Genomic DNA, 72089 nt, shown 5'->3' with positions numbered 1-72089 from the left:
CCACAAGGGTTTTGTTCTTCCTCTCTACAACCTTGTTCTGTTGAGGGGTGTGGGGTATTGTGAACTGTTGAACTATCCCATGGTCCTTGCAATATTTGATGAAGCCACTTTGCTTGTATTCTCCACCTTGATCTGAGGAGAGAATTTTGATGAATTTCCCTGTTTGTTTTTCAACCATGCTTATGAAATATTTAAAATATTCAAAAGTACGACTCTTCTTTCCGAGAAAATATATGTAGGTAAATATTGTGTAATCGTCAACAAATAATAAAAAATAATATGCACCTCCTAATGACCTTGTCTACATTGGCCCACATATATCAGTGTGCAAAAGCTCTAGTATATCTCTCTTCTTTCTATGCAAACTTGAGGTAAAATCATCCCTATACATATTCCCAAGGGCACATCCTTCACAATAAATATGAACATTTTTTAAAATAGGGAGACCATTGACCATACCCTGTTTTTGTAGCAGTACTAAATTAGGAAGATTGATGTATATGAATATTTTGTGCCAAATATTATTTGTTGTCATTGTTGTTGAACTCAAATCCTAGTGTGGTATGCTTGTGACATTCAACTTGTACAGGCCCCCAACTCGAATTTCAAATGCAACCGGTTTATGTTTATCCAGCAAATCCTTAATGATACAATAGGCTTTAAAAAACTCTACCTTCAAGTTTTGATCTACAATCATTGAAACAAAAATTAAATTCTTTTTCATTCCTGGTACATACATCACATTCTAGATTTTCCTGATCTTGCCATCAGGAAAAATCACAGGAATGTCTCCATGTACTTTGATCTAGTAGGCACTTTCATCACCAAGGTAGATATTAGCACCACCACTGGTTTCTTTAAAACTTTCGAACCAATGCCTATTACTTGTCATGTGAGTGGAAGCTCGTGAATCCACAAACCAAGTTTTTGCTTCCTCATTCTCAGTAGAGAAAGGAGAATCATATACAAACAATTTGAGATTTTGATTCTGATCTTCATTTGCAAAGTGCCCTGCGTGCTTCTTATGTCAATGTCGAGTGTACAACCGCCTTTCTGTCCTACGCTTTCTTTCCCTCTAAAAGGAATTTTCTTCACCATTAATGCAAGATCTGAATTTTGGGGTTTCATAGTCATCCACCTCTCTTCCTCTTACAACAAGATCCCTATCAATTGTTCGAAATTGGGGGCTTTCTCCCTCGCATTTGGGCCTGTAGTAAACATATGATATTCATCAGTCATACCATTCATGGTAACTATGACAAGACCATTGTTCGACACTATCTCCCCTATATCGGCCAACTTATTTCTCAGCTCCTTGATCCAAGAGATGAATGTAGGGACTGATTCATTCTACTCCATTTTAACGGAGAGAATATTTCTCTTCAGGAAAAATAAGCGATTTGTATTATTTATCTCGTTCAAATATTTGAGAGTTGTTCAGATCTCATTTGTTGATTTACATTCTCTGACGTAAGGGATAATGCAGTCTTTCACTAACAATTTCAACAACACTTTCACTTTGTTCTCCCTCTTCTCCCAATCCTGAATTGCTACAGTTGCTCTGTCTCCTGCTGCAATTGCCTTCAATTCATCCCCGTTTGCAATTGCCCATGCACTTTTCCCCTCAAGCAGGGTCTGCAACTTTAATTTCCAATCAGAATAATTAGACCCAATGAGCTTATTTCTCTCATTCAAGTATGTCTCTGCCATCTAATTATTCATCGTGATAGGTCTACCTCAAAAAAACCTTTCGACATCCAGCAATTGATAGTAAAAAAAACGGATCTATCTAAAAAAAATAAAAATCAACCACCAGCGATCTTATACTAGGGTGATCTAATGATGCATGCTGGAGTAAGTAGGGAACTAAAACTTTGTGTGATCAATATCCCAACATATTGCATGTTAAAAAATTAACAAAAAAAATCATGTGATCCAGCAAAGTAATCCTGCTGGACTCTGTTCGTAGGGTGTTCCACAACACAACACTTTAGGCTTCTTTCCACTGCACCTCACTAACCCCTGCACACATCCACCAAATGACTAAAAAAAAATAGAGGAGGATACCTTGACTCCCACTAGCTTCTTCCTCATACATAGTCTCTACAGAAATTCAACATAGAACCCAAGCTGCCAAACACAGAGAGGTGCCAGACGAATGCTTACTCTAGGAGATGACATTGACTCCATGCTGTCTGAGATCCTCGTTGTCTCCAGACCCCTTGGATAAGTAACATAAATCAAAAGATCTCTTAGAGTATTTTCTTACATAGATCTGTGCTCCATAGATTTGTGTTGTCTTTCACACAACAACATTGGCAAAACAAGCATGCTACAGAAAACAATCAACAACAAAACTTTAACCTTGACCTTCTCCTCATCCTCCAGATTGCTTCTCCTCGACCTCTTCCATGCTTCTAATCAGCTTCTTTTTACACACTAAGCATTCTGATTTACCACTGGAGCCAACCTTCTCCATGATGGGCCACCGATCGGCCTTCAAAATGCAAGTTGATCAACGATCTATTTGACTCAGATCTTAAACATGGATTTCCAGGCAACCACACCATGTAAATCTATGATCTCCATGCCAAGAAACGACACTAATCTCTGTGCTCATCGCACCAGTTCCTCAACCTGTTAGGCACAAAACGAATCCAATCCACAACCTACTCGGTACACACTTTAGTGATCCACCATATGTCGAATGTTGCCTCTGCAGCAAGGATACCACGTGCAGCAACGCCTTTGAAAAAAAGTCAACCAGTCCACATCATCTAGGCAGCCAACCTCCACGTCGACCAGAAGCAGCGCAAATTTCGTCATGGCGTGGTCGTGCTAACGAGTCGTACTGAAGATAATTATGTTTAGTAAAGGGCGAACAATGTAGATATCCACCTAAATCTCACACTCATCACAACATAGAGCAGTGCTGCTATTAATAGAAAATGTGCATTGATCCAATTTTTCCTCAAAGAAAAAAAAATCTCTCGTGCTATTCCACAGCACTTTGCCTCCTCGCCAAGCCTTCTTCGCACCAGTCACTAGAGGTCACAATACTGCCACTTAGGCACTCTCACAGCCGCCAAAAACTCACTAGCTCTGATACCATGATAAAAAAATGGAATAAAGAAAATATATTATGAACCTTAGAAGCTCTCAGTAGCAAGTTGCACCTGGAGACTGTCTCATGGAGAACGCTCTCCATTGATAATTTCATCAAGAATATATAGGTTTACATGAGAATAGGAGAGTTAGAACTAACACCTAGAAAATAGGAATTGAATCCTATACTAGGACACATGCACAACTAATGAACAGACTCTCTCCAATAATACATATTTCTCCATTAATTTCAACAATCTAATGGTTTACATGAGGGAGCTTAACATAAACATTAGAAAATACACTACTTTTTGGAACTTATCTAGATTATAGATTTTGAATATCTCAAAATCTGACTGTCTAACAATTAAGAGAAGTTAATTATTTAACCCCTCTAATTCCTTGGAATCTATAATAGACATAAAGATGCCCCTGCTCACTAGTGCCTCATAGACTCTTTCCTTTGCTATTTCACACATTTTGAAGCCAAATGAGAAATTATATCTCCCTGGAGTGATTGTGATCCACCATGCGCAACAAAAATATGGCATTGTCCATGTTGTTGCCAACTAATTGATCCTACTAATATGCATGAGCATTACTATCTCCATGTTGTTGCCATTAATTAGGCCAATAGGCCTTCTTTTGAATCAGTTTAGTAGTCTACACTTTCATTCTTTGATTGACATCTGGAATATGGCTACATATCTTCTGCTATCTGACATCTGGCTAGCTACCATTATTACATTTTTACATAACATCTGTGTGTGCACCATTATTACATTTTTACACCACAACGCTTGGAGAGTTTGTTTTTTATGCCAGAGTTCTTGAAGAGTTTGTTTGAATTCTTAGTGGAGTTTATGGAACTAAACATGGAGGACACCAGAATACTCGCAAGGAGGAGAGGATTGCTGTGAGAAAAACTCAGAGAAATGTGGCGCCAGTTATAGAGACGAGATTGGATGCCCTCTATAATTTTAAGCAGTTGCAGTGCTTCAACGCACTGATGTCGAAATGTGAGAACCATCATTCGCAACAACAACAACGACCGAAGGTCACTAGGAGCACCAGATGCCAGAATAGGAAGTGGGGTAGGTCCCCCGCGCCGTGGTGTTGCAGAGCTTCAAACCACTAATGTTGGAATGCGAGAAACATCAATTACATTAGCAACAACAGTCCAAGGCCATTGTGAGCATAAGAGGCCAGGGTAGGAAGCGGGGCAAGCCCGGGTTGTGTAGTTGCAGTCTTTCAACCCACCAGGGTAAGAAGCGAGGAAGGCCCCGGGCTGTGCAGTTGCAGCGCTTCAACCCACCAGGGTAGGAAGTGGGGCAAGACCCGAGCTGATCCAGGTGGATGTTGGTGGCCACCCACCTATCCCCCTTGGACCCCCACAACTATCTCTTTTAGTTTTTCAATTTTCGTAATTGTAGCACAATTTACTATTTTTAGCAGTTTTTCGGGTTCTAAACTTTTGGAACTATTTTGAGGCCGTAAACGATGTTTTTTGGGAAATCTAGGAGCAACATGGGTCTTTCTAACGAGCTATTGTATGCGTCAAACGAAGATTGGGTGCCAAAGTTACAACCCTGGGTAGTTGATGTACCAACTTACCCAAAACAGGGCCCAAAATTTGGCGTTTCATCTTCTAGGGCTAGGTTTTGGGATGTTAAGGGTTTTCCATTGTTTCTCAATAATAAATAGGCCTTCGAGCCTCATTATAACACATTTTAGAGGCATGTAGCCGCAACATCTCTTCTCAGAGATAAGCTACCATCGCCCTAGCTGGTGTATTTCCATTTTTGTTTGTAAGCATATTTCAATATTTTACATTAATGAAATGAAGTATTATTTCCATTGCATCTTTGTGTTTATGGTTATCTATGTAATTTGTTGCCTTCCTGTTTAAATCCAGATCATGGGTTGTGCAGTTGCAATGCTTCAACCCACCATGGTAGGAAGCGGGGCAAGCCCCGGGCTGTGCAGTTGCGGTGCTTCAACCAACGAGAGTAGGAAGCAGGGCAGGCCCCAAGCTTTGCAGTTGCAGTGCTTCAACCGACTAGTGTCAGAATTTGAGAAACATCAATTGGAGCAGTGGCCTCCTCGTGGTTAGTAAGATTCATCTTGAGAAAATTCTAGAACCCGAGGCAGAGGCCAGGATTCAGAGTAAACTGGTAAAATCCCTGGAGATTCCCGAGGTTAATAGCGAGGAAGAAAATGAGCGTCATTACTGTGAAAACTGCAATACATCTTTAATAAGTTTCCACAGAAGCTGTGAAGTCCGTAAGTATGATCTTTGTCTGTCTTATTGTCATGAGCTTCAAGAAGGGTCACAGCCTGGAGGTGATTTAGGAAAGAGATCAGTTGAGAATTTCGGGGCAGAGAATGAGGAGGATGCTGAACAAAAAGAAATGACAAGTTAATTGGAATCTGCAGCTGAAGCTTACTGATGCAGCTGTTGGGCTTGCGGCTATTATGCATTCACTTTTTTGCATATATGGATGAGATTGCAATAAGTGAGCGAATGCATGTGGGTCTCAACTTCACATCAAAAAATGATTTTATGTTTCTTATTATGTGAGTTTTACATTGTACTTAAAATGATTCAGGAGAGAATTGCGTTGTGACCAGCTGTTACATTCACATTCTTTTAGCCTATATATCAAATGGAGGGAGGCGTACTTCATAAATGCCTTGTACCCCATGCATACAGTTGCAAACCAATCATAGAACTACAGAAAGGAAGGGAATAGGGGAAGCCATGGGCAATTTTGTTTTCTGGGCTTCAAACTCTATACCTTCTAGCACTGTGAAAGTCATACATTGGGATGGAAGCATTCAGGGGTTTCAGAGGATAATAAAGGCAGTAGAGCTTATTCAAGAAACCTCTTTAGAATGGTGTACATGTGAAATGACATGGTAGGGAAATCTCTGCCATTTTCATAATTCCACGTTCGGTGAGATTTACTATCTTCTTATATTTGATGAAGGTCCTTAATAAAGACAATCTCTCATGTTTATTTTTTTCAGAGTGTGGCAGCGGATTTATGTGTGGTGGAGATGGCATTATTTGGCTCCCCCTTTGCATGGACTGGTAGTATCTCAGTTTGGGGACATTTCAAATGAAATGGTGATGGCCGATGGAGGGAAACAAGAGGTGAAGGAATTCTTGAGGCGCTACTTTGGATATAGGAAAGGTTTTATGGCACAAGTTGTAGTCATTTTAGTGTCATTCCCAATTTTATTTGCACTATTTTTTGATGTTAGCATCATAACTCTCAATTTCCAAACGAGATAGGGAATCATTATATTTTGTTTGCTTGTAGTGATTTCTCGCCCTCATGTCAAAGCTTTCAATTTACAGACGAGATAGAAAAACATTGTGTTATGTTTTGTGACACAACCAAAGTCAACATTCTATGAATGCATATCAGAGGGCTTAAATACCTTCACTGATAAGCTCATTGGCATTTGGAAAGTTTAAAGTTTAAATTATTGAAGTTATACTTAATGCTATATTGATCATATGGATTGTGGCCTTGGTGATTTTCCTTTTCTCTTAATCATACATGCTTTGCGCCATCCCATCTAGACATTTTACCAGGGATAATAAAGAGTGTCTCATGCTTTGCGCCAACCCAGCTAAACATTTTACCATCCCACCTGGACATTTTACCAGAATAATACTTGAATTGCCACTTGTCAGCATTGTTATTGTGATCATTCAACAAGAAGAGTGGGTAAAAATATTGGGGCATTGTCCCACCCACCTTTCTAAATTTGACAAAAAGGAAAGGAGCAGGGCTTATTGGCTATCACATCTATTGGTTGATTGAAATTTGAGTCCCGTCAGGGCATGAAGAAAAAACCATTGTCATATTTTTTATGCCTTAGTTCTTCAGATTCTAGGCTCATAGCCAAATATGGGCATGATTATTTGAAGTATCTCCAATTAAAGAGGCATATGATGTTTCTTGTTTTCATTTTGGTAAAGGAAACCCCTTTGCCCCCCTCCTCGCACCTGCTACCCCAAAAAGTGTAAAGTTATGTTCCTTGTTTTCCTTTTGGTAAAGGAAACCCCCTTGCCCCCATATCAGAGGTCGAGTAGATATATGTAGCTCCAAAATGAGCTCTGTTTCAAGTGAAAGAATAAATCAAGTTGAGGCAGAGGAGGAACCAGTGATAATTGACACTGGGTTGAAGTTTTGAGATAGGGTGAATGCTCAGGAATGAGAATATGGTTGATAATATTCACCATGAAATCTCCATTCAAAGGTTATGGTTCCTACATAAATGTGTTATGATAGTGAAATAAATAAAGTGAGGGTTCATTAAGGGACGAAGGTATTAATCTATCATAAGGAAGAGTATGTTGCATAGTGCTTAGAAAATAGAAGAAGGCACTCTAATTAACAATGATTGGTTTCTATGGAAATAACTAATAATGTTCGCCATGATAACGATGTTGATCATAATGAAGTGGTAAGTGGAGAGAATCAAGTTTGGACTTGGAGTGTGGAACTTGCAAGTGAAAATGCGGTTTGAAGGCTAGGTCATATCGAGACAAGCACAAATGATTGGTGAGAGGAGATTAATGAATACTTAGAAATTATGGATTGGTATAGGGTAGATATATAGTGAGAGAAAGGTCACGTAGATTCATGGATGAGAGAACATTAATGGGATTCGATGATGTTGAGACTTGGTGAAGGAGCCAACATATTATGGAGAGCTCTAGTAGTGCATGAAATAAAACCTATTTAAAAATCTTAACATTTTCTATTGAACATATATATTAAATAAACAACTTAAATTTTGTTTCTTTATGATTTGTGCTTATGTATTTTATATTATCATTTATCTCTTTTTATAACACCTCGTCATCAGTCAATTTTTCACCAAAGTCCCTCCCTCCAAGTTCTGAAGCAACCCATGCCCATCCTTTCATCGATACAACACCCTCACACATTCACAACAGAATGGTTGCAATAAGGAGATTGATAATTTGAATGGAACGACCATCACAATATGGTGTATATATATATGTAAAAACTATCTGTGGATGATATGCAGCAGAAAATGCCAGGCCAGACTTACCTTTCAAAAAATTCAAGCTTTGATGACTATTAAGGATCTTTGTTCAGTTGAAACATAACTTTAAAAAATTCAAGATAATATTTTATTAGTAATTTTTAAATGAAAGAGGTTCACATTATAAAAGGCCACACAAAGATGAAATGTTCCAATATCTTTTTGTTCCTATCTACGGTTGCATCACACAAGTTGCACTAATATAGCGAAAATTTAAGAAAAAATCAAAAGTTGTACAATATAGCAAAAAAATAACAAAAATTCAAAATTGCACTAATATAGTGAAAAATTAACAAAAATTCAATAAGAAAAACAATAAAAGTAACACACAAGTGAACCTTTAACTATATGAGAAATATTGACACAAACAAAAGCAAACACACTACTATTTCTAAACTTATCTACATCGTAGATTTTGAATATTTTGGAATTTGTGTTAAAAAATGGAAGAAACAAAATATATTTTGAACCTTAGCAGCCCTCAAGAGCAAGCTGCACCTGGAGACTGCCTCACAGAGAATTCTCTTCGTTGATCATTATTCATCAAGAATATATAGGTTTACATGAGAATAGGAGAGTTAGAACGAGCACCTAGAAAATAGGAACTGATTCCTAAACTATGACACACGCACAACTAATGAAGAGACTCTCTCCAATAATACATATTTCTCCATTAATTTCAACATTCCCCCTTAATGGAGAAAGGGTTCACTAGTACTCCTAACATCTCCCTAAATAATTCAAATTTAATTCTTCCAAGGGGCATGGTAAAAATGTCTATTGCATTATCACAAGTATTACAGTACTCAATATAGATTTCTTTTGACTAAACATTTTCTCTAACAAAGTGAAACTGCGTATCAATATGGTTTGTGTTTTTGTGAAACACGGGATTGTTTGCAAGTTTGATTTAGCTTCGGTTGTCACATCTAATAATTGTGGCATCTTTTTTTTTCTTCTTTGACATCATGGAGAAGTCTCCTCAACCAAACTGCCTCACATGTCGCTACACACATTGTTTGATACTCTGCTTCGGCTGAAGACAAGGATATAGTATTCTGCTTCTTGTTGCTCCATGCAATGACCCCGGACCCAATTTTGAATGAATAACCTATTATGGATCATCAGTCATCCATATTTCCAACCCGATCTGAATCTGAAAACCTTTGAATCTAACATCAAATGAATCAGTATATTTAATACCAAAGTCTAAGGTTCCTTGAAGATACCTTAAGACGCCTTTCACTACCACCCAATTACTTTCAAGAGGATTTGATATAAACTGGCTCAAAGCACTGACCACAAAATCTAAATCAGGTCTAGTTGTAGTTAGATAAATCAAACTCCCAACTAGCTATATGCCTATTGTTGCATCCACCTCCTTATAACCATCGCCATTCAGAATTTTGACATTATGTTGTAAATGCACTAAGGCATATTTTTAGTGATCCATTCTGAACTTTTTCAGTAAGCTCCTGACATACTTTTCTTCAGACAAAAGGTTTGGTCAGAATCCCTCCAGACTTCAAGACCCAAACAATAGTGTAACTCTCTAAGGTCTTTCATTTCAAAAACCTGTGAAATCTGCATTTTGATTTCTTTAATGAGCTCATCATCATTTCCTATAATAATAAGATCATCTACATATAAAGAAATCAAAACAATTCACCCCTTTTCATCAAACAAAGTATAAAAATTTGGGTTGTTCTTTCTCCTCTTATAACTATAATGTAAGAAAAATTAACCAATTTTTTCATACCATGACCTGGGTACCTGTTTCGAACCATATAATGTCTTTTCTACTTTGCAGAATAAATTCTCCTGCCCCTATTTGATAAACCCTTCAGATTGTTGTAAATAAACCTCTTCTTTCAATTCTCCATTTAAAAATGCAGATTTCACATCTAGTTGGTGTAGACTCTAATGATGTTTTGTAGTTAAAGCTATCATCATTCTAATAGTGTTTATCTTAGCTACCAGAGAAAAGGTTTCCTCATAATCAATTCCTTCTCTTTGTGAGTAACCTTTAGCTACCAGCCTAGAATTTTATTTGTCTACACTACCATCAAATTTAAATTTAGGTTTATATAACCACTTGCAACCTATAGGTTCTTTCCCTTCCGGCAATTCAACTAAGTCCCAGGTTGTGTTTTCAAGTATTGACTCATATTCCTCTTCCATGGCTGCCCTACATTCATTATATTGACTTGCTTCTTTATAATTTGAGGGCTCAACAACATTTAAATAACTAGTTATAAGAGCATGCTCTCTATATCTTGTTGGTAATTGAGTTTTCCTACCTGATCTCCTAAGTGGTGGACTTGCCTCAAATCTGTCTTGCTCATTCCTTGGTGGACTTGTCTTGCTAACTGTACCTGCATCACTTGATTCATCCTTTTGTTGTTGTTGTTGCTCATGGTTGTCCATTGTTTCATCACTTCCAGCTTACACCAGCAAAGTCATGTGCTACTCGTCATTCCATTTATCATAGTTTCCATCATCAAACTACTCATGGAATACTACATCTCTACTTGCAAACACTTTGTGAGTAGAGGGATTAAACAATTTATATGCTTTAAACTTTGTACAATACCCTACAAAAATGCATTTAATGGCCTTTGAATCCAGTTTCTTCCTATCCTCTTTTGGAACATGAGCAAAAACTTTCAAGCCAAAAACTCTTGAATGATTAATTGCAGGCTTAAAACCTAATAAGCTTCGAATGGAGTTTTAAGATCAAGACTTTTTGTTGGAGTCCTATTCTTTAAATACACTGCAGTATTTATTACTTCTGCCCAAAATCCATTAGACAGGTTCTTACCTTTTAACATGTTACGTGCACACTCCACAAGGGTTTTGTTCTTCCTCTCTGCAACCTCATTCTATTGGGGGGTGTAGGGTACTGTGAACTATTGAACTCTCCCATGGTCCTTGCAATATTTGATGAAGCCACTCTGCTTGTATTCTCCACCTTGGTCTGAGGAGAGAATTTTGATGAACTTCCCTGTTTGTTTTTCAACCATGCTTATGAAATCTTTAAAATATTCAAAAGTATGACTCTTCTTTGTGAGAAAATATAAGTAGGTAAATATTGTGCAATCATCAACAAATAATAAAAAATAATATGCACCTCCTAATGACCTTGTCTACATCGGCCCACATATATCAGTGTGCACAAGCTCTAGTATATCTCTCTTCTTTCTATGTAAACTTGAGGTAAAATCATCCCTACACATATTCCCAAGGGCACATCCTTCACAATCAATACGAACATTTTTTAAAACAGGGAGACCATTGAACATACCTTGTTTTTGTAGGAGCACTAAATTAGGAAGATTGATGTATCTAAATATTTTGTGACAAAGATTACCTGTTGTCATTGTTGTTGAAGTCAAATCTTGGTGTGCTACGCTTGTGACATTCAACTTGTACAGACCTCCATCTCAAATTTTGGATGCAACTGATTTATGTTTATCTAGCAAATCCTTAATGATACAATAGGTTTTCAAAAACTCCACCTTCAAGTTCTGATCTACAATCATTGAAACAAAAATTAAATTCTTTTTAATTCCTGGTACATACATCACATTCTATATTTTCTTGGTCTTGCCATTAGGAAAAATCGTGGGAATGTATCCATGTACTTTGATCTGGTAGGCACTGTAATCACCAAGCTAGATATTAGCACCACCGTTGGTTTCTTTAAAACTTTTGAGCTAGTGGTTGTTACTTGTGATGTGAGTGGAAGCTCTTGAATCCACAAACCAAGTTTCTGCTTCATCATTCTCAGGAGAGAAAGCAAAATCATATACAAACAGTTTGAGATTCTAATTTTGATCTTCATCAGAAAAGTGCCCTGCATGCTTCTTATGTCTATGTCGAGTTCATCAAGCTTCTTCTTATGACAATTCCTAGCAATGTCACCAATTTTACCACAGTAAAAACACTTGGTTCTTGAATCATTTTTGGTCAAAGACATACATTTAGGTGGCTTTCTTTGTGGTGTACCACCACCTTTTTGTCCTGCACTTTCTTTTTTCTAAAAGGATTTTTCTTCGCCATTAATGCAAGATCTGAATTTTGGGGTTTCATAGTCATCCACCTCTCTTACTCTTACATCAAGATCCCTGTCACTTCTTCGAAATTGAGGGCTTTCTCCCTCGCATTGAGGCTTGTAGTAAACATATGATAGTCATCAGTCATACCATTCATGGTAACTATGATAAGATCATTGTTCGACACTATCTCCCCTATATCGGCCAACATATTTCTCAACTCCTTGATCCAAGAGATGAATCTAGGGATTGATTCATTCTCCTCCATTTTAATGGAGAGAATATTTCTCTTCAGGAACAATAAGTGATTTGTATTCTTTATCTCATACAAATCCTTGAGAGTTGTCCAGATCCCATTTGTTGAGTTACATTCTTTGGTGTGAGGGATAATGCAACCTTTCACTGGAAATTTCAACAACACTTTCGCTTTGTTATCCCTCTACTCCCAATCCTGAATTGCTATAGTTCTCCTACTAAAATTGGCTTCTATTCATCCCCATTTGCAATCGCCCATGCACTTTTCCCCTCAAGCAGGGTCTGCGAACTTGAATTTCTAATTAGAATAATTGGACCCAACGAGCTTATTTCTCTCATTCAAGTATGTCTCTGCCATCTGATTATTATTTGTGACAAGTCTACCTCAAAAAAACCTTCCGATCTCCAGCAATTGATAATAAAAAAAACGGATCTATCTCAAAATAAAAAATAAAAAAATCAACCACCAGCGATCTTATATTAGGGCGATCTCACCATGCATTCTGGAGTAAGTAGGGCACTAAAACTTTGTGTGATCAATCTCCCAACATATTGCATGTTAAAAAATTCAAAAAAAAATTCATGTCATCCAGGAAAGTAATCCTGCTCCTCTATTCGTAGGGTGTTCGACAACGCAACACTTTAGGCTTATTTCCATTATGCCTCACTAACCACTGCACACATCCACCAAACAACTAAAAAAAAAATAGAGGAGGATATCTTGACTCCCACTGGCTCCTTCCTCATACATAATCTCTACAGAAACTCAGCACAGAACCCAAGTTGCCAAACACAGAGGGGTGCCAGATGGATGCTTACTCTGGGAGATGACATTGACTCCAGGTTATTCGAAATCCTTGTTGTCTCCAAACTCCTCGGGTAGGTAACATAAATCGACATATCGCTTTGATTATTTTCTTACAGAGATATTTGGTCCATATATTTGCGTCATCTTTCATGCAACAACTTTGGCAAAACAAGCCTCCTACAGAAAACAATCAACAACAAAAATTTAACCTTGACCTTCTCCTCGTCCTCTAGATCACTTCTCCTCGACCTCATCCATGCTTCTAATTAGCTCCTTTTTACACATTAAGCACTCCGATTTACCACTAGAGCCAACCTTCTCCACGATGGGCCACCGATCAGCCTTCAAAATGCAAGTTGATCAACGATCTATTTGACTCGGATCTTAAACATAGGTTACCAGGTAGCCACACCATGCAAATCCATGATCTCCACGCCAAGCAGCGACATTAATCTCCATGCTCACTGCACCAATTCCTAAACCTGTTAGGCACACAATGAATCCAATCCTCAACCTGCTCAGCACACACTTCGGTGATCCACCACATGTTGAACATTACCTCTGTAGCAATGATACCACTTGCAGCAACGCCTTTGAAAAAAAAGGTCAACCAGTGCAAATCACCTAAGCAGCCAACCTCCACGTCGACCAGGAGCACTACAGATGTCGTCATGGCGTGGTTGTGCTGACCAGTCGCACTTAAGATAATTATGTTTAGTAAAGGGGAAACAACGCAGATATCTGCCTAAATCTCGCACTGATCCAATTTTACCTCAAAGAAAAGAAATTCTCTCATGCTATTCCACAACATTTCACCTCCTTGCCAAGCCTTCTTCGCACCCATCACAAGAGGTCACAATACTGCCACTTAGGCACTCTCACAACTGCCAAAAACTCACCAGCTTTGATACCATGTTAAAAAAAGAATAAAGAAAATATATTTTGAACCTTAGCAGCTCTTAGTAGCAAGTTGCACCTGGAGACTGTCTCATGGAGAACACTCTCTATTGATCATTATTCATCATGAATATATAGGTTTACATGAGAATAGGAGAGTTAGAACTAACACCTAGAAAATAGGAATTGATTCCTAAACTAGGACGCATGCACAACTAATGAACAGACTCTCTCCAATAATACATATTGCTCCATTAATTTCAACAATCTGATGGTTTACATGAGGGAGCTTAACGTAAAGATGAGAAAATACACTACTATTTTGGAACTTATCTAGATTATAGATTTTGAACATCTCGGAATCTGACTGTTTGACAATTAAGAGAAGTTAATTATTTAACCCCTCTACTTCCTTGGAATCTACAATAAACATAAAGATGTCCCTGCTCGCTAGTGTCGCATAGTTTATTTCCTTTTCTATTTCACACATTTTGAAGCCAAAGGAGCAATTACATCTCCCCGAAGTGATTGTGATCCACCATGCGCAACAAAAATATGGCATTGTCCACGTTGCTACCAATTAATTGATCCTACTAATATGCATGACCATTACTATCTCCACATTGTTTCCATTAATTAGGCTGATAGGCCTTCTTTTGAATCAGTTTAGTAGTCTACACTTTCATTTTTTGATTGACATCTGGCATATGGCTACATATCTTCTGCTATCTGACATCTGGCTAGCTACCATTATTACATTTTTATATGACATCTGTGCACTCACCATTATTACATTTTTACACCATAGTGCTCGGAGAGTTTGTTTTTTATGCCAGAGTTCTCGGAGAGTTTGTTTGAATTCTTAGTGGAGTTTATGGCACTGAACATGGAGGACACCAGAATGCTCGCAAGAAGGAGAGAATTGTTGGGAGAAAAACTCAGAGCAATGTGGTGCCAACGACAGAGACGGGCTTGGGTGTCCTCTGCAATTTTAAGCAATTGCAGTGCTTCAACGCACTGATGTCAAAATGCGAGAACAGTGATTCGCAATAGCAACAGTGGCCCAAGGTCACTGGGAGCACCAAATGCCAGAGTAGGAAGTGGGGTAGGTCCCCCAGGCTATGGTGTTGCAAAGCTTCAAACCACCAATGTCGGAATGGGAGAAACATCAATTGCAGTAGCAACAGCAGTCCAAGGCCACTACGAGCATCAGAAGCCAGGGTAGGAAGCGGGGCAGGCCCCAGGTTGTGCAGTTGTAGTGCTTCAACCCACCAGGGTAGGAAGCGGGGCAGGCCCCAGGCTGTGCAGTTGCAGTGCTTCAACCCACCAGTGTCAGAATTTGAGAAACATCAATTGGAGCAGCAGCCTCCTCGTGGTCACTAAGATTCATCTTGAGCAAATGCTAGAACTCGAGGCAGAGGCCAGGATTCAGAGTAAACCAGTAAAAGCCCTGGAGATTCCCGAGGTTAATGGCGAGGAAGAAAATGAGCATCATTACTGTGACAACTGCAATACATCTTTAGTAAGTTTCCACAGAAGTTGCGAAGTCTGTAAGTATGATCTTTGTCTGTCTTATTGTCGTGAGCTTCGGGAAGGGTCACAACCTGGAGGTGATTTAGGAAAGAGATCAATTGAGAATGCCGAGGCAGAGAATGAGGAGGATGTTGAACAAAAAGAAATGACAGGTCAGTTGGAATCTGTAGTTGAAGCTTACTGATGCAGCTGTTGGGCTTGCAGCTATTATACATTCACTTTTTTGCATATATGGATGAGATTACAACAAGTGAGTGAATGCATGTGGGTCTCAACTTCACATAAACAAATGATTTTATGTTTCTTATTATGTCAGTTTTATGTCGCACTTAAAATGATTCAGGAGAGAATTGCGTTGTAGCTAGTTGTTACATTCACATTCTTTTAGCCTGTATATCAAATGGAAGGAGGCGTACTTCATAAATGGCTTGTACTCCATGCATACAGTTGCAAACCATTCATAGAACTGCAGAAAGGTAGGGAATAGGGGAAGCCATGGGCAATTTTGTTTTTTGGGCTTCGAACTCTATACCTTCTAGCACTGTGAAAGTCATACATTGGGATGGAAGCATTCAGGGGTTTCAGAGGATAATAAAGGCAACAAAGCTTATGCAAGAAACCTCTTTGGAATGGTGGACATGTGAAACGGCATGGTAGAGAAATCTCTGCCATTTTCATAATTCCACGTCCGGTGAGATTTACTGTCTTCTTATATTTGATGAAGGTCCTTAATAAAGATAATCTCTCATGTTTATGTTTTTCAGAGTGTGGCAGTAGATTTCTATGTGGTGGATATGGAATTATTTGGCTCCCCCTTTGCATGGATTGGTAGCATCTCAGTTCGGGGATATTTCAAATGAAATGGCGATGGCCGATGGTGGGAAACAAGAGGTGAAGGAATTCTTGAGGCGCTACTTTGGATATAGGAAAGATTTTATGGGACAAGTTGCAGTCGTTTCAGTGTCATTCCCAGTTTTATTTGCACTATTTTTTCTATCAGCATCAGAACTCTCAATTTCCAAATGAGATAGGGAATCATTATATTTTGTTTTCTTGCAGTGATTTCTCACACTCATATCAAAGCTTTCAATTTACAGACGAGATAGAAAAACATTGTTCTATGTTTTGTGACACAACCAAATTCAACATTCTATGAATGCATATCATAGGGCTTAAATACCTTCACTGATAAGCTCATTGGAATTTGGAAAGTTTAAAGTTTAAATTATTGAAGTTATACTTAATGCTATATTGATCATATGGATTTTGGCCTTGGTGATTTTCCTTTTTGCTTAATCATACACGCTTTGTGCCATCCCATTTAGAAATCTTACCAGGGATAATAAAATCTAGACATTTTACTAGGGATAATAAAGAGTGTCTCACACTTTGTGCCATCCCATCTAGACATTTTACCAGGATAATACTTGAATTGCCACTTGTCAGCATTGTTATTGTGATCATTCAACAAGAAGAGTGGGGAAAAATCTTGGGGCATTATCCCACCCACCTTTCCAAATTTGACCAAAAGGAAAGGAGCAGGGCTTATTGGCTATCACATTTATTGGTTGATTGAAATTTGAGTCTCGTCAGGGCATGAAGATAAAACCATTCTCATATTTTTTATGCCTTGGTTCTTCAGAATCTAGGCTCATAGCCAAATATGAGCATGATTATTTGAAGTATCTCCAATTAACGAGGCATATGATGTTTCTTGTTTTCCTTTTGGTAAAGGAAACCCCCTTGCCCCCCTCCTCACACCTGCTGGCCCAACAAGTGTAAAGTTATGTTTCTTGTTTTCCTTTTGGTAAAGGAAACCCCCTTTCCCCCTTCTTGCACCTACTGCCCCAACAAGTGTAAAGTTATGGTTATGACAGGCTTCCATTTTTTGGACAACTCAATATCTTACATATAACACTTCTTGATTTGAAGTAGTTGTATAAAAAAAACAGGATAATTATTTAAAGTTTGATTTGAATTAGTTGTATAAGACACCTAAGCTGCACCATTCTTTGTAAAGTAACTGGAAGCTTCAGATTTCTAATGGACTTGAGTGTATACTGGGAGTTTCATATTTCTAATGGACTTGAGTGTATATGTTACAACCATTCAGATGTAACTTTGTATAACTATTTTGTATAATGCTTAAGGTTTCTTTGTTTAGTCTACGATAATGGCCCTATGTGTGTACTCTACAACCATTCAAATGTAATTGTGTATAACTATTTTCTTATGTTGCATTTATTGAGTATTAAAGCCATGTTTACCTCTAAAAGATATAGGGTTTGAGTTTTCTAATGAAAAATAAATTTGGGATTTTTTAGTATTTATATTTTTATTAATTTTTCATCAAGATTTCTTAATTTTTAATGTTTATTTCTTTACATAAAGCCATTTTTCATTACATATAAACCACTCTTCATTATTTTCACTTTGACCCAGTGTACAAAGTGGATTCATTTAACAAATTTGTGTGGACAACTTTCTTTCTTCTTAGTAGAGTATTTGGATTTTGCTCTATGTATGTGTATAATTCTTTCGAAAGGAAATTTGTTCGTGGAATTGGCTTGCTTCTCCCTCCCTAAGTATTGAATGGGGCTAGGTAGAGAAGCATTGTCAAATGGTAGGGGATAATCATGGCGGTTATTGCCTTGGTCACTAGCAAACTTCGTAGATGCTTGGCCATCTATAGAGGTTTCTTGATTTTGGGTAATTAACTTACTCTAAAATGAAATAAGACATTCAATGTGTTCCGTGTAATATAGATATGAACAAAACATCTAAATAAAAGTAATTGCACAATGATCCAGTCCAAGAAAACAAGGTTTTCCACAAACAAATTAAGCCTTTCAACCTTTCCAGCGTATTTGCTTATATCAAACATTTGTGTAGGGTTTCAACCAATTAACATTTCATTGAGTATGTATTTACAAATAAGTGATTTTGGGATCAAATCCCACAAAGTAATTTTATACCTGCTCTTCAAATTCCTTCAAGCTTCTGAAAGTAAAACCAATGAATTATCAATATAATTTTACCATAATAAAAACAATTAGAAAGACTTTAGCCAGCGCAAATTGCTCATCCGTTAGGTTTGAACGAACATCTCTTCTAGAGAAATTCAACAATTCCAATTTAATAATCCTATCAACCTCTCTTTGTACCTTTTAGAACAATTGCTAGTTTATCCATCCTGCATTTACGCTGGTCTTCCCACATCAATGTCGCTCCGCTGATCTCACTCCTAATAATTTTGTATTTACTCTTACCTGGTTTTAATTGCTATAAATTCTAGTTATAAATGCCACTCATGCCAAGGATTGGTGTCATTAAATTATGTTTAAAGTTAGTGGAATAATTATCGTAATTATTAGTTTACAAGAATGTGGTAATTGTTCTACTGAATATATTTCCTTTATTTAACATCTGGGAATTTTTTTTTGCATTTTGAGTAATCAAACGAGGCTCAGCCAACCTACCAAGACCAACATTTCGTAATTTAAAATGACTGAAAAAATATCTCTTCAAAATACGAAGATAACTTTATCCCCTCGTAATAATAGAACACAAGGTTCGTTCTTTCAAACATATTTTCACATATATAATATAGTACATTTGGAGTGTAAAACATAATCAATTTATACACTTCATGGCCAAAATTAACCAGAGTTGCGTATATGTACGTACGGATTTTAAAAGTTATATGTGTGTGTTTTGGATTTTCATATATAAATATATAATGATAAACTTAAATTTCAAAATAATATTTTTTTCCAAATATATATTATTTATTAATTATTAGAATAATTATTAATATTTAAAATTAATAATTAGGATTATTTTTATTAGTTGAGTGGAATGATTTATATTTTATTTATTTAAGTTTAAATTTTAGTTAGTGATATATTAAATTTTGATGGCTTGAAGAATATTGTTGCAATGGCAAGCACTTTTAAATCAGTGTAATTGTGGGCTGATCTAGTACCACCAACCTCATTTTTGCTTTAATGTTAAAAAGCAAGTCAATTTCCTTAATAAGATAATAAATAAATAAGCAAAAAGAAGCTAAATCAAAACTAAATTTTCATATATAAATTTACATAATTATTCTAATTTATTCTATATTCAAGAAATTAAAAGCTAAAGTTTTAAATTACTTTTAAAGTATTTCATAAACCATAAAATAAAAAATAAGTATAAATTTGTAGCTATCTTATAAAACCTTTTATTTTGATAAATCTTAGGATTCAAACATTATAATATTTTGTAAATAAATATATATTTCTTATTTTGAAAATGAAGAGGAAGTTATGTTCCACACGAAAAAGTGAAAGTTTAATTAAGAAGCCAAGAAATTTCACTCTGTGAAACTTTTGTTTTAATAAAAATTACAATGACTTTGAATTATTAAGATGGATTAGATTTCTATTTGTATCATTTTGGTTATCTAGCTCTTAATTTTATGTGTTTTTTTGCTCTTGTTATCATTGTTTCTTCATAGTTTTGATTCTTTATAGACTATCCTCCATATTGAAAAGTAAAAGTTTAATTAGGAAGTAAAGCATTTTCAGTTTTTGAAACTTTTGTTTCAATGAAAATTAAAAACATTTTGGACTATTAATATGGATTACATAGCCAGCCATTTGTATCATTATGGTTATCCACCTCTTAGTTCCATGTGTTGTTTTCTATTGTTATCATTGTTACTTCATAGTTGACCATTTGGTTCCTCATAGACTATCATCCACACTGAAAGGTAAAATTTTAATTAAGTAGTAAGGCATATTCACATTTTGAAACATTTAATTCCAATGAAAATTACAAGCACTTTGGACTATTAAGATGGATTAGATAACCATTTGTATCATTATGATTATCCACCTCCTAGTTCCATGTGTTGTTTGATATTGTTATCATTGCTACCTCATAGTCAACCATTTGGTTCCTCATAGACTATCATCTTGTAGTGTCCTAAATGGTTCCCCATTTTGTCATCATCCCCCTCCTTGTCATTGTGGTGACCAAGCACTCCTTTGCATTGCATTTATCTTGATGGAGATGCCTTCAAGTAAATGATGAGGGGCTTAGTCATGGCTTGATCATCAAATAAGTGTTTTTGTTTTTTCATATTTGAGGAATGAGGTAGTGTAATAGTGATGAAGAATTGATGCCTTGTGTTGGCATTCATACATAGGCAATGCACCCATTGAGACCACACATGGTTGTGATGAGTCCTCCATTCTAGTGTTCATCATAGATTTATTCTTATCTAGGGAGATACCATTAACACTACATTTTTTTGGGTTTGGTTCAATCAAATGTCAAGTGGGTATTTGAGTTGGGATCCCCATCTCTAATTTTATGTTCATAATATTAAATAATACTGAATAATTTTCTTTTTTTAACTCCCTATTAACAATACATTGATGCACAACAAAAGTTGAGACAAGTCCACTGCCTTATATTATAAAGTAACATTCATTGTAGATATTTACACCATACATATATTATAAAGATTTCAATCTCATAACCTTCAACTTGAATCCTCATGTGCATATTATGAGGTTCTTTTCAATCATACCAACAACTTTACCAATTGTAAATTGTTCTTCCAACTAAATTAAACACTCCTTTGCATTGCATTTATCTTGATGGAGATGCCTTCAAGTAAATGATGAGGGGCTTAGTCATGGCTTGATCATCAAATAAGTGTTTTTGTTTTTTCATCTTTGAGGAATGAGGTAGTGTAATAGCGATGAAGAATTGATGCCTTGTGTTGGCATTCATACATAGGCAATGCACCCATTGAGACCACACATGGTTGTGATGAGTCCTCCATTCTAGTGTTCATCATAGATTTATTCTTATCTAGGGAGATACCATTAACACTACATTTTTTTTGGGTTTGGTTCAATCAAATGTCAAGTGGGTATTTGAGTTGGGATCCCCATCTCTAATTTTATGTTCATAATATTAAATAATACTAATTTTTTTTTTTTTAACTCCCTATTAACAATACATTGATGCACAACAAAAGTTGAGACAAGTCCACTGCCTTATATTATAAAGTAACATTCATTGTAGATATTTACACCATACATCTATTATAAAGATTTCAATCTCATAAACTTCAACTTGAATCCTCATGTGCATATTATGAGGTTCTTTTCAATCATACCAACAACTTTACCAATTGTAAATTGTTCTCCCAACTAAATTAAACACCCCACTAACAAAACAATTCTATGAATAACTTACTTTTCCTTTTCCATATATTTTCTATTCAAAACGTTTTTTTTTTTTTGAATATTTTCCTATTTTATGTTTTCCCTCTTTTTTCTTATACTCATAATGCATAATATTCATATTCATATATATATAAACTTAAAAAATATTAAGCTCAATGATGATCATAAATATTACCACATGCTCTTCACAACATTCCATCTTTAATTTTTATTTCAACTATTGGAAGGAATTTCAATTATTTATTCATATCCATCGTATAAAAAAAAATAACAAAAAAAATATTAAACCTAATGATGGTGGTAAATATTACCACCCTCTCTTCACAACATTTAATCTTCAATTTTTATTTCTAACTAACCTGAAATTCAAATATTGGAAGGAATTTCACTTGTTTATTCATATAACTAACCTGAAATTCAAATATTGGAAGGAATTTCACTTGTTTATTCATATCATCCTTCTTGCATAATTTAAAAGAGATGTAGAGACTCGAGGGGATGGAAGAACATAAAATATTATGGGAGATATATTTAAAATAGGATAAAAAGTGAAACGGGCATTCTTCAAGGTTGCATATTTATTCTAGTTTGAATATATTCCGGTTTTGACTGAAACACCAACAACTCTTATGAAATTGTAGTATTTTGGAAGTCTACTTATTGATTTGTAATTGGATACCTGTATGGATTGTGTATTTTATTAATAGCACTTGATTTACATGGAGTTGGATATTTGTTTGGACTATGTATTTTATTTGCACGCTGGTTTATAAAAGCTATTTTCTATTAAAAAAATTAATCATAGGCTTTTGATTTCCACACGCATCAAACAGTAATATCAACTAAGAAGTTGTGAGTATTGTGAGTTGTAATAGTTGTGAGTATTGTGAGATTTAATAGTATGCCCCACAACATTTATATTCACTTGTGAAAAGACGGGTGGACTCTAAAGTATATACAATTAATTTGATAATCATCTTATGAGTGATCTCAGTTAAAGATTTATTGAATAAAGATATTATAGACTTATGTGCTGGTGTGTGTGTCTATGTTATTTAGGCAACGGATCGATTAGATTGCAAATACACAGACACTTGAAATGGAAAGACAACAGAGAGATACAATAAGCAAATATGAGTCTCTTGAAACAGATTTGCTTGGCAGGGTGGTTCTTGGATTCCCCAAGCCACTGGAGTGCACAGACTCTTTTCCTACCAGCTCTTTGACCTCTCTAGTCTGATAGATCCTCTCGGGAATGGCTTGAATCTCTCAAGCTCTCTGGTGCTCGACGCTACCTTTGGTCAGCTCGGCCCTCTGTCTTCTTTCTGCTTGCTATTTTTTTTGTTGTACTGTCTTCTTCACTTCTTTGTCTTCTGTCTTCGGTTCTTCCTCTCCGTGTTTCTTCTGTTCTCTGTTCATGGCTTTAAGGCCATTCGAGCTCATGGCTGTTTGATTCCTCTTCGTCCTCCATCGGATCCCCTGCTATAGCTACGCTTGGAGTTCCCTGTCTCGGTGTCATCATCAGGCTCACAGGGAGCGACCACTTGTCCTCTTGCAAATTGCGCTAGCCTGCTTCGTCGATTCAATTCTTCGGCTACGTCGTGGAATGAGTCTTCCGCCACCTTGGCGGTCAAAGTGGACCTCAAATTCTTCTAAATCGTGGATTATTCCCTCGTTAAATACGGTCTTGCCGTCGAGCGCGATGTCAACCATCAAATATGGATTCCCCAGATCCAACGCCATCCGCTCATTTTGCGTGGTTGACTTGCTCGACTGTTAGCGCACAATGAGCGGCGATTTTCTCTCTCCTCTGCTTGCCACACGTCGGGTGCTGAGTGGAATCGCTCCGCTTTCACCAAAACTGCTTACCGCCCAAGGATTCCCCCGATCAATACTGCTGGTTTTGGAGCAGGTCCCGCCTTTTAGCTTTTTAGCCTTTCCCCACGATTCACCCAGCTTTCCATGCGACCGAGCACTCTAGGCCTTCCCATTCGAGGGGTTTTGCCCAGCGATGCGCGATTAAAAACTACCTCTGTTTCCCGATCCAGGCCTCCCAGGGGCTAGTTGCGCCTCCTATGCAGTCTCCATGGGCCTCGGTCAGCACGCTTTGACCGAGGTCCTCGTCGCTCCACGCTGGCTGCTAACTGCCACTGTTCATAGGTGTTTTTGACCGTGGTTTTTTAATTCTTTGATGTCTGTCCCGACCTAATACTGTCATGGTCCTTCTGACAGTTCTTCATGGATCCAATTCGGATCATGACCTTTCCACTGAAAAGCTTTTGGACCATCAAAAGTTGGTTTAAAGCATCGACTAAGTGAGGGTACTGCTATCTCACTTGTCCAATCTCAATCCATTTTGCACTGCTTAGCTTTGAACCTTTGAGCCCAATCCTGAGGTACTCAACATCTCCCCTGCGCGTTGTCCTCACCTTCTTGTCCAGCATTGTGTCTTCGTGCAATTCATTAAGATATTCAGGTAGTAGGTCCTCAATAGAAGGAAATTGAATTTGCTCTTCAGGATCCTCAATCATTGAAGGTTCAAACAATCTCAAGCAATCTACATTTATGACTGAGTAGATGTGCATGTAAGCTGGTAGATCAAGGCGAAAGGCATTTTCACCAATCTTCTCAAATATCCTAAAGGGTCCATACCTGATAGGCTTTAGCTTTTTACCTTCACCTTGCATCTTGTCCTTGTTGATATACAGCCAGACCTAGTCACCAACTTGAAAACTATGCTCCATCCGATGCTTGTCATGCCTAGCGTTGTATTTGGCTTGGCTCTTTTCCAACTATTCCTGTACTGCCTGGTGGATCTTCTGGATCTGTTCAATTAAACTAGTTGCCCTGTCCACATCACTGTGTCCATCAACCATGGTATCTTTACCAAAGACAAAATCCAAAGGAGACCTTGGTGTGAAACCAAAACAGGTCTCAAAAGGAGATCTCTGTGTAGAGGAATGCTTTGCTCTATTGTAAACATGCCGCACATAATACAAATGTTCATCCCAAAGCTTAGGATGTTTGCTGCAATATCCTCTTAGTAACTGGATCACTGTTCTATTAACTACTTCTGTCTGGCCATCAGTTTGTGGATAAAAAGCTTTTCTTTTCTTCAGTGTGGTGTCCATCCATTCCCACAGACTTGACCAAAACTTCCCCACAAATCGGGTGCCTTGATCAGATATAATAGAAGTGGGTAATCCAAAATGAAACCATACATGTTTAAAGAATAATTTTGCAGTCTGTTCAGTTGTAATCCGTTTATTACAAGGTATCAAAATACGCATTTTTCTAAACCCATCCACAACAACATATAGATAATCATGACCCTTCCTAGATTTAGGCAGTCCTCCAACAAAATTCATGGAAACACTTTCCCAAGGGTGAGAAGGAACTAGTAATGGAGTGTAGAAGCCTAGTTTTCTGTTTCTGGGCTTGCTTTTAGCACACATAGCACACCCTCTTACATATCTAGAAATTGTCTCATTCATTTTCGGCCAATAACAAAACCTTTGCAGCAGGGAAACTGTTTTACTTACCCCAAAGTGACTTGATATCAGAGAAGTGTGTGCTTCCCTAATTATCTTTATTCTCTCAATTTGTGGAATGCAGAGTTTCCCACAATGATATAAGAGTCGGTCTTTTACATGATAATCCAATTCTTCTACTTTTTTGCCTTGACTCAAAGTTGCATATACATCTTTAAAGTCTATATCTTGAGCATATTGTTCAATGTAGCTTTCATGTAGGACAGAATTATGCTTAAGTATAGTAGGTGCATTTACAATGGGTCTAGATAACATGTCTGCAACTTTGTTATGTATGCCATTTTTATATCTGATGACTAAATGAAACTGTTGTATAAAACCCATCCATATGTAATGTATTGATTGCTGCAACTTAGTTTGGAAGTGTAAATATTGAAGTGGTTGATGATCAGTATGTATTACTATCTCTTTGCCCATTAAGTAATGTTTCCACTTTTTCACACTCTAAACTAATGCATACAATTCTTTATCATATGTAGGATAATTAACTACTGCAGGATTAAAAGTCTCAAAATGATAACATATGGGTTTACCATGCTGTGTCAACACTGCTCCCATGGCATAGTCACTGGCATCAGTTTGGATCTCAAATGGTCTTTGCAAATCAGGCAGTGCTAGTACAGGTATTGTACTAATCTTTTCTTTCAAGGTGTCGAAAGCTTTCTGATGTTTGCCTCCCCACTGAAACACCTTGTTTAATCTTGTTAAAGCATGTAAGGGAGCTGCAATTGAGGAAAAGTTAGAAATGAACTTCCTCCAATATTGTGCTGCTCCTAAGAAGCTTCTCACTTCTGTAGCAGACTTGGGTTTAGGCCAGTTTACAATGACTGCCACTTTAGAGGGATCTATTTTCAATTCACCACCCCCTACTATATGACCCAAGTAGTTTAGAGATGTCTTACCAAATTCACATTTTGAGAGTTTAACATAAAGTTTTTCTCTTTTCAAAACATCTAGTGTCTGCTTAACATGCTTTAAATATTCTTCCCACGTTTTACTAAAAATCAGAATGTCATCCAGGTACACAATAACAAAATCATCAAGAAAAGGTCTGAGTACATCATTCATTAATCTCATGAAAATAATAGGAGCATTAGTTAAGCCAAAAGGCATAACCAACCACTCATACAATCCCTGCTTCGTTTTGAAAGCAGTATTCCATGTATCTTGTTCTGCAACTCTGACCTGATGGTATCCACTGTGCAAGTCTAGCTTGGTGAAATAAACAGCTTCCTTCAATTGATCTAAAAGATCATTTATGCGAGGAAGGGGATAACGATTTTTGATTGTTATATTATTCAGTGCTCGGTAATCAATGCACATTCTCCACGAGCCATCTTTCTTTCTCACCAAAATGATTGGTGACCCACATGGTGATGTGCTAGGCCTGATGAATCCCTTCTTGAGCAATTCCCACACCTGCTTCTTGATTTCAACATCATCTAAAGCAGACAACCTGTACATTTCAATATTAGGAAATGGAACATCTTGTTGCAAAATAATATCATGTACTATTCCCTTTTTGGGTGGCAGACCTTTCGGTTCTTGAAATAAGACATCATACTCTGAAACAACATTTTCTATATCAGCTTGATGTTCAGCATTACAGTCACCAATTACATTGGTTTTATCAGGTTTCTTTTCCTTTACAACCATCTGTAAGAATTGTTTGCATGAGTTTATCATTCTTTTCATATACCCTGAGTTTATGAGAGTATAATTATTCTTGAGCTTATGAGCTCTTACAAAGTATTCGATTCCATCTTTAACAAGTAGATACTTGTTCTCATCTCTATAGAAGATAGCCTTCCTATCATACAAGTAAGGACTTCCTAAAACAATTCCACATATATCCAAAGGAATTATGTCTAACTCAACCTCATCTACAAATGTTGACCCAAAAGAAAACTTGAGTTTGCACTGTCTAGTCACTTGTAGTTGTGCTTCATCATTCAACCATTCTAATGGGTATGGTTTCTTATGAGGTGTAGTTGTTAAACCCAATTTCTTTACAATTGCTTCAGAAATTATATTTATTTGTGAGCTACTATTAAATGAAGTACCAATCTTTTGATATTTGGGAACAACTTGAAATGGAAAAGCTCATTTCTTTTTCTCTCATTTTCTTCATCAATAACAGATTGAGTAAAATTACTAGTAGATGCTTAATAATTCTTACCTTTTATACTCGTGGCTACAATGGTTGTTTCATCCCTCAAGTCTGACCCCAAATCCTTCTTGATAGCTGCAACAATCTTCTTTTTCTTTCCCTCAGACTTCTTAGGTCTCAGCTCTAGATGAAGAATCCAGCAATGCTCATCATCATGCCCATCCTTTTTACAGTGAGTGCATGAAGCTTTGCTTTTCTGTGTAGTGTTTGCCTTCCTTGCTTTCCACTTCTGCTTTCTTTTCTCCTTGCCCTTGCTTGCAGTGGGTTACAATGGTCCCCCAACTTCTGGATTTCTATTCTTTCCTCTAGCTTCTAGATGAGTAGCTTGTACAAATTACTCATCTATACTAGTGGGATTAAACATGAGGATGGTATGCCTCATGTAGCTGTGTAGACCACCATTGTACTTCAAAAGAGTCTCTGGTGAGTCTAATGAGATCCCTAGAATCAATGCTCTCTTTCTAAATTCTTGAGTGTACCCTTGCACACTTTTCCCTTTCAACTGCCGAAGAGTTTGCCAACTCATCATGGCTTGTTGCATGTAGGCCAATGGATAGAATTGCTTCTTGATTGCATAAACAAAGTCACTCCAGACAAAGATAGTCTTACCATGTCTTTTCATATCAGCTTGGGTTCTTCCTTCCCACCAAACCAAGGAAGTGCCTCCTAGGCATAGGCTTGCAAGCTGAATCTTGCTCTTGTCTGAGTCGATGTTCTGTACCCTGCAATATACATCAATTTGTCTAATCTAATTGTCCAACTTTTCCGCATTTAGCTCTCCATCATATATAGGCAAGTCAAATTTAATATCTAGCTTGATCAAAGATGCTTTCTTATTATGCACAAGGCTATTAGGAGGTGTGAGGAAGTTTTCCTCTTTCCCTTTTCCTTTTGAGTGGCCATGGGAATGAGGCTCATATTCTTCTTTATCTTGTTTAGAACCTGATGAATCTTCAGCCTTATGTTTTCTAAAGTCCCTATACATTTCTTCTACCATAGACTTTATGGCTAGGAATATTTCTATAAATTGAGGTTCTAGCCCCACGGAACCTTCCTCTGACATTGTCTTTCAAGGATAGACTCTCCCGATTTCAGGATTAGTTTTCACCAACTCTCCTTCTCCTAATTTAAGCTTTGATCTAGTGAGCATTCAACAGCTAAACCAACACAAGCTTGTCTAACCTTACAGCCTAAAGCTCTGATACCACTTGATCTGATAATCACCCTATGAGTGACCTCAGTTAAAGATTTATTGAATAAAGGTATTACAGACTCATGTGCTGGTGTGTGTGTCTATGTTATTTAGGCAACGGATCGATCAGATTGCAAATACACAGACACTTGAAATGGAAAGACAACAGAGAAATACAACAAGAAAATACAAGAACACAAGAAATTAATAAGGAGTTCACCCTATCCTCCAAGGCTACATCTCTGGTCCAGCTCTCAGTGGTGGCCTTATTTTATTGTGTCTTAAGCAGAGAATTACAATGCAGGAGCTCAATATGAGTCTCCTGAAATAGATTTGCTTGGCAGGGTGGTTCTTGGATTCCCCAAGCCACTGGAGTGCACAAACTCTTTTCCTACCAGCTCTTTGACCTCTCTGGTCTAACAGATCCTCTCGGGGATGGCTTGAATCTCTCAAGCTCTATGGTGCTCGACGCTGCCTTTGGTTAGCTTGGCCCTCTGTCTTCTTTCTGCTTGTTTTTATTTTTGCTTCATTATTTTTTCACTTCCCTGTCTTCTGTCTTTGGTTCTTCCTCTCTGTGTGTCTTCTGTTCTCTATTCATGGCTTTAAGGCCATTTGAGCTCATGGTTGTTCGATTCCTCTTCGTCCTCCGTCGGATCGCCTGCTGCAACTACGCTTGGAGTTCCCTATCTCGGCGTCATCATCAAGTTCACAGGGAGCGGCTACTTGTCCTCCTGCAAACTGCGCCAGCCTGCTTCGTCGGTTCAATTCTTCGGCTACGTCATGGAATGAGTCTTACTCCACCTTGGCGGTCAAATCGGACCTCAAATTCTTCTTAATCGCAGCTTATTCCCTCGTTAAATCTAGTCTTACCGTCGGGTGCGATGTCAACCGTTAGATCTGGATTCCCCAGATCCAATGCCATCTGCTCATTTCGTGCGGTTGACTTGCTCGACCATTAGCGCGCAATGAGCGGCGGTTTTCTCTCTCCTCTGCTTGCCACGCATTGAGCACTGATTGGAATCACTCCGCTTTCACCAAAACTACTTACCGCCCAAGGATGCCCCTGAAAAGCGCTTGGTTAGCATGCTTTGACTGAGGTCCTCGTCGCTCCACACTGGCTGCTAACTACCACTGTTCAGAGGTGTTTTTGACTGTGGTTTCTTAATTCTTTGATGTCTGTCCCGACCTGATACTGTCATGGTCCTTCTGACAGTTCTTTATGGATCCAATTCGGATCATGGCCTTCCCACTGAAAAGCTTTTGGACCACCAAAAGTTGGTTTTTCAAGCATCGACTAAGTGAGGGTACTGCTATCTCATTTGTCCAATCTCAATCCACTTTGCACTGCTTGGCTTTGGACCTTTAAGCCCAATCCTGAGGTACTCAATATCTCCCTTGCACATTTTCCTCACCTTCCTGTCCAAAACTGTGTCTTCCTGCAATTCATTAAGATATTCAGGTAGCAGGTCCTCAATAGAAGGCAATTGACTTTGCTCTTCAGGATCCTCAATCATTAAGATGGTAGATCAAGGCGAAAGGCATTTTCACCAATCTTCTCAAGTATCCTAAAGGGTCCATACCTGATAGGCTTTAGCTTTTTACCTTCACCTTGCATCCTATCCTTGCTGATATACAGCCAAACCTGATCACCAACTTGAAAACTATGCTCCATCCGATGCTTGTCATGCCTAGCCTTGTATTTGGCTTGGCTCTTTTCCAGCTGTTCCTATACTTCCTGGTGGATCTCCTGGATCTGCTCAATGAACCTAGTTGCCCTGTCCACATCACTGTGTCCATCAACCATGGTATCTTTACCAAAGACAAAATCCAAATGAGACCTTGGTGTGAAACCAAAACAAGTCTCAAAAGGAGATCTCTGTGTAGAAGAATTCTTTGCTCTATTGTAAGCATGATGCACATAACACAAATGTTCATCCCAAAGCTTACGATGTTTGTTGCAATATCCTCTGAGTAACTGGATCATTGTCATGTTAACTACTTTTGTCTGGCCATCAGTTTGTGGATGAAAAACTGTGCTTTTCTTCAGTTTGGTGTCTATCAGTTCCCACAGACTTGACAAAAACTTCCCCACAAATCAGGGGTCTCGATCAGATATAATAGAAGTAGGTAATCCAAAATGAACCCATACATGTTCAAAGAATAATTTTGCGGTCTATTCAGTTGTAATCTGTTTATTACAAGGTATCAAAATGCACATTTTGCTAAACTTGTCCACAACAACATATAGATGATCATGACCCTTCCTAGATTTAGGTAGTCCTCCAATAAAATCCATGGAAACACTCTCCCAAGGGTGAGAAGGAAATGGTAATGGAGTGTACAACCCTAGTTTTCTATTACTGGGCTTGCTTTTAGCGCACATAGCACACCCTCTTACATATCTAGAAACTGTCTCATTCATTTTCGGCCAATAACAAAACCTTTGCAGCTGGGCAACTGTTTTACTTACCCCAAAGTGACCTGATATCAGAGAAGTGTGTGATTCCCTAATTATCTTTATTCTCTTAGTTTGTGGAATGCAGAGTTTCCCACAATGATATAAGAGTCGGTCTTTTACATGATAATCCAATTCTTCTACTTTTTGCCTTGACTCAAAGTTACATATACATCTTTAAAGTCTATATCTTGAGCATATTGTTCAATGTAGCTTTCATGTAGCACAGAATTATGCTTAAGTATAGTAGATGCATTTATAATGGTTCTCGATAACATGTTTGCAACTTTGTTATGTATCCCCTTTTTATATTTGATGACTAAATGAAACTGTTGTATAAAACCCATCCATCTGTAATGTCTTGATTGCTACAACTTAGTTTGGGAGTGTAAATATTGAAGAGGTTGATGATCAGTATGTATTACTATCTCTTTGCCCATTAAGTAATGTTTCCACTTTTTCACACTCTGAACTAATGCATACAATTCTTTATCATATGTAGGATAGATAACTGCTGCAGGATTAAAAGTATCAGAATGATAACATATGGGTTTACCGTGCTGTGTCAACACTGCTCCCATGGCATAGTCACTGGCATTAGTTTGGATCTCAAATGGTCTTTGCAGATCAGGCAATGCTAGTACAGGTGTTGTACTAATCTTTTCTTTCAAGGTGTCGAAGGATTTTTGATGTTTGCCTCCCCACTGAAACACCTTGTTTAATCTTGTTAAAGCATGTAAGGGAGTTGCAATTGAGGAAAAGTTAGAAATGAACTTCCTCCAATATTGTGTTGCTCCTAAGAAGCTTCTCATTTCTGTAGTAGACTTGGGTTTAGTCCAGTTTAAAATGACTGCCACTTTAGAGGGATCTATTTTCAATTCACCACCCCCTACTATATGACCCAAGTAGTTTAGAGATGTCTTGCCAAATTCACATTTTGAGAGTTTAACATAAAGTTTTTCTCTTTTCAAAACATTTAGTGTCTGCTTAACATGATTTAAATATTCTTCCCACGTTTTACTAAAAATCAGAATGTCATCCAGGTACACAATAACAAAATCATCAAGAAAAGGTCTGAGTACATCATTCATTAATCTCATGAAAATAACAGGAGCATTAGTTAAGCCAAAAGGCATAACCAACCACTCATACAATCCCTGCTTCGTTTTGAAAGCAGTCTTCCATGCATCTTGTTCTGCAACTCTGACCTAATGGTATCCACTGTGCAAGTCTAGCTTGGTGAAATAAACAGCTTCCTTCAATTGATCTAAAAGATCATTAATGCAAGGAAGGGGATAACGATTTTTTATTGTTATCTTATTTAGTGCTCGGTAATCAATGCACATTCTCCACGAGCCATCTTTCTTTCTCACCAAAACGATTGGTGACCCACATGGTGATGTGCTAGGCCTGATGAATCCCTTCTTGAGCAACTCCTGCACCTGCTTCTTGATTTCAACATTGTCTAAAGCAGACAACCTGTACATTCTAATATTATGCAATGGAACATCTTGCTGCAAAATAATGTCATGTACTATTCACTTTTTGGGTGGTAGACATTTAGGTTCTTGAAATAAGACATCATACTCTGAAACAACATTTTCTATATCAGCTTGTTGTTCAGCATTATAGCCACCAATTAAATTGGTTTTATCAGGTTTGTTTTCCTTTACAACCATCATTAAGAATTGTTTGCATGAGTTTATCATTCTTTTCATTTGCCCTGAGTTTATGAGAGTATAATTATTCTTGAGCTTATGAGCTCTTACAAAGTATTCGATTCCATCTTTAACAAGTAGATACTTGTTCTCAGCTCTATAGAAGATAGCCTTCCTATCATACAAGTAAGGAATTCCTAAAACAGTTCCACATATATCCAAAGGAATTATGTCTAACTCAACCTCATCTACAAATGTTGACCCAAAAGAAAACTTGAGTTTGCACTTTAGAGAAAGATTTCGGCGCATATCACATAGAATTTCATTTGTCGATGCGTTTTGAACCAACTAGTGTGGTTCATCGTCAAGACAAGTTGGTTCGAAACGCGTCGACAAATGAAATTCTATGTGATATGCGCTGAAATCTTTCTCTAACTTGATATGGATCACAGAAGCCTAAACTCTATTATTGAGTTTGCACTGTCTAGTCACTTGTAGTTGTGCTTTATCATTCAACCATCCTAATGGGTATGGTTTCTTATGAGGTGTAGTTGCTAATCCCAATTTCTTTACAATTGCTTCAGAAATTAGATTTATTTGTGAGCCACTATCAAACAAAGTATCAATCTTTTGATATTTGGGAACAACTTGAAAATGGAAAAGCTCATGTTTTTTTCTCTCATTTTCTTCGTCAATAATAGATTGAGCAGAATTACTAGTAGATGCTTCAAAATTCTTACCTTTTATACCTGTGGCTGCAATGGTTGTTTCATCCCCCGAGTCTGACCCCAAATCCTTCTAGATAGCTGCAACAATCTTCTTTTTCTTTCCCTCAGACTTCTTAGGTCTCAGCTCTGGATGTAGAATCCAGTAATGCTCATCATCATGCCCATCCTTTTTACAGTGAGTGCATGAAGCTTTGCTTTTCTTTGCAGTGTTTGCCTTCCTTGCTCTCCACTTCTGCTTTCTTTTCTCCTTACCCTTGCTTGCAGTGGGTTGGGATGGTCCCCAAACTTCTGGATTTCTATTCTTTCCTCTAGATTCTAGATGAGTAGCTTGTACAGATACCTCATCTATACTAGTGGGATTAAACATGCGGATGTTATGCCTCATGTAGCTGTGTAGACCACCATTGTACTTCAAAAGAGTCTCTGGTGAGTCTAATGAGATCCCTAGAATCAATGCTCTCTTTCTAAATTCTTGAGTGTACCCTTGCACACTTTTCCCTTTCAACTGCCGAAGAGTTTGCCAACTCATCATGGCTTGTTGCATGTAGGCCAATGGATAGAATTGCTTCTTGATTGCAGAAACAAAGTCACTCCAGACAGAGATAGTCTTACCATGTCTTTTCATATCAGCTTGGGTTCTTCCTTCCCACCAAACCAAGGCAGTGCCTCCTAGGCGTAGGCTTGCCAGCTGAATCTTGCTCTTGTCTGAGTCGATGTTCTGTAGCCTGCAATACACATCAATTTGTCTAATCCAATTGTCTAATTTTTTCGCATTTAGCTCTCCATCATATATAGGCAAGTCAAATTTAACATCTAGCTTGATCAAAGATGCTTTCTTATTATGCACAGGGCTATTAGGAGGTGTGAGGAAGTTTTCCTCTTTCCCTTTTCCTTTTGAGTGGACATGGGAATGAGGCTCATCTTCTTCTTTATCTTGTTTAGAACCTGATGAATCTTTAGCCTTATGTTTTCTATAGTCCCTATACATTTCTTCTACCAGAGACTTTATGGCTAGGAAGCTTTCTATAAATTGAGGGTCTGGCCCCATAGAACCTTCCTCTGACATTGTCTTCCAAGCATAGACTATCCCGATTTCAGGATTAGTTTCCACCAACTCTCCTTCTCCTAATTTAAGTTTTGATCTAGTGAGCATTCACAACTAAACCAACACAAGCTTGTCTAACCTTACAGCCTAAAGCTCTGATACCACTTGATCTGATAATCACCCTATGAGTGACCTCAGTTAAAGATTTATTGAATAAATGTATTACAGACTCATGTGCTAGTGTGTCTGTCTATGTTATTTAGGCAATGGATCGATCAGATTGCAAATACACAAACACTTGAAATGGAAAGACAACAGAGAAATACAACAAGCAAATACAAGAACACAAGAAATTAATAAGGAGTTCACCCTATCCTCCAGGGATACATCTCTGGTCCAACTCTCAATGGTGGCCTTATTTTATTGTGTCTTAAGTAGAGAATTACAATGCAGGAGCTCAATATGAGTCTCTTGAAACAGATTTTCTTGGCAGGGTGGTTCTTAGATTCCCCAAGCCACTGGAGTGCACAAATTCTTTTCCTACCAGCTCTTTGACCTCTCTTGTTTAACAGATCCTCTCGGGGATTGCTTGAATCTCTCAAGCTCTCTAGTGCTTGACGCTACCTTTGGTTAGCTCGGCCCTCTGTCTTCTTTCTTCTTGCTTTTTTTTTTGCTTCACTGTCTTCTTCACTTCTCTATCTTCTGTCTTCGATTCTTCCTCTCTGTGTGTCTTCTGTTCTTTGTTCTTGGCTTTAAGGCCATTCGAGCTCATGGTTGTTCGATTCCTCTTCGTCCTCCGTTGGATCGCCTACTGCAGCTGCCCTTGGAGTTCCCTGTCTCGGTGTCATCATCAGGCTCACAAGGAGTGGCCACTTGTCCTCCTGCACACTGCGCCAGCCTGCTTCATCGGTTCAATTCTTCGGCTACGTCGTGGAATGAGTATTCTGCCACCTTGGCAGTCGAAGGGGACCTCAAATTCTTCTAAATCGTGGCTTATTCCCTCGTTAAATCCGGTCTTGCGATCAGGCGTGATGTCAACCATCAGATCTAGATTCCCCAGATCCAACGTCATCTGCTCATTTCGCGTGGTTGACTTGCTCGACCATTAGTGTGCGATGAGATGCAGTTTTCTCTCTCCTCTGCTTGCCACGCGTCAGGCGTTGAGTGGAATCGCTCGGCTTTCACCAAAACTGCTTACCGCCTAAGGTTGCCCTGATCAATAACGTCGGTTTCAGAGCGGCTCCCACCTTTTAGCTTTTAGCCTTTCCCCATGGTTCTCCCAGCTCTCCATGCATCTAAGTGCTCGAGGCCTTCCCATTTTGAGGGGTTTTGCCCAGCAATTCAAAAACTACCTCTGTTTCCCGATCCAAGCCTCCCAGGGGCTAGTTTCACCTCCTTCGCAGTCTCCATGGGCATCGGTCAGTGCACTTTGACCGAGGTCCTCATCGCTCCACATTGGTTGCTAACTGCCACTATTCAGAGGTGTTTTTTATCGTGGTTTCTTAATTCTTTGATGTCTGTCCCGACCTGATACTGTGATTGTCCTTTTGACAGTTCTTCATGGATCCAATTCAGATCAACAATAGTATCCCCCACAACATTTATATTCACTTGTGAAAAGACAGGTAGACTCTAAAGCATATTGCATATGTTGTCGTCCTCAAATCTATGAAAAATATGTAAGCTTAATTTCCATATATCATATTTTTACATTAAATTATTTATTATTAATAAACTAATAATTAGATAATTTTCTTTAATTTTACATTTCCACTTACAATTATACTTTATAAAATTTAAATATCATCATATTAACATGTAAATATAGTGTTATCGAGAAAACTAGTATCCATTCAGAGCTGCTAGTCCCACTAAGACGGGTAGCTATCTTAGAAACAAACAAACTAAAGTTACTTGTGTTTTCCTTTACGAGAGATAAATGAGAGAGAAGCAGAGAGTACCAACCTCAATCTTTCGCTAGTCTCCTTGCTTGTTTCCTCTCTCCTTTGATAGAGCTTTCACCACTCCTTTCTTGTTTGTCCCGCTTCAAAGAACACCTGTGGAGTCAAGGTAGAAAAATACCATCAAAGCATAGAGATCTATAACCATAAATAATGTAGGATGAGATTTACATTAACCATATAGATGCATATACAAATACAAGATTAAGAGATATACAAGCATATGGAGGAAAACTCAAATAGCTTTATTGATAGAAGTAGTAGAAGAAAGGATTACAACCAGGTTGTATGATCCAGCATCATCCTCCCAGCATGAAAGCCCTCTTCACCTCATACAAAGCAAGATCACCCAATAATGTCTTCAAAGAGAAACCAACAGCACTTCCTTGCAAATTACAAAATTCTAGCCTCCAGATCTCTTGGATGAGGGATCCATATATAGATGTTCACAGGAGAGTGATTCAGCTTCTGGGATTTTTATTAGTGTAATTTCACTGATAGTTCTTGGTTCCACTTGGAGATTTTAGATCTATTACTCATCCCTGGGCGAATTCAGAGAGGCAAGTGTCATATGAGTAGTTTCTAGAAGATTCTCTGGGTTTCCACCTAGCACACTACTTCTGCCATTTGTCTGCTCTCGCTCATCGCACCCTACAGAAGGGCTTTCCAGTATGCATCGCACCCCCCGTGTGTAATAGGAGAGATGCATTGCACCCTATGCATGGAGCAGTCTGTATGGTCCAGTTTTGACCAGTTCTAAGTAATTTTTCATGGAGAACTTCTGGGAGATGATGTAATCACCTGACCTTATTCCTTTAGGGTATGAAACAACACTTTTAGGGGTTTAGACGCCCTTTGTTTATGGACATATGTGATTGGGGTTGCAGTGCCCAAATATGTCTATAAAAGTTTCCCCCTAAAGCATGAGGTCGTAAATATTTTGATGTTGGATGAAATGCTTTATAATGAGGATCCGAGGTTTTTGGAACTGGAAGGTGACCTGTAATAAGATACAATACAATACATTCTCTTCATAACATTTTCATGATCTAGCTGAGACGGGCATTCCCATGCTCAACTTTATAAATTCATATTCATGTACATAAGATGAACAATCGTCTGTGTGGCAGACCGATGATTCTGGTAGAGCCATCATCCTTTAGTTTGGATGATTATCTATGCAGCTGTACATTTGATGTCTTTATTTTCCTGAATATATCGCAGCCCGGATGGATGAAACTAGATCCTGGGTCTTCAAAGTCGTTCAATCTTCGCCCGAAGTACAAGTCAATCCATGTGAAAAGATGTTTTGATGTCGAACATGGAAAGACATCGCCTGATTACCAGCCAATGATGTAAGCTGTTAACAGGCATGAGAGGAATCACTGATAATGATGATGACCCTCAAGGTACTGTAGTACAATTCATGTGGTGTGAATACATGAGCTGATGTTGAACAACACATAAAATCTTTCGGTCGAAGGCCATTGATGTAAACCTGTCGTCGGAAGTGAGAAACTTGCCATTGAGGCATGCAAGCTTCAAAGTACTGAAATGGTTGTCCCTAAGTCAACTTCTTGGATAATGAGCTGATGTCGACAAGAAATGACCCGTCGTAGGAGGGCCTTAATGAATCCCACATCTGCAACACGAAACGGAGCAAATAATTTTGTGGAGGTGAAAATGATCTGATGATACAAGGTTCAGAGTGGCGGTCATGAAAAATGGAGAGTGAAGGTATTGCAATGGATGAGACATTAGCTAGGTTGGTGAATTCTCTGAGCGACTTCTCTTGAACATACCAGGGACACTGAAATGGATTGGTAGAGTTAACCCCAAGGTGGATGGTACGGTGGACCAATTGTGATATGACCGATGAACGGAATAACCCAACCCGACTCAATCATGGTGATGGAGTGAAAGTGTCATGTTCAAGAGCGACCTGCTACCAATGAAGCTATTCAAGTTTTCTTCCCTTTTTCCCAGGTCATTGCTGACCAGTACCTCTTTATTTTTATCAAGCTTGAGGAGGATAACATATGCTTGTTCTATAATTTTCACTTCGAGCAATCCTGTCGTTATGTTTTAACGAGCCTAGCGATAGTGAAACTCGCTCTTGTCTGCATGGAAAAGTTTGTCTCTATAGTTTTAACGAGTTTAACGACAAAGATAACTCGGTCCTTTTCAATTTTAGAGAGTCTAAAAGGGGACGGAAAGGCAACTCCAGTGGTCCTTTTTCGTAATGTAATCCCTCAAGTCTGAAAAAGTGTAAAATAATACGAAAGGGATGACTTTTCAATAGTTTTAACGAGCCGAACAAGACAAGTGCTCGATCTTTTTGTGTAATAATCCCTCAGGTCCAAAAACATTAAAATCTAGAGGAGGGATGGCACTTCCAATCACTTTAACGAGCTAGAGAGGCCAATTGCTCGGCAATATTTTCATATTTTACGAGTCAGATAAGAAGAGCTTAAAGGAGACTCGTTTTTTGAGGAACGAGTGATTTTTTTGGATAGCTGTTGGTTCCAGGTAAGGTTTGGAACTTTTTCAATCATGGCAGTGTAAAGAAGGTGGCTAATAGAATCACTCATTGCAGCTGTTCCTCAAAAGGGTAAACAATCAAATGGAGGCATATGATCAGCTAAAAAAGAGTGGAGGTGATGGTAAGAACACGACCAAGGTTCAAAAGCTGATAGTCATGCAATTGCAATGGTTATTTACCAGAGGTGGGGTTCATTTTTTAATGAGCTTAAAATCTTATTGGAACATTTTCTCATTGCTATGTTTATTTTTTAACGAGCTTGAACTTCGCGTAAAACTGCTCATGGTGAGGTTTATTTTTTAACGAGCTTGAACTTTGCGTAAAACTGATCGTGATAATAGTCAGAGGCGTTAATTTCACCATTAACAATATTCTCTTTTGATGGTCGTGCTGCCTGTTCAATTACTCCATCAAATTGATTAGAAATGTAAATATATGCTTGAAAAATGAGTTTAAACAATAATACTTTACTTGAACTACGTGAATAGTAACATAAAAATAGTTTTTACCTCCAGTTTTTACCATTTCATTCAAATTTTGGATTTTTGGAGCTCTGGGGGTGTTTCCCCCTTTGATTTTCACCAGCTGATTCCGAGAGATTCTGTGGACTATTTTTGGTGCCGTCTAGAACAGGTAGGAGCTAACCCTGAGCTCTTCAATTGCATTCTTTCCTTTTCTGGTTTTGAACATGTTTTCCTGTTCTTTTGGGTCTCTAGGGTTTGAACAATTCGTTCTCTCCCCATCGCACCCAATGTACATCGAAAGGTGCGATGCATACTGAGCTGGCCATTGGCTAGCCAAGATGTATCTCACCCAGTACACAGCTAGGGTGTGATGGGCGCAAAAGGGAAAGTTTATGCACTGTTTTTTCAAGGAAATTTTGCCTGAATCAGGATCCTAATTCTTCTCTTGTTTGTTTTTCAGAGATTCATTGGATCAAGATGGTCGTTACATGGCGTGAACACGAGCATGAAGAAGAGGACATGGTTTCTTTACGTGATTCGGGTATGGTGACTGCATTGCAGAACTGTGGTTTTCTCAAATTCTTCCACATATCCAGCATGAGGTAACAAATCAATTTGTTGCAATATTTTCTCGATGCATGGGATCCTACCAACCAAGTGTTCCAGATTCGAGGTAAATCCATCCCTTTGACAGTTGAGGATATCTACTTCTTGATCGGTTTATCGAGGCGTGGTGCCCCTCTCTCACTATCAAGATCCGCCCGTGGAGGTGAATCCATGAGGGATTATATTCTCCGATTCTGTAGAGATGGATCTCAGCTGAGCAAGGACGACAAGATCAATATTCGAGATGTCACTGACTGGTCCTTGAGGACTATCTTATTCACCTTTGCTAGATTGGCTGGTAGCGTAGCTCTTCATTTGGCCAACAGGTCCTATATGCAGTATGCTCTGGAATGCCTTGAACCAAAGGTATTCAACTGGTGTGATGCAGTACTTCCAGTTATAAAAGAACAACTCACCAAGGTGAAGAACGAAAGATCTAAGAACTTTGGTTATGTTTCTATTCTCACCGCCTTCGTCTTGGAGAAGATTCCACTGATGCAGCCACATTACATTTCACTCGGACTGCCTGTACCGATGGAACCATGGATGCAGAGATGGGTCGATCTTATGGCCAGACATGCTGGTTAGTTGCAGATTTCATTCTCTGATACCTTCTTTGAGTGGTTCTATTGTCAGGAGATGGTCTTTGCTAAGTATCCATATGCTGAAATGGATTTCCGGGGTGACTCAGATTTGGTGTTGCTGGCTGGCGAGCAGTGGGGTGTTATAGGTAAAAGATCTGACCATATCTCTATTTATCATTTTTATAATGTTCTTTTGTCTTTTAAATGTTATCGAGACTAATCAAACTCATATATTCGTGCATATATTGGACCAGTGTGACCAGGAGTGCGCCCGAGGGTAGCAGCTGCCATTCCAGCAGGAAAGGCTGTAGGGAGGGCTGTCCTTCGTAATCTGGACGTAGCCGAGACCCTTGCAGTATTGTAGAATCATATCGAGGGTCTCACCCTTGGTATCCAGGATGTGAGGACCGACGAGTTGTCTCTGAGATTACAACGCCATACTATTTGCGTGCCGAGTCGATGGACTAGGCTCTTACATATGATTGCACAAGTGGTGACTTTTTATCACCAGCACCATTAGTCTAGGGTGCTTTTCTACATTTTTGAGTTTTTGGGTCATGTGACTGATTTTGTCTTCGACATAGAACATCTTTGATAAACTATAAATAGTTATATATATCATTTTATTTTCGGAGCTTTATTTTGGTTAAGTTATATGATCTTGATGCAAATGTTGATTGAAATGCTTTCTTTTATAAATGCTGCAAATGTCTATCTAACACACAATTTTCTAATGAATCGGTTAATGTGTTTAAGTTTCTAGAAATGTGTTGATATTGAATAGAATCAAACTGCCTTTTCAAAATCTTGACCCTTAGGAACATGCGATAGATAGCTAGATTCTGAACAAAATATATGCCAGTAAGCTGTAGGATGACAAGTTGTGAGTCTAGCCTAACAAAAAGTCAACGTATGCCATGTGTGATGGCATCAGAGAGAAGTTCTATCAATGCAATATATTCAACGATGTTGTTTGTTGATCGATCAATACACACTCCTCTGAAACTCACTAACTCATCGTTTGGATCAAAAAATGGCCCAGATCACAGAAGATAGGTTTCGCGTACTACGACTAGCTCCATCAGCATATCTAACGAATGATTCCAATAGGTTCGACATCTACAACAAATGCAAAAGTGGATTACCTAACCCAAATTATTACTCTTGACGAAAACAAAAATGTAACAAAAGCATGTAAAGAGGTTACTACACTTAGTCAAGCATAGCAATGCTTAAGGTACAACCCATTTCGGGGTTACGCCAGTGGAATTCCACCGTAATCTACTAGCTCATAGGGTCCTTTTGCTAACACCTGTTTAACAATGTAGGGACCCATCCACAAAGATTGGAACTTACCTGCTCCTAATTTATCGGATTCGTGATTGTAAAGCAAGACCAGGTCACCTTCTGAGAAGACATGGGGTTTGACATTTTTTTCAAACTGTGCCTTAACTCGTTTCTTATGGGCTTTGTTAGCCAAGGCGGCGTCACGACAGGTTTCATCCAATTGGATTAGTTCCAAGAAACGAGCCTCTTCCTCTGAAGTTTTGGGGAGAAGGGCTTGAGAGATGAAATCTCACATTGAATTGGTAAGACGGCTTCCAGGTCATACACCAACTGAAAGGGTGTAAACCCAGTCGCATTTCTTACCGAGGTCCTGTATGCCCACAAGGCTGAGTACAGGATTAGGTGCCAACTCCGTTTGTGGACTCCAATCATCCTTTGCAGCATGCGCTTTAGGACTTTGTTGATGGCCTCAACTTGTCCGTTAGCTTGTGGATAATACAGAGTAGAACTGTTGTGGGACAATCCTAGTTTGGCAGCCAATTCGACCATCATGTGATTGCGGAAATACGATCCATGATCTGTGACTATAGCCTGTGGAACACCGAACCTAGAGACTACATGATTGAAAAAGAAAAGAGCAGTCGTTTCACCGTTGTTGTTTAATGTAGGCATCGCCTCGGCCCATTTCGTAAAATAGTCAACTGCGACTATGATATACCCATGCCCCCCGGTCGAGGTGGGGTTACATGTCATGAAATATATGCCCCATTTGACGAATGGCCCAACAACAACTACTGGTTGCAAAGGTGTGGGTGGTATTCTGGTTTTACGGTCGAAGATTTGACAAGCATGGCAACTTCTGACTGCGGTTATTCAATATTTGAACATTGTTGGCCAAAAGTAGCCTGCTCATAAAATATTTTGCGCCGTAGCGTAACCAAATTGATGCCCACCACACGCGACTGAATGAAAATTATTCAGGACTTTTTCGGCCTCCTCATGGGTGAGGCACCTTTGCAAAACTGTATTGATACCACGACGGTAAAGCGTATCACCGACGATCATGTAGTCTTTTGCTTGGTATCGGGTACGTCGTTGTTTAGAGCGAGAGGTATTAGGCCTGTATGTTTGGGTCTGGAGATAGATGATTATATCTCAGTACAATGGATTGCCTGACGATATTAGAAACAAATATTCATCCATGATTATTGCTTTGGATGTTGAATCGTTGGATGACGATGGGAAATCGCATAATAACTCCACGAAAACTAGAGATTTATTTGATTTGGATTTTACGAATTCCAGATCAAACTCTTGCAATCAAAAGCAACCATTTTGCATATTTTCCCACAAGTAACTGACGCAACAGAATGTAATTCATTGGGTTGCAATCTGATAAAATGGTAGTTTTGCGAAAAAGGATATAGTGTCGAAATCTCTGTACTGCTTGAACAGCTGCAAGAGCTAGCTTTTCAACATAGGAGTATTTACTTTTTGTATCATTTAAGTTTCAGCTTAAACAATAGATAGGATGTTCGATTCCATTTTCTTCTTGAACTAAAACCATTGCGATGGTTGTATCTACTGCAGCTAGATACAGGTTAAAGTCTTTTTGATAATCATGAGCGTACATTAATGATGCTTTTATTAGGGATTCCTTTAGAGCATTAAAGGAATCTTGCGCAACCTGATCCCAGTTGAAGGGTACTTATTTTTTCAAAAGACGTGTATAACCTTTAGCAAGTTCGGCGTAATTTGGAATGAACCTCCTTAGAAAGTTTGTTTTCCCTTGGAGTTTTGGAATATGACACAAATTTGAAGGTGGAGGCATATCGATGATTGCCTGAACCTTACATGGGTCGAGTCGGATTCCATCCTTAGAAACCACGAAGCCAAGTAAACGACCAAAACTGACACAAGACACACACTTGTGTGGATTGAGTCGTATCTTGTAGTGTCGGCAACGTAGAAATATAGCTCTCAAGTGCCACAGATGATTAGTTCACTTTCACAAATGAGCCAGAAGATTGTCGAGATATGGTTGAACGATGTTCTTGATGTCATGGAAGGCATAATTCATAGCCCTCTGAAATATTTCCCCTGCGTTCTTTAAACCAAAAGGTAATTTGCGGTACGCGAATGTGCCCCATAGACATATAAATGCAGTCTTTGACTGGTCCTGTGGGCGGATTTTTATTTGATTATACCCTGAAAATCCATCCATAAATGAAAAGATTTCGCATCCAACGCATTCATCAATTATCTGGTCGATGAAGGGTGTAGGGTAGTTTTCCTTTGGACAAGCTTGATCTACATCCCTGTAATCAACACACACTCTAATCGTTCCTTGCTTTTTCATCATAGGGACAATATTTGATACCCAATCAGTTAGAGGAACCGGGTAAATGAAACCAACATGTAAAAGTTTTTCAACTTCTGCCTTAATGGCAGCGACTTTCTTCGGGTGCACCTACCGAAGGCATTGTCGTACCGGTTTGACATCTGGATAAATCTTGATTTCGTGTTCAACTATACTTGAGTCAATGCCTGACATCTCTTATTATGACCATGCAAAGACATCTTTGAATTCACAAAAGAGAGCACAATATATTTCCAGTTCTGAAGAAGAACAATATTTGCCGACATGAATATCTCTACAACATTAGGTTCGATCGAGATATTTATGGTGATAGTTTCTTCATTATTGGACAGATTTCGCTCAGAATCCACTGTATTTACAGTATTTGATAGAAAATAAAAAACTGAAGCATGGTCAAGGTTGTTGGAATAATCTTCATTGTAATCCAGAAGATGGGAACGATGTTGGTAATCTTGTACATATGACCAAGGATCTAAAGAGGTGCCATATTCCTTTGACCTATCTACCCAAAAACTCGATGAGCGTTGATTCAGGTTTGCCGCCCAAGCTGAGAAAATTGATTGCTACAAAATTTCTATTGGGCTTGGAGGCAAAACTATTGATGATCCATGCTAATAAAATGTTCGAAGATCTTCTGAATGGAAGATATCATATTTCAGGTTCCTATTGTTGCCACTTCCGCCAGATTACTCGGAGGCGGTAGTGAAAAAGTACCCATCAAGGTAAGGTCTTTCAGTAGGTCTACTTCGACATTTTTAAGCGAATGAGAGCTTCCATGGATCATTGGAATGCTTCCTGTAACTTGTGAACTGTTGGGGAGAAAGGTTTGTTGATCAACTATTGTAATTCCTCCTTGGAAAGGAAATGCAATCTTTCTAAAGTAGGTTGATACAACAACAGTCATAGCATAAATCCAGGGCCTTCCTAGTAAGATATTGTAATCGAGTTTTCCATCGATAACTTCGACGTCAATTTCTACTATCTTGCCCCCTAGTTCAACTTGTAAGTTACTTAAAATGCCGTAAGGGGTGTATGTTCGTCCATCAAATGCTTTTAATGTCATTGATGATCTTGACAAGCATGGTGATCCTAAAGTTTTCCAGTAACTCATTGACATAATGCAGGTAGATGCCCCCTCATCAATAATTGTTTGATGAATAGTTTTGTTGAGGGCTTTCACTTGGATGAGGAAAGCGAGTTGTGCTGGTAACTGAGGTTCAAATCCTTTGTGATTAAAGGCCACAAGATTGGAATCTGTTGGGTCAATCCCACCTATTGCTGATAATAGAGCCTGCTTTTAGGAGAGGCAATTTTGCAGTACTTCAAGTGTTGACATAGCGGACGGCGATTGGGCCAGATCCTCTACTATATTATAATTCTATGCTACTCGGGCATGAGGATTAAATGTCGATTTGTGTACTACTCCCTTTGGCAGCTTTATTGTTAGCTCAGGAATGATGGGTGGCACAAATTTGGTTGAAGTTGTTGTCGAACTACTAGGTTGATCTATAGCCTTGTTGTTCGACAGCTGTGGATTCCCGTAATCTTTATTCCTTGTCGATATCAAAGCATCATTTTGTTGTTTCAAAAGGGACAACATAAGCACTTGGTATGGGGAAGCATTGTCGCTAGCAACCAAATTGGTTTCTAGGTTTGGAAACAGGTCAGTCAATACTGCTGAAGTCCTTGAACTCTTAAAGATTTTCTTAACTTCAGCTTTATATGGATAATCTCTCGTCCAATGGTCCTCATCGCATATGAGACATGGTTGATTAGGTTTATTTTGCCCAAAAGTGTTTGCAGAATATTTTTCAGGAGACGAATCATCCTGGTTCTTCTTTTTGCCTTTCCCTTTTTTCTTGCCCCCTGGTTGCTTCGGTTCTTTGCCTTTGTCGGTCGACACGGCATTAACCTCTGAGGCAAGAAGTGCTTCATTTGCATATTGACCAGAAACTGTACGAGCTTTCTTAAATGCAGCCTTTGTGGTTTTTGTGCTGGTTGTACCTATCACGCCATCGCCGGCATGAGAGTCTTTGCTTGATTTAGGAGGAGGAGGAATGGAAAACTCTGGTCTAGGAGCATTAGGAATTTTGTCATAGAGCGTACCAGACTGAGTATAAATCAAGTCTAGATATTGCGCACGAGAAATTACTTGCTCTTCAGTGACAACTCCCCCCTTAGCCACATCTTCTGTAATAGAAGGTAACAATGACTTAATAAACCATTCAGCTAGCATCTGATCAAGAACATATGTTTTTACCATTCGACAACAACGTCGCCACTCATGAATATGATCAGATATGTGAGTGGCTGTTGTCTGCTTAAAATTGGTGAGAAGCTCCGTTCCTGTTTCGTACCTTATGGGTAACTGAAAATGGGTTAAAAAGGTGGTGGCAAGGGCGCTGAAGTTATCGAATGAAGCTCTAGGCAATTTGATGTACCATTTTGTTGCCGGACTAGTTAACATTCGCTGAAAAAGGCGAAGCCTAATAGAATCATCATTGAGAGTGTTGGACGAACACCACAGATGAAAGGTCATCACATGATTCGATGGATCTTCACCTAGATTTCCATTGAATTTAGGAATATCTGACGGAAGTTTATGAGGAATCGCCGGCCACCAAGGGGCGTAAGCTATTGGATCATTTGTTAGCCGATTCAGATATGGTAATTCCAACGTTGCAATGGAAGGCAACTGTTGATTTAGGTTAGGTGAAGCATACCCAGGATAACATGGGATCACCTGAGCAATGGTCTTTGCATACCAGCATAATGTATTTGATGCTGATAAATTTGATAAGGTTTATGGGCATAACCATTACGATATGATTGATGGTGACCATTTTGAATATACGGTTGCCCATTACCCACAAATCTTTTTTGCCCAGGTCCTCGGTAAGCTTGCTGGAATTGCGGTAGTTGATATTGCACCAGCCATGGTTGTGAAGCCATTTGCTGTTGTCCAATACTGGATGTTTGACCAAGATGAGGGGTTTTGAGCCTGAGTCGCTTCAGTCAAGGAGCCACTAATAGGCAATTGTGGTTGAGTTGTTGAGACAAGAGGCTGTTGTATTACGACCTGAGAGACTTGAGGTTGACATACAACAGGCAGCGCTTGTACTTGCGACACCGTTACAATAGCCAGTGTAGTGGGAATATTCGACACAGGTAGATTTGGTTGCATTGAATATACAAATCTTGGTTGTTGAGGTAGTATTGGCACCCAACCACTGGATGCAATTCCAGCTTGACCCAAATTCTGTTGTGAACTCTCATATGGTTATTCTCCTGGAGGAAACAATGAAAAGGCATACTGCCCCCCATATGGCAGAAATCCAGTGTTCAAAGGAAAAATTGGTCCTTGTAGACTGAACTGTCCAAATTGATATTGTTGTGGAGGATCATTTTGCTGAGACTCAACATAAGAAATTCCAGATATTATTTTGCACGAACAAACAGGAGCAGACCATACTGTCGAAACAGTCCCTAGGTGGACACCATCTAGCGGTTGAGAGCTACTTGGGACAGATGGTACACCAACGAACATTGTTGGAGTAGTGGCAGGAAGTTCTGCTACTGCTGTATCGGATGACACAGTCCTAGATGTCGATGGTTGTTCAGACATATTGAGTCTATCCAAAAGACTTCCTAGCGATTCTAGAGGACCTTGCAATGAAGGTTGAGTATCTTTTGAATTAGAAGGATATAGGTGGATCCCAGTTCCAAAATGCAGTGGGGTACTGGATGGAATATCCTCCACAATCTCTTCTATTGTAATTAGTCCAGGTGGAAGAGGCAGATCGTCAGGTCCGTAAAATATTTCTGGTACCGAAGAAGGTGCACACTCTGCAGCGACAGATGTTGGAGGGTTAACACCTTCCAAATCAGTCCTAGATGGAGTTGGTTCATGAATAGATGTGTTTACCGTTACAGTAGGATCAGTTCTAGTGTCCTCTCGTAACTATGGAACTTCTTTTGTAGAGGCAAGGATACCAGAAATAGTTGGAGTAACTGAAGTTTCTAAGGATGTTGAAACACAAGATTCAAACAAACAAGGAGACTTTGACCCAGTTAAACGAGATCGCTTGGCCCGGAATGGTTTCATTTCCGGATTCAAAGACGGTTGACTCGTTAGTCTCTATGAACGAAGGGGTTTTGATTTACTTTCTTCCAAGATTGCAGATTACTTGATCAACTCAAAATAAAAAGGGGAAAATGTTATTTTGAATTAAATGAATTTTATGACGCTTTGACACAACTTGCTTTTTCAATTTTTAAGAGTCGAGAAAAAGCTAAAGCTGACTCTAGTCGCCTTTGACTTTTAATGAGTCTGAAGTGACAAGTGCTCAGATGGACCTTTTCTTTTAAGGAGTCTGAAAAGGAATGAAAGTAACTACTTTGGAAATCTAGACAGAGGGGATTACCAAATCAATCGCAAAACTGCAAAATACGTTTTACGGTACATCAATCAATCTTCCCAAATGCTGTGTTCAGTGCATTGCAATCGATAGGGCGACAAACACGGCTTCCTAAAGATAAAGGATGTAGCCTATCATGGTCTCCAAATATATACTTGACGGTATGTGGGAGCACAAATCCGTAGTGGCACTTGTCGTCTCAAAGAGGAACAATCACCCAACCTACAATGAAAGTGATAGTTACCAGGCTTTACGACGCCAGAATACGTCTCTAGCCTAGACTTCTAGATGTTGTGCGTTAGGTTCCAAAGCGTTTTTATGTTCATTGAAGTTTATTTTACAATTGATCTTTCTTAACAAGTTTTCCTTTAAGGTTCACCGCGTGATGTAGATATACAATTCCTAAATATGCAATCTAAGATGATAAACAATCGTTTATTTTCTTTTTGCAATGAAAATCCTAGCTACTAAGGAAAGAGAAATGAAATTCTTTCAACATAGAGCAGAGAGCACACACTAGATGCACTTTTCCTAAATCAACTTCAGCATATAGTCTTAATGCAAATGCACATGCATGTATTGTTTTTCAGTTTCCTTAATGTGAGAATGACAAAAAGAAAACAAAGTATAGATCTGAACTATCTTTTTTCAAAGCGATAGTACTAACAATTTTCTTTTCAAAAAACGAAAGTAAGGTCAAGACGACACTTTGAGATTTTGAATTTTAAACTGTTTTCGGCATTTGAAATACTAATTATTCAAATCAAATACAATGGAAAAAGTGTACTCGACTATCTAAAAGAGGAATGCTTTGTGACACTCTTTTTCTTGACTGAAAACGACACTTGCGAAACTTTCAAATCAAAATACGACAGTTCGATTAAGCTACTATTTGCAAAGGAGAACTGTAAATGATGAAAAATACATAAAAAACATTCACAATTCCTTCTGATGGAGGCTAAATAATGAAAAGGAAGATGGTTTCAACAAAGATATACTGATCATAGACATCAAAACTACTGAATAAAGCTGAAGATAATGAAGAAAAAAACCAAAATCTGGAGGCAGAAACAGTCTCATTCAATCATCGCACCTGTAACACAGGGAAACAGGGATGCATCTCACCTGTAACACATGAGAGGTGCGATGCATCTAGATTTCCTAGAAGAGATAGTGCGATGGTCCAGGGACGAGACTGTGCTTGGTTTTCACTCATAGTTTGCAGCTAAGTTCACGGATTTAGGCTGAGCTAATGATTGTCAGTAAATACAAAGTATATGGGCTGATCTAATGAGGTTATTTGAGCTAACACCAGGGCATTTAAGATATTTGCAAGCTATATGTTCAGTTCATAAACCAACTCGGATATTGACTGAAGCAGCGTTGATCTATTTTGCAGTTGCATAGCAAAACCAGTTCGAAGGCTTGCTGGCTTAACTTCAGGCTCCGTCTGTTGGGTCCCTATAATACTAGTGATTACCCCATTAATATTGTAGTTGCATCCCTTATTAATATTGTTGTGCCCCTATTATCCCCATATTGTTATTACTGTGCCCCATAGAATCCCTCTATTGTTACTTTTGTGGCTTTATATTATTATTGTTAGGTCGGCTGGGTTATATTGTGACTCCTTAGACTCCTATATATAGAAAGGAGGTTTTGTCATTTGAATCATCCAAGAATTGTTCATTTATGTAATGTAAAGGAGGTTTCCCCCTCGAAGAGGCTGAATTCTAAGGCGTTATCTATCTTTTCTATCTTTTCTTGAGCTGGTTTCATAACATTTGGTATCAGAGCTTTGGATTCTAGGGTTTCACTGCTCCAAACAAGTCATCGTGGAATTTTCGCTATAACTTTTTTCTGCGATGTTTCAGAACCTAAAAAAAAAAACATTTGAGAAGAAATCGCGCTGAATCTCGGGTCTGAATTTCAGAGCTTTTCGAGCTATATTTGTGAAGATATGATATGAGGAAGTTGGTCTTTTTGCAGACTCCTGAATTACATTCCAAACAGGTGACCTAGGGAAAATCGTCATAACTTTCTCTCTGAGAATCGGATCAAAATTTCATAAGAAGTTACAAAAAGAGGATGGACTGTAGTTTCTTGTAGATATTTTTTAGAGCCAAAGGTCGAAATAGTGACTTGTGGCACGTTGTACAAGTTCACTCTACTGAACTAGTCTATAATCAAGTCACTGTGGGAGATTTCGCATAACTCTTCCTTGGAGAATCCAATTTGGGTTAGACTGGTGGCATTGGAAAGAGGACACAGTGGGCTACTGTAGGTCCAATTTCAAAACTGGATGATTAGAAAGTACAAAGATACATCAGAGGCAATATCGAGCTCCTATAAAGTGAAAAAAGGTGTGTAGATTTTTTTTAAATTTTTGCTTAAGCTTGGTTTGAAAATTTATTTTGAAGGAATTCAAAGGGTATAGTAGAGCATTATTATCGGTAACTAATGCCTCGAGGAAATAAAATGCAAACACCTAGTAAGCAACCTGAAAGCTCTAGCATGACTCATGAAGAAGAGGAAGAAATGCTACATGATATATCAAAATTACAAGAACAAGTGAAACAAATGTCACTCTCACAAAAGATAACAGAAGCTAATATAAATGGCGTGGAATCTAAGATAAAGGGCATGGAAGCTAAGATGGATGATTTGAAGATAGATTTGAAGACAGATTTGAAGAGAGACATGGCAGATTTGAAGACAGACATGGCAGATTTGAAGACAAATTTGACAAATTTTCTACAAGAAATACTTACTAATGGTGAAAAGGTAGTAAATGAAACTCATGATGCGAACAAAAGAAATGTTAATCATGATTTCTTAGACTCTAATGTGGGATTGAAGAGCCACCATATTCTAAAAATCGATATGAGGAAGTTTGATGGCAAGGATCCAGCAACATGGATACTACAAATGGAGGAATTTTTCGATCTCAATAATGTGCAAAACACATGAAAGGTATGTATTGCAACTTTATATTTGGAACCAAATCAGTTTATGTGGTATCAATGGCTTTGCTCGTGTAAACAAATTATCACTTGGGCAATTTTTACGGAAGAATTGATAGGATATTATGAGGATACAAAAAGCAACACTTTTTTTAGCCAATTGATAAGTCTCAAACAAAAGGGTTCAATAATGGAGCACATTGAGGAGTTCCAAAAATTGAACATAAGGGTTAAAAATATTCCAGAGGAGCATAGGATTGATGTGTTCATAGGGACTTTAAAGGATAATATCCAACATGATGTTCACCTTTGAGAACCTGATTCATTAGAGAAGGCATTCACGTTAGCAAGAAAAATGGAAAGCAAAATTATGGCAACCAGGAAGCATACCACTCACAACTATAAAGATGGAAGTGTTGTTGCCCCTAGTCTTCCACAACCTATAAGGTTGACACCACAACAATTGGAAGAAAAAAGAGAAAAAGGGCTTTGTTACAGTTGTGATAGCAAACACACTAAAGGTCATAAGTGTGCTGAGAAGAAATTATTCTACATAGATTGCAAAGAGGAAGAAGAAAAGGAGCAAGAAAGGTCAAAAGAAGAGGATATACTCCAGGAACAAAGCCTAGATAAAGAAGAAATGAATCCGACCATATCTTGTAATGCATTGGCGGGAATTACCACTCCTCAAACCATTAAGATAGAAGAACAAATCAAGAAGAAAAAGGTAATAGTGTTGATTGATTCAGGAAGTACCCACAATTTTATTCATTGTAACGTAGCAAAAGAATTGAATTGCTTCTTATATCCAGCACCAGAGTGTCAAGTGATGGTTGCAAATGGAGGAACAATAAATTGCTCTGGAAAGTGCCATAATATCAAGCTATCGATGGGAGAATATGTATTGACTAGCCCAATGCTTTCAATTCCAATGGGAGGTGTTGATGTTGTACTAGGAGTCCAATGGCTACAATCCTTGGGTACAATAGCTTTTAATTTTCAAGAACTTTTCATGAAATTTTCCATGGAAGGAAAGGAAGTTGAATTAAGGGGTATTGTAGGGAAACCAGGAAATATAATTAGCTCTAATGGTATGACAAAGCTTCTAAAAGAGGAACAAAGGGGTGTAATTGCACAATTATGTTCGCTAGATGTTTCCACATTGCAATCATCTATTTCTTCAGATCTCCAAAAAGTCTTGGACAATCATTCCAAGGTATTTGAGACTCCCAAAGGTCTCCCACCTATTCGTGATCATGATCATGCTATTCATTTGATTCCAGGAAGTGTTCCTCCAAACATCAGGCCGTACAGATATCCCTATGCCCAAAAGAGTGAAATTGAACGTATGGTTGCAGAAATGCTAGAGGCTGGTATAATTCAACTGAGTCAAAGTTCTTTCTCTGCTCCAGTAGTATTAGTGCACAAGAAGGATGGATCATGGCGCATGTGTCCGGATTATAGGGAGCTCAACAAGCTCACTATTAAAGATAAGTTTCCCATTCCCGTCATTGATGAATTACTGGATGAATTGCATGGATCAATTTACTTCACCAAGTTGGATCTTCATTCAGGATATCATCAAATCAGAATGAAGACTGAAGACATTCTGAAAACAACATTTAGAACTCATGAGGGTCATTATGAATTTTTGGTCATGCATTGTGGCCTTACCAATGCACCTTCAACATTTCAAGGTTTGATGAATTCCATTGTCAAACCATTCCTTAGAAAATTTGTGTTAGTATTTTTTGATGATATACTAATCTACAACAAGTCTTGGAAGGATCATGTTGAACATGTTGACAGGGTGCTACAACTATTGGAGGAGAAACAATTATATGCAAAAAGATCCAAATGTTTCTTTGGAGTACAAGAGGTGGAATATCTGGGTCATATTGTATCTCATGAAGGAGTTAAGGTAGACCCTAGCAGAATTAAAGCCATTAAGGAATGGAAAATCCCCGCATCCATAAAGCATCTGTGAGGATTTCTCGGGTTGACATGGTATTATCACAATTTTGTTAAGAATTATGGGAGAATAGTAGCACCTCTAACAACATTATTGAAGAAAGATGCATATTCATGGACTCCAGAAACAACAAAGGCCTTCGAACATCTTAAAGAGGCAATGTGCCAAGCACCAGTCTTAGCTACACCGGACTTCAGAAAAAACCTTTATTGTGGAATGTGATGCTTCAGGAAATGGAATTGGTGATGTTTTAATGCAAGATGAAAGACCCATTTCTTTTGAAAGTCGTCCAATCAAGGGAAAGTTTTTACACAAAGCTATTTATGAGAAGGAAATGTTGGCAATACTCCATGCACTTAAGAAATGGCGACCCTACCTAATGGGAAGACACTTCAAGGTAAAAACGGATCATGATAGCTTAAATACTTTTTAGAACAAAGATTATCCTCTGAAGAGCAACAAAAGTGGGTCACAAAGATGTTGGGTTATGACTTTGAAATCATCTACAAAAAAGGGAAGCAAAATGTGGTGGCAGATGCACTCTCAAGAAAGGATGAGGATGTGGAAGCATTGTTGTGCGCCATTTCTATTATCCAACCAGATTGGATAAACAAAGCAAGGGAGGAATGGGAGAATGATGAAGAAGTGTGGACACTTATTCGAAAGTTACAACAAGATTCTAGTACGTCTGGTACATTTAGCTAGCAAAATGATTCTTTATGGTACAAAGATCGCTTATACCTCTGTAAGAATTCCCAACTAAAACAAAAGATTCTTATGGAATTGCACACTTCTCCCTTAGGGCGGCACTCAAGATTTTTAAAAACTTACCACAGGGTTAAGAAGGAATTTTTTTGGGATGGCCTTAAATCGAATATTCAAAAATTTGCAGCGGAATGTTTGGTTTGCCAACAAAATAAAGTTGAAACAATTAAGACATCGGGTCTATTACAACCTTTATCCATTCCAAGCCAACATTGGGAGGAGGTTTCAATGGATTTTATCACAGGTTTACCCAAGTCTAAGGGAAAGAGTGTCATCATGGTGGTAGTTGACAGACTTACCAAGTATGCACACTTTTGTGCATTATCACATCCATTTAAAGCCAGTACAGTTTCTACTGCATTTATGGAAACAATTCAAAAGCTACATGGAAACCCAAAGATTATTGTAAGTGACAAAGATCCCATTTTCACTGGAAATTTTTGGACAGAATTATTTTCTTGTCTTGGTACTCAGTTAGCTCATAGCTCATCTTATCATCCTCAATCTGATGGGAAAACGGAGATAATAAACAAATGTTTGGAAGGATATCTTCGTTGGTTTGTATCTGATAAACAGACACAATGGGTCAAATGGTTGCCTCTGGCTGAATGGTGGTATAACACTTCCTTCCATACAGCAACAAAAATGACCCCATTTATGGCACTTTATGGATATCAGCCACCATCCATCACATCATATTTAAGAGAAAATTCTAAGGTTCAAGTAGTGGAACATCACATCGAACATCAACAACAAATCCTCCAACTCTTAAAGGATAACCTTGTGTTGGCACAGAATAGAATGAAACAACAGGTAGATCAACATCGCAGCAAAAGAAGTTTTGATGTAGGTGATTGGGTATTCCTACGGCTACAACCATATAAGCAAATGTCCCTCAAGCAAGCTAAGAAGGATAATAAATTATCACCAAAGTATTATGGTCCATACAAGGTGTTGCAAAAGATTGGTACTATGGCATACAAATTGGAGCTTTCTGCAGCTTCTCGATTACACCCAGTTTTCCATGTTTCATGTTTAAAGAAGGTTATAGGCAACAAGCTCCCAGTTCAAACAATATTGCCAGAACTTGACGAGGAAGGAAAAATTATATTGGAACCGGAAGCAGTCACAGAAACAAGAACTCGACACCTACAAAATCGATCAATTTCGGAGTATCTTATCAAGTGGAAGAACTTATCCGCTGAAGATTCCACATGGGAGGATGAGAATTTTATACAGAAGCATCCAAAACTACTCAAACATTGAGGACAACACTTTTTTGAAGGTGAGGGGCATGTTGGGTCCCTATAATACTAGTGATTACCCCATTACTATTGTAGTTGCATCCCTTATTAATATTGTTGTGCCCCTATTATCCCCATATTGTTATTACTGTGCCCCATAGAATCCCTCTATTGTTATTTTTGTGGCTTTATATTATTATTGTTAGGTCGGCTGGGTTATATTGTGACTCCTATATATAGAAATGAGGTTTTGTCATTTGAATCATCCAAGAACTGTTCATTTATGTAATGTAAAGGAGGTTGCCCCCTCGAAGAGGCTGAATTCTAAGGCATTGATTTATCTTTTCTATCTTTTCTTGAGCTAGTTTCATAACACTATCTGTAGTTTATAAAGCAAACAATAGTAACAAAACAAACAAACTATTCGTTCCCTAGCGGAGTCGCCATTTTGTTATTGGGAAAACTAGTGTCCATTTAGAGCTGCTAGTCCCACTATGATGGGTAGCTATCTTAGAAACAAACAAACTAAAGTTACTTGTGTTTTCCTTTACAAGAGATAGATGAGAGAGAAGCAGAGAGTACCAACCTCAATCTTTCGCTAGTATCCTTGCTTGTTTCCTCTCTCCTTTGATAGAGATCTCACCACTCCTTTCTCGTTTGTCTCGCTTCAAAGAACACCTGTGGAGTCAAGGCAACAAAATACCATCAAAGAATAGAGATCTATAACCATAAATAATGTAGGATCATATATACATTAACCATATAGATGCATATACAAATACAAGATCCAAAGATATACAAGCATATGGAGGAAAACTCAAATAGCTTTATTGATAGAAGTAGTAGAAGAGAGGATTACAACCAAGCTGTCTGATCCAGCATCATCCTCCCAGCATGAAAGCCCTCTTCACCTCGTACAAAGCAAGATCACCCAACAATGTCTTCAAAGAGAAACCAACAACACTTCCTTGCAAATTACAAAATTCCAGCGTCTAGATCTCTTGGATGAGGGATCCATATATAGATGTTTATAGGAGAGTGAGTTAGCTTCTAGGATTTTGATTAGTGTCATTTCACTAATAGTTCTTGGTTCCACTTGGAGATTTCAGATCTCTTACTCATCCCTGGGCGAATTCAGAGAGGCAAGTGTCATATGAGTAGTTTCTAGAAGATTCTCTGGGTTTCCACCTAGCGCACTGCTTCTGCCATTTGTCTACTCTCACTCATCGCACCCTACAAAAGGGCTTTCCATTATGCATCACACCCCCCGTGTGTAATAGGTGAGATGCATCACACCCTATACATGGAGCAGTCTGTATGGTCTAGTTTTGACCAGTTCTGAGTAGTTTTTCATGGAGAACTTCTGGGAGATGATGTAATTAGCTGAACTTGTTCCTTTAGGGTATGAAACAACCCTTTTAGGGGTTTAGAAGCCCTTGGTTTATGGACATATTTGATTGGGGTTGCAGTGCCCAAATATGTTTATAACATATAGTCAAATAAAATTTTCTATTAGATGCTTTGTTTGATATCTTATTTCTTTCGCATAAATATTCTCCCTCTTCTTTATTCTTATAATATCACAATGATGACTAAATTAACCAGTAAAACCCCACTTTTATTATAATATTTAAAAATATTTTTTAAAGCATATGTGAAATATTCAATTAAATTATCGTTTAGTGGTTTATGTTTCTTTTGTTGGTAAAATATTATTTTTTATTTTATTTTATTTTTCTAAACGGAGTGGCTATTTATATTATATTAAAAGGGTGGTTTTTATGGCTAGTTTCATTTACATTCACTAGTTATGTCAGTAGCTTCAAAGTTCCAGTAGAGCCAAAGCTTGGTTTTCTTAGTGTTACAAGCTCTTGTTTTACACTATTATATTGAATGTCCATATATTCTACACAATTGCCCAAAAATTGTTCATATCTACAAAACATATTACATTATTGTCTAGTAACTTTGCACAAGAAGGGCCAAGGTCTAGTTTGTTACCAGGTGTCACCTTATTGCCACGAGTTGCTCCATCTTCTCCCTCCACTCTTGTTGTAGCCACATCCTGCAAAGACAACATTTGTTATGGAACCCTGTTTTTCTTCATCATATGAAATCCAGGCCACCTCTTTCTACTTAGTCTTTAGTAATAAAATGTATGAATCCATGTGAATGTGCTTGTGCTCCATGTGAGCGTGCATCCATTCCAACTTATGGTCCACAACCTTTGCCCTTTCGTCCCTCTCTTTCTCCATGAATTCCATCCTCCTACCCAATAGTTCATACATCCTTATTAAATTTTTGAAGAGCTTTCTCGTTACTTTCTTCCAGCGGTCAAAATCCCTCGGAGTGTCACGATTCTCCATCACCAACATAGGTCAAATCCTCAGAAGGAATTCCAATCAAGAAACATCTAAATATGCTCATAAACAACTTGGTTTCCCTTATTTATCAACTCCCACTCTCAAGAAGGATTCTCTACAACTGCTAGCCTTAAATCCTCCTGCAAATGAAACATCATTGCATAATCCCCAGACGAAGAGCCAGTCCTCCCGTGGAGAGAACTCATGAAGGAATCAAAGAGACACTCCTCAACTCACTGCATTTCCCACATCTGCTACGATTGAGAAGACCGTCAAGAATTTAAATCGAGTCACCGTTCATTGTTAATACTCCATGGGTGGAAGCCATATTTCATGGAATACAATGTGTGTTGGATAGACTGGAATCCCATCTTTCCTCGCCCATCATCCACCCTATGGCGATGTGTTTCCATCTAGCATCTTGTATTTATTATCCTTAATTCAACTGACAAGGCATTTGATTTGATCGAATTCCAAAAAAATTCATTACTTGAAACCATTATCCTACAAGATCAAGACCTTTCCAAAACGCCAAAAACTCTCCTTGATTATTTGTTGCTAATCCTAGGCTCCAAGCAAAGCTATGTTCTTTTTATTGCAGGGGAAATGGATTACCCCTCCTGCTCGTGTCACTCCTCTCTTCTTTATTCTTTTTAAAATCACAATATGACTAAATTAACCAATAAAACCCTATTTTTTATTATAATATTTATGACTAAATTAACCAATAAAACCCTATTTTTTATTATAATATTTAAATGATTTTTTAAAGTATTTATAAAATATTCCATTAAAAGATATTTTTTATAATATTTAAACAGATTTTTTAAAGTATTTGTGAAATATTCAATTAAATAATAATTTAGTGGTTGAATGTTTCCTTTCCTTATATAAATCCATGGTTTAATGTTTTACTTGCTTATATATTATACCTTTTAATACAATTAAAAAATATGGATTTAAAATATAATCATTTCAATACAATCATATGATTTTAGAGGTATAATCCATACTTCAATCTTCAAATAAAATAAATATATATTTTATTTTAATTTATTATTTAATTAAAGGATCATTTTTGTATAATTAAAAAAATAAAAAATTAAACTTATTCATTTCAATACAAATCATATAATCTTTTATATATGATATATAGTTAAATTTGCAAATATTTTTTTTATTAATAACAAAAAAATTAATTTCTACACGTGTAAGGGAAAAGCCATTGTTATGTTTTTTTTTTTCATTTCATTTGAACTATTCCATTTTCCTTAGTTTTATCTTGCTTGAATTTTATGTTTTATTTTAAAATAATTTATTTTTTTTATATTGTAAAAAAAAATTATATTATAATAATTTGCTTGAATTTTATGTTTTATTTTAAAATAATTTATTTTTTTTATATTGTAAAAAAAAATTATATTATAATAATTTTTTTTGTAAGCTTGGCGGTATTTTTCTATTAATTTTCGTAAATAAAGTAGGTTACACCCATACATACATGAGTTAGGTAGCCTCAACCTGTCTAGTGGAAAACCAAGTCTGTTGGCCACCTAGATGCAAAGTAAGTCATCCATAAACAAAAAAAAAAACATAACTCTGTCCAGTCATGCAACACACACCTGAGAGTATTTGTACTTCCTATTCTCTAGATAATTGTAAATGTAACTAATAATAAATCTATAACTATATAACAAAAGCATTCAAAAGCAGATCATGGGTGCACTATCATTGTTCATCATCAACATAATCTACCGAAGTGGGATCCTTCACTGTAGAACAAGATAGCTCCGAGTGAGGAATGCATGGGATGTGTTGCTCGATCCGGCTCAGCTTTCCACTCTGTTGTTGCAACTGAAACTGGATTTTTTGCAATTCCTTGGTAAAATCTGACTTCTCTGAATGCCCCTGAGGGGTTGCATGCAGGTCCAGAGGAAACTATTCCATAGCCTTCGCCAGGATACTCTTCATCATCCAGAACAGGTGCACAATCTGCTTATACTAAGTTACTCTTCCTCCAGTATGACCTGGATCCGGAGCCACATCTTGCCACTCATCGAGGTCCAACTCAAAATCTTCCATTATCTATTAGATTTCTTGTTCCCATTCTGCTATTAATTGCTTAACTGGGTTCGAGCTACTGCCGTGGTAAGCTTGGGTTGCTTCATAAATGATATGCAAGGATGGCTTATGCCCACGTCCCGTCCCTATTGCCCCACTGGAGGAGCTGGGCAGGCTGCCCGGAGATGGGGACACCTTTCTCTGCCTCCCTCAACCATAGTACCCTCCTCCAATGTTCCTTAGCCCCTTCGCTCGAGCCATTTTGTTGCCTCTGGCTGTCAATTTCTCTTCGCTTCCCTATTCTTTCACCTTTTCTACTACCAAGGGCTACAGGTTGGGTGCTCGATGTAGCTAGGGGTCTCGCCCCCACTACAAACCTGCTACAAAGTCAAAGGATACCACCCCAGTAAGGGTCCCCTTCCACTATCTGCTATGGATTGAATACCAACGCAGGATTCTAATATCCTCATGATTGCAAGCCTTCCTCTACCCATTGCTGAGCTTAAACGAGCAGTATAGAGCCATATCGACTATCATCGTGCTGTCCATAAAATAGTTACAGTTTCCAGCATAATTCAAATTCATCAACCAAACACAATTAATAGGAATGGAGTGGCTTGCAAGACTGTCGCGGGGCTAAGCCCCTCGCCCACCAAACCCTCTACACAACGACCCCTTACAGGATGCTCAGACACTGGAATTCGAACCCATATTAACCAAATTTGGCTTCAATTTCTCGGTCTAACTCCATACCCTCCGCCAATCTCTAAAATGAGTACCACCCTCGCCAAGATTCCCAACCTAGGAAGTTTGAGACTAGAGGACTAGACTGACCCGAGGCTTGGCCGACCTGGCTTCCCTGGCTTCCCCTCCCTAGCCACTAGATGGCATATGTGGGGTTTCTTGAGGTCCTATCTCTCTCTCTTTATCGATGCTATATGAAAAACACCTCCAAGCTTTGCAGAGACAACCCCCTGTCCACTCTACCAACCCCTTGGAAGGGGGACTTACACCATCCAAACACTCAAATTCCTCTACCATGTATGCGCCCATTAGAGACAACCAAATCCCAAATTCTATAGACACATGGACAAACAAGACAATTAACACCGACCCGACCTGGAGCCCGGCGAGGCCATGCCTCGAGCCACTCCAAAACTCGTCACCCCTAGTCCAAACACAGGCAAATTTTCGTCACAAGGCTACATATTCATCACCATTTTAACCGAATTTGCAGGGTGAAGACTAATTACATACCAGGATTCGCTACCAAGGTTTGCAAATGTCAACTACCTACAGATGTGAGTGTCCCTTGCTCTCCACCTCCACAGGACCGTTATCACCCACACTGCTCTCATTAACCTTCGAAACAAGTTTCTGCCCTCTCCAAATGGCCTTATCACTCTATTGCTCCCATGCAATAACTCCTGCATGCTTTCCGCCACCACTCCAAGTGTTGGCTGCATGTGGAGGGTGGCGAGGACACTCCTAATTAACTGCATGATGTCTTGGGCCCGTACACCCCACTAATGTCGTATAGCACCTCGATCGAGGATATTATAATAATATTTTTGAAATTACTGTATTTTTATAATATTTTTTTAATAAATTAATAATAAAGTTAATAAAATATAGTTCTAAATAGATATAATAATAAGAATAATAAAATATATCTATAATTTAAATGGATATAATTAAAATTTTAGGTTAATATATTAAATTAAAAGTTATTACATTTTATAAAAATTAAAATTTATTATTATAATAATGTGTAGTTTTAAAAAAAAACTAGGTTAATATATTAAATTAAAAGTTATTAAAATTAATAATTATTATTATAATAATGTATAGTTTTTAAAAATACTTCAGGGGGTTGGAAATATTGTTAAAGGAGGGAACTATACCACCAAGTAGTATGCCATTGTATTTGAGAGGGGATGACGTGGCTATCCCTCCTTATGCAGTTGCACATTCTTCACATCCCATCACATTAAGATGGCAGTTCACATTCCTCTCGTGAGCTTTCAACCCATCTGTCACAATTGTGTGTTATTTTGCAATCTCAATGGTATTTCCTAGCCACAAATGGTATATTTGTGGAAGCTCTGGCACATATATGCCCTAGCCCCTCGGAGGAAGGCCTTCATTTCACACCCCTTGTGTTGGAAATTCAACCTTGAAGTTGAGAGATAATTGTAGAGGAAGCAAATCGTGGGACCTTGGAAGTGGTCACAACATGGGTCAAAGTCAGAACAAGAGGTAGCTAGAGAGGAAATGAGTTTCCTCTACAACATCCCAAAGCCTGATGGGCCAACAATTGCAAGGTAAATGTTTCTATGTCCAATTTTAGAAGAATTCTCAATTTATTTGTATTTTCCTGGTGGAATTTGGTTTATGATATGTAGGGAATTTCAATGGTTTAGAATTTAATTGGTCTTCCATGGGTTTTATGGTTATCTTATCTTGCCCAAAGCTACTCTCTGTATGCCACTCCTCTATCACTACTAGCTAATTCCATTGCTACGCTAGTCTGGAAGCTAAATATTAAGCCTTTTATAGATTTGTCTTGGATCCTATTCACTTGTCTCACTGGTATACCCATTTATTGTGGGGTATCTTTCACCGAGCATGTCTTCTCTTTGAGCATTGTGCCCCATCGTATGCATTATCTATGGGGGTCTATAGGTCAATGCCCTCATAGGAGACCTTGGGCTCAAAACCAAGCTTAGAGAGTTGCAGCTATAATCCATTCCTCCACCCCTGCAGAAATCCAAGAGGAAATCCGTGAAGCCTTCTCTGACACTAAAATCCTAATTGAATAGCTAGTTGGGTTTTAGACCTTTGACATACCAAGAGAAGACAGAGCCAAAATCTCAACTCCATCACCCTCCATTAGTAGATGAAGATCACTCCTAGGTAGGGTCCTCAAAGAAAGTACGATGATCGCAATGAAATTATTGCATGCCTTAATGAAATACAACAATTTCAACGCTAGCAGCGCTCCTACTTAGTCAGCCTTAAAGCTTTTTTGGCTCACACAAAAGGTCATCTACAATGCGGCGTCAAGCTTCCAGCTCCAACAAGCACAAGTGCCCAGGATTTGGCCCAAATAACCTCTTCAAAATATGGATGTTTAGCCCAGCCTCTTGGCTTGTGTTTACTTTTAATAAATTAGTTTCTTCAAACATATGTGTGATTAACAATAAACTCTAATTTTCTATAAAATTAATGTGAGACAACATAAATTTCAATTAACCAAAAATTATAATAAAATAAACCAATATATATTCATTTTGATTTCTAGCTTTTAAATATTAATAAAATTACATTTTATAAATACTTATTAAAACCAATGGAATATCTATAGATAACATTTTATTTACTTTTCACTATAGATCTATTTTACATAAATTTATGAACCATGGGCTAAAAACAAATATTGAACAATCAGTCCATAGCAAAAAATAAAACCAAATTGAGTTGAACTTATGTTGAAATTTCGCATGACGGTCCTGGGAAAGAGCTAACCAGCCATATATTGGGTATTTAATGTGGAAATATATGCGCGCAAGTTAGCCCGATAACACGGCAGCGGGCAAATATTATTTAATGCCGAAATTTCCCTCTCCAGTGTTATCGCGTTAACTTGCGCGCATATATTTCAGCATTAAATACCCAATATATGACTGGTTAGCTCTTTCCACGGTCCTGGCTCATAAATTTATTAAACGTGGTATGACACAATTACTGAGCACTATCACGAATCGATATAAAAAAAAAAAAATTAACTGTGAGATAGAGCTGAACTTATGTTGAATGGATATAAAAAAAAAAATTAACTGTGAGATAGAGCTGAACTTATGTTCCTTTATCGTGGCATTTCTGCGCTCATACAATGCTCCTGGCTCTTTGGCAGTAGTCAAATCCCTAATCCATATTCATGTCAAGTATTAAAATGTTCTTCTGATAGGATCTAATTAACTAAAGCGCTGGTCAAGAAAAAACATAATAAACAAAATGTAAAACTAAATACAGAAGCCTCACGATGTGAGATTCACAATTAAAGTTATGTTTACTAACATAGCTATTATTGTGAATTTCATGGAGAATGAAGATTCCAAATCGTAAAACACAGAGCCTGGTAACAATCTAACTGTCTCTGGATTTCTGAAAACACAATTCCTCAATATGGTAGCTATAATTTGTCAATATAGAGTCTACTTTTTATTTTGTGGGATAACCATAGCCATGCTCATATAATGTATCATATCACTATTATAAATTAGATCTGAAGTCTCAATTACAGGAAAAAAATCTTTCAATGTTAGTAAGATGTTTGTTCAAATTTAGTAAATCAAAATTTTTATCTAATTAACAAATATAATTGATATAAGTTTGGTATATATAAAACACATATACATTCACCATATTAATAAGCAAAAAATATATAAAACAACACATGTACAACCATATTAATAAACAGATAACCATAGACATGCTCATCATAAAATGGATCATATCACCATTATAAAGTAGACCAGTAGGGTATTAGAAGCTCATTCCATTTTAGCAGATCAATCCCGTTGGGATCTAATTATTCATGTCTTCAGGGATACTCTCCAACGACCGTTTCCATCCACTGTGACTGCGACTGCGCCTTCTCTGCACTGCAGCACCCCGTTTTTCATCATACGGATTATGCACTGCGGTACTCGGATCACTTAATTTAGCTCGAAGCTCCACCAACAGGTCCTTCCTGGTCGCCAAATTAGACACTAATTCTGCCAATTCTTGCTTTCGGACAACCAGTTTAACCCTCAAAACGCCTCCTTCTATCATCTTACACGAAACCGCCGGTTTGGCGGAACTCAAATCTTCTACTACTTTCCTTTCGCTTGATCTGCTTCTGCTTCTGTCCCCGCCATTTCTGTTACAGTGCGAGTTGGGCGCAATACAGTTGCCCATTTAGTTAAAAGAGAGAGGTATCGTTAATCCGGCAGAGTTAACTCCAGTGAAGATTATGGCTTTCGAACAACTGTAATTCGCCCCCAACAAATTCTCATACATTCATTATTCATTCACGCCACGCCATCACCATATATATTCAGTTCTGTGCAGCTATGCGCTAAAGTGTTGTTCAACGTTTAAAATGAGATATTGAAAAACGAAATACAGGAGAAAGTTTCGGTGCAGATGAAAATGACAGCACGTGTTAATTGTCTCAGGTTTGACAAAGATGCACCAGTTTTTTACGTGCAGCTTTGCGCTAGGGTTTTAGTAAAAAATGCAGGCCAAAATATTCTTTGGAGAAGAAGACAAGGACAGCTAACGATTAACGTGTTCATTATCTCTGGTTTGACTGCGTGTTGCATTAGAATTATCTTTCAAACATCACCGTCGCGCCGACCCACACTGTCTAATTATTACCCTGGGCACAGTAACTAATACACATGGTGACATAATGTCATTTATGCTTTACCATAATGTATGTATGGGTATATACAACTCTATTCATTAATTAATCAATAGTACAATTTGTACAGTACAGTATATTTTAATTATCCATAGAAAAAATTTAAATATTTTAAAATTACACTTTAAGTTGAAGCTATCCTATCTCACGACTTACTTATGTGGATATTATTAATAAAATTAGGATAATTTAATTTTCATTTTTATTTTTTTTCTAAATTTAAAATTTCCTAAAATTAAATTTATTCAAATTAACTTATCTATGCCTCATAATTATTTCACCACATAACTATCTCAGCTAACATGTATTTGTTTTTCCTACAAAATTAGATAAAATATTTATAATTAAAAAAATTGTACATCCGCTCATAAATTAGATATAACATCACATTTTCGCTTTTATTACAATATTTTAATATATATTTATATTATTTCTAACTTCATTATAATAAATTAGCTATAATTTAATTATTTTATTTTATTTGACATGTTTATTAGAAAAAAAGTGTAATAGATGTGTTCCCATAATTATGTGGAGAAATTTAGTCCCTACAAATCTTGTGGTTTACGGAGCAAGGGTATATATATACTGAAAGTTACTCGAAACACATTTCTTAATTGAAAAAAGTACTGACTAGAATAAACAATTACCCATAAAAATTAAATCTTGACATTCCATCCACCGCTATTCAGTAAAACGCAATTCACGTTTTTATAGACATAGTAATGACATTGCGAGAGAGCTCCGACGAAATGACGTTACCTTGAAGTGACAAACATTTTCCCCTTCTATTTCATTCCAGTGCGATGAGTTCAAGGGAAACACTTCAATTTCATTAAAATAATATTAAATTAAAAATTTTATTTTATTTTTATTAAAATAATTCTAAATAAAAAAAGAATAAAGATGAATTTTCCGAATAATGAGACTATTTTCAGTATCCAAATTAAACCATGACATTCACTGCATGGCTATTCAGTAAAACGCAATTCACATTTCACATTTTTATAGAAATGGAAGAGAGATCGTGAGAGAGCTTCAAGGAAATGAGGTTACGTTGAAGTTACAAACCTTTACCTTCAACTTCTATTTCATTCAAGAGGGAAACACTAAGTTTAACTTAGGAAGATAAATTTTTTATATTTTTTTAAATATTGTTATTATATTATGTAATTAGTTAAAAAGCATAAATAATTTTTAGCATTTTAATAGGAGGATTATGTATGGTTTGATTTATTTATTTGAAAAAAAAATTATTTAATTCATTTTAAAATTGTAAATTTTTTTATCAACTAATAATATTTTTGTTAATTAAGTGAAATTATAATGTTTAATATTATTTATATTTGATTTGAACGAAGAATTTTGATTTAAAGAGTTGAATTTATGCCATAAAAATTATGTAATTGTAAAATTTTAATTGAATTTTATGGTACTATTTTATTTTTTTAATTATAGTGATCGAAATTATATTAAAATTAACCAAAACTCTTCAATGTAAAGTCTCTAAAACTAATATTTATTGAGAAAATCTTATTTCAATTATGGAAAAACTTTACTCAGTAAAAAAAAATAAAAATCGACATTGACATCAACTATGGAAAGGCTTTCCTCTTAAAGTTGAAACTTTATCCATGCTTAAGTTTATTGATATTGTTATCAATAAAAAATTTCTCTAGTTGTGGAAGGAAATAACTGAGATAAGCTCTAACCAATCTTTTGAATTGAAAGCTACCTCTTTCAATTCGAAGGGGAACTCTTCTATAACTCAGTCAAAATGACTGGTTATATATTCAACACATCGACTAGATATGAATGGATTTAAGAAATGTTGGTATGGAAAGGACAGGAAAAACCATTAGGCATGGATTTAAGAAATGTTGGTATGGAAAGGACAGGAAAAACCATTAGGCATGGTGTCTACAAAGACACTACCTACAGGTCGTACACTACCTACAGGTCATACAAATCAGTCTAACAGAGACAAGATAGTTGTAGGTTTCTTAGGTAAATCATTAATGAGAGATGGTAGGAGACAGTAGAAGTAAACATCAAAAAACATAGCAACCATGTGAATTCTACAATTGACATTTAAGCTTAAAAACATATAGGAAATATGAATGACCAGAAATAAGCATTTACAAATAATTCTATTTCATAACCTTTATTCAAATTTCTGAAGATCAATGGATTCAAGCTTTGACTAAGAAAGAAGAGAAACACCCTAAGAAACTGACTGGAAACCTTCAACACATGAATATTTGAAATGTTGTAATACTGCTTACAACAAGTTCTATTAATATCAAAATAATATATACCAGTTCTTATTTTCAAAGTATTCCGAACCTTGTTTCATTTTATAGAGCTTATCTTTATAGAAAAGACTACAAACTAAAACAAGTTTCTAGCATATTCTTAGTTACAAATTGCTAAAACTTAAAGAGATAAAGTGTATCTCTCAAATACATGCACATAAACATCTTTCCAAACCTATATGTATCTAAAGATCATATTTTTGTTCTGACTCATGGCTGGACCTAAGGATCCCCAATTCGAACTTGATGAGATGGCATCCAAGTCAACCATGGTCCATTAGCTTTTTCCTCATGAATTCCTCAAAAATAGGGTCGATTGATCCCTTTGAAACTCCAAAACTGTGATAGTTGTTAGAAAGTTGAAAGAGGTTTTTTTTAAATGGGTCTATTACGGACAAAAACCTCTTTTTCTTCTAAAAGATTAGTTCTCATTTGTTTGGAAAGTGTACTCGAAAATAATGTGTTGTACAAGAAAAAACTGAGTTTTAACTGACCAATTTTTACAAAAATGTGTTAACACCACTATGTCAGTGCTTTAACCCTACTTATTACAAATGCGCATTGACACTCCCATTGTCAATGCATTTTCCTTTTTATTTTCAAACACACGATAACGTTGACACTCCCGTTATCAGTGGTTTAACCATATTTAATACAAATTGGTGTTGGCACTCTTGTTGTCAACGCTTTAATACTGTTTATTACAAATTAGTGCTAACAGTTTCGCTGTGAATACTTTTTAAAAAATTCAGACTAAAAAATGTGATAACAAATGGCTCGACGAGGATGTTGTCGATCATGGATGGCAACAAGAACCCCATAAACCAATAGCCTAATCCATTGCATTCTCTCAACCTTTTACCTGAAACCGACAACCTTACTTGCAACCAATTAACTCTGCAACTGAAAACCACACACTACTGCACACCACAAATTGAAACTAAAATTGAAAAAATTCATTGCTGAAAAACCAAACTCATTGCATGACATTTCCTAATTTAAACTACTAAATTCTCTGCCTAATCACATTAAATCAAAAACCCAATCCAACACTGCAAGCAATTGGCTTAATGACTGGACTTTGTTTTCATTGTTCTGAAAAAAGAAAAAATTGGAAAATGGCAACTCAAACTCCAACTGAAACCAAAACCCATGGTCCATAGACAAGATAAAATCTACTTGCACTTATAAATTCAATAGGCTAGCCAAAGGATCTTGGAAAACATGCAAATTCACCTCTTCTTGATGATCTACCAACAAACAAGCATTATTTTCATGATTAGATGTTGGTTGTTCCTGTTTTATATCTTTATTCTCAACATCATTCTCAAAAAATATGGCAGGAGGTTGTTCACCATTCACATTAGAAAAAGCCTCTATACATTCTTGAACAGGTTCAAACAGAACAACCACATCCTGTGCATCAAAAACATTTAAAATTTCCCTTTCTTGTGATTCAATGAGACTGTTATCTTGGCCTTTAAAATTTTATGAGTTTGTCATTTCCAAGGATGTAAAATCAAGAGTAGTTTCAGTGCCATTCAAGGAGTTTAAAACATCCCACTTTTCTTTAGTATTTCTTTGCAACTTTAGGTAGCTATCCTCATGACTAGTTTCATTTCTTAGAGTTTCCATGTGTGCGCTTTCAAAATTATGATTTTCACCGGTTTCATCATGAGGTAAACACCCAGAAAATCACTGATTTAAAAATATATCTAGATGGTTGTCGCTATAATTTTCTTGGTAGTTTGAAGAATGCTGAAAACATTGTTGACTATCTTGATCAAAAAAAGTTTTGGGTGTGTTATATTATTTCCATGACTACCCCACGCGCGGGGGAGGGGGGGGGTTCACAGGGGGGCGAAACCCCCCCTATACATTGCGTCAGGCACAGCAGGGGGGTCACAGGGGGGGCGGTAGCCCCGCTGCACAGTGTCCGGGGCAACAGCCTGTGAAACTTTTTTTGGACCATATATTAGGTGGGTGGACCTACCTATGGTTTTGTGCATGGATTTCGCACATGGTTTTAGGCATGATGGTTTTCTGTCCATGGTATTTTGTAGATCTGGTCAAGGGAACTATGGTTATGTTCTAATCCAGGGTTAATGGAACAGGGTTTATGGATGCTTCGACATGTATATATATGTATTGTAACATTAAAAGGAATATAATGAAAAATCAATCTGGTATTCCCGGTTTTGAGATCCAAGGAAAAATATATGTCTATATCTATCTTATGTTTTATGCTCTTGCTATTTTCTATTTTTTAGAATTCATATGAAGGTAATTTCTGTATGGGGTTAAAACCTACATTTGGTATTAGAGTTGTTTCGGCTTCAATGGGATGCCTTTGCTACTGAGGGGTTTTTCTCGGGCCTGTGGTAGACCTTGTTCATTGGGAGATATGCGGGATCGATTCTTGTGATGAAAGAAGATGGCGAGCAGTGGGAAGATAGAGATTGAGAAATTTAATGGTCAAAATTTTGAGTTGTGGAAACTCAAGATGGAGGATCTGCTAGTGGATAAAGATGAGTGGATCGCAGTAGATCCAGGTACTAAACCAACAACAATGTCAGCTGAAGACTGGGCAAAGTTGGATCGGAAGGAAAAGAGCACAACACAATTTTGTCTCAAGTTCAGTATTGTTGAATGTATCAGGGGAAGCTTCGGCGAAGGATTTGTGGGACAAGTTAGGGACTTTGCACCAATCTAAGTCTCTGGTGAATAAACTATTCCTACTGAAGAAGCTGTATAACCTTAGGATGAAAGATGTAGACTCGGTGACAGAGCATCTGAACACCTTTAATATTGTGGTAAGCCAATTATTATCTATTGATATTAAAATTTCAGATGAATATAAATGCATTAGTTTTGTTGTGTTCTTTGCCAAATTCATGGGATAGTCTAGTTGTTGCAATAGGTAGCAATGTGACTACCTTGCAGTTTTATGAAATAGTCTCATCCTTGCTGTTAGAGGAGATGAGATGGAAAAATATGGAGGGCTAGAATGGTGATGCCTTGTCTGTACGAGAACAATCCGAGAGCAGAAACAAAAATAAGTCCTCGAGTGGGAGATATAAATATAGAGGGAGATCTAAATCTCCAGGAAAACCTGTAAAGGTGTACTGGAAATGTAGAAAGGAAGGGCACTTCAAAAGGGACTGTAAATCTAAGGCTCCTGAGAAATGAAAGGGATCTGATGATGCTCCTTTTGCAAAGGCGAAAACCACCTCAGATGAAGGTGGGGATGTGTATGGAACATACACGGAAAATAGTGGAGAGCCTAAACGAAGTGAATAGGGTTACATAAATCAATAGAGTTTGTCTCCAATGGAGGGCGGCGGAGGAGGGAGCTTGGCTCCCTCCTACAAAGACGTTGTTGCCAGCAGAAGTAAATCACCGATGGGGAATAGCAAAGGTTGTATGAATGAAAGGAACAGGGATAATGAAAAGGAAGCAGATGGGACCAAAACCAAGGAAAACAGCTGCACAAAGGAAAAAGAGGAAGAAGACAAAAGTCAGGGTTCAAAAGACAAAAAACAAAAAGGACCTTGCAAACCAAAAGCAGAAATCTCTCCTAGAGTAATATTAAATGATCCTACTCTGCAGGCACACAAGGAACACATGGGGAACTACGCCATTATCTGTAAATTCATGGGGCTATGGCCCACTGAAAAATCTTTACAGACATGGATCAAGTATCACTAGAAACCCAAAGGAATCATTGACCTACATCTTGGGTCAAAGGGATTCTTCATAGTGGTATTCTCAAACATCGAAGACAAAGACAGAATATTCGAAAGAGGACCCTACTTTTTTGCAACAGTTGGTATTTATATGAGGCCATGGAGGATGAACTTTGTCCCAGAGTGGGAGACATTCTCTTCAGTTCCAGTGTGG

Source organism: Pinus tabuliformis, chromosome 1_2 (assembly GCF_031772625.1).
Source record: "Pinus tabuliformis cultivar Carrire ecotype Pingquan chromosome 1_2, CPIR1, whole genome shotgun sequence".
Lineage (NCBI taxonomy): Eukaryota > Viridiplantae > Streptophyta > Pinopsida > Pinales > Pinaceae > Pinus > Pinus tabuliformis.
This window is presented reverse-complemented; position numbering follows the sequence as displayed.